This window comes from Schistocerca piceifrons, chromosome 4 (assembly GCF_021461385.2).
Source record: "Schistocerca piceifrons isolate TAMUIC-IGC-003096 chromosome 4, iqSchPice1.1, whole genome shotgun sequence".
In the NCBI taxonomy this organism is placed as follows: domain Eukaryota; kingdom Metazoa; phylum Arthropoda; class Insecta; order Orthoptera; family Acrididae; genus Schistocerca; species Schistocerca piceifrons.
In genome coordinates, this window is record NC_060141.1 from 760,456,845 (window position 1) to 760,528,933 (window position 72,089).

General features: G+C 42.2%; 1 long non-coding RNA gene across 1 annotated transcript; it reads left to right on the top strand.

The window, feature by feature from the left end:
- Positions 1–35,590: 35,590 nt before the first annotated feature.
- LOC124794618 lies at positions 35,591–54,883 on the top strand. Its single transcript, XR_007016587.1, has 3 exons — positions 35,591–35,648; positions 46,543–46,613; positions 54,639–54,883. It is a non-coding gene; the product is annotated as an uncharacterized LOC124794618 (long non-coding RNA).
- Positions 54,884–72,089: the final 17,206 nt, after the last annotated feature.

Here is a 72,089-nt window from a genome sequence, read left to right on the forward strand (position 1 = left end):
CGCGGACTGCCTATCCTTCTCAAGTGAAAGTTGTTTGGATCCATCAATCCGAACAAACATGTAACGCCACCTCTTCTTTTGACAATGATTTCATTATTGTCGTCGGTCTTCTGCGAGCTCTAGCGGTGCGCCGCTACTTTGCAGTGTCGTTATATCTGTGGTTTCTGCAACGACCAGTGGCTGCTTCGCTGCTACTTCATATGTTAATCTCCTTTTGGCTTCCAACGAACCGTGTATTTAGCACACTGTTACGACAAGCACTCATGGTATATAATACGCATATTTTTACATACAAGAACCTTGTTGACACTTCCTGACAGATTAAAACTGTGTGCCCGACCGAGACTCGAACTCGGGACCTTTGCCTTTCGCGGGCAAGTGCTCTACCAGCCTCTGAAAAGTTTGGAAGGTAGGAGACGAGATACTGGCAGAAGTAAAGCTGTGAAGACCGGGCGTGAGTCGTGCTTCGGTAGCTCAGATGGTAGAGCATTTGCCCGCGAAAGGCAAAGGTCCCGAGTTCGAGTCTCGGTCGGGCACACAGTTTTAATCTGCCAGGAAGTTTCATATCAGCGCACACTCCGCTGCAAAGTGAAAATCTCATTCTGGAAGAACCTTGTTTCTAGACCCATATGCACTCGGACGTCGAACAAGAGTAAAGGAGGACTTACACAGAGTCAATGACACAGTACACGTTGACGCATGTCGGTAAATAGCAGCCGATAACGAACAGACGATGTGGGAGGTGGATTAAAGCGCTGTGTCTGCTTGTGCAGCCACAAAACCTGTGACGGGCGTCCTCTTATTCACAACAGTCGCACACTGGGGATGTGACCAGACCAATAAGATGTAGATGCTTCCTGCAACAGTCTCTATCAAAGGCGGCTACTTTGGTAGTTTGTCTGCTATTCATTGCCTGATGTGCCACAGTGTTCTTTTACCCAACACATGGTAACTTCCTGATAGTTATGCTACTGGCCATTAAAGTTGCTACAGCACGAAGATGACGTGCTACAGACGCGATATTTAACCGACAGGAACAAGATGCTATGCTATGCAAATGATAGCTTTTCAGAGCATTCACACAAGGTTGGCGCCGGTGGCGACACCTCCAACGTGCTGACATGAGGAAAGTTTCCAACCGATTTCTCATACACAAACAGCAGTTGACCGGCGTTGCCTGGTGAAACGTTGTTGTGATGCCTCGTGTAAGGAGGAGAAATGCGTACCATCACGTTTCAGACTTTGATAAAGGTCGGATTGTAGCCTATCGCGATTGCGGTTTATCGTATCGCGATATTGCTGCTTGCGTTGGTCGAGATCCAATGACTGTTAGCAGAATATGGAATCGGAGGGTTCAGGAGGATAATACGGAACGCCGTGTTGGATCCCAACGGCTTCGTATCACTAGCAGTCGAGATGAGAGGCATCTTATCCGCATGGCTGTAACGGATCGTGCAGCCACGTCTCGATTCCTGAGTTAACAGATGAGGACGTTTTCAAGACAACAACCATCTGCACGAACAGTTCGACAACGTTTGCAGCAGTATGGACTATCAGCTCGGAGACCGTGGCTGCGGTTACCCTTGACGCTGCATCACAGACAGGAGCGCCTGCGATGGTGTACTCAACGACGAACCTGGGTGCACGAATGGCAAAATGTCATTTTTTCGGATGAATCCAGTTTCTGTTTACAGCATCATGATGGTCGCATCCGTGTTTGGAGACATCGCGGTGAACGCACATTGGAAGCGTGTATTCGTCAACGCCATACTGGCGTATCACCCGGCGTGATGGTATGGGGTGCCATTTGTTACACGTCTCAGTCACCTCTTGTTCGCATTGATGGCACTTTGAACAGTGGACGTTACATTTCAGATGTGTTACGACCCGTGGCTCTACCCTTCATTCGATCCCTGCGAAACCCTACATTTCAGTAGGATAATACAGGACCGCATGTTGCAGGTCCTGTACGGGTCTTTCTGGATACAGAAAATGTTCGACTTCTGCCCTGGCCAGCACATTCTCCAGATCTCTCACCAACTGAAAACGTCTCGTCAATGGTGGTCGAGCAACTGGCTCGTCACAATACGCCAGTCACTACTCTTGATGAACTATGGTACCATGTAGAAGCTGCATGGACAGCTGTACCTGTACACGCCATCCAAGCTCTGTTTGACTCAATGCCCAGGCGTATCTAGGCCGTTATTACGGCCAGAGGTACTGGGTACTGGGTACTGGGTGCTGATTTCTCAGGATCTATGCACCCAAATTGCGTGAAAAAGTAATCACATGTCAGTTCTAGTATAATATATTTGTCCAATGATTACGCGCTTATCACCTGCATTTCTTCTTGGTGTAGCAGTCATTATTGTAGCCTCCACTCCTACTGAATTTGTTTTATTGTCTCCGCTAGTAATTCCGAACATGCATGTCTCCAATGTTTCGTTAAGAAACACTCAGTTTTTTTAACGATTTTCGTAACCTAATTCAATGTCTAGTTGCAATAATTCGAGTCTGGTAATGACAAACGTTTGGTTTTGTGCACATCCGTCAACATTTTCGGTACCCAACGTGGGCACAATTTTCGGTAATTCAATTGCTCGGTCACAATGCCATAGAAAACACTACGAGAAACATTAGGAAAGTCATCCTGCAAGGATTCAAGGATTCAAAGATGTATCTACGGTTCTCGCTATTTCTTTGTTACCCCTTCAGACGTTACCTCCAATTTCCTTGAACAAATTCTTTCGTTTTATTTTATGTTACGACCATTAACACAACTAAACTACGAGGAGTGCTTTTTAAGGCCAGTAGTGTATTTGCGAATTGTAACATCAAATTCATTATGTCGTTTGCTACTGGTGACTGCATCTTTCGCTGTGCAGATGTCTTAATAGTCCCAGCAGTGATCTGGAAACAGAAAGATAATGGACTCAGAAACCAAATGCATGTAAATAAGAACCAGTTCAAAATTTTTCTGTACTGGCAAAGCTTGTATCGTGACACCTGACAAATGGGCTCTTGTTCATAACGCAGGGGAAGTTAAGATGATTTACGGTAATAAGAGATTTTTATACAATTCCTAAGAGCTCAGCGTACGTTTTTAATGTATTAGTATAAATCGGACACCTTTGTAGTACTATGAGGGTGGGTTGTTATGAATATGATGTCCTATGTTATACCTATGAGACTATCTTACGTGCCATCTTTGTTGTGTGACAGCATATAAGAAAAATCTGTGTGACAGAGAATGATTGTAATACGAGGAAAAAAAGTCAGTTTTAACTTTAAAATCACCAGCAACCATTTGATATCCACTGCTGCCTTAAGGTCCCCTCTAGACTTACGTTATACCCGTGTGTTGGCTAACAACATCCACTCATCTTCCACCGTCTTCAACAGAGTACTGTCTTGGTCCATCTGCTATTAGTTCATCTGGCTACGTTCCACTTCCATCACAGTCATTATTATATCCGCCACTCCTACTGAATTTGTTTTACTGGCTCCGTTATTAATTCCGAACATGCATGTCTCCAATGTTTCGTTAAGAAACACTCAGTTGTTTCAACGATTTTCGTAGCGTAATTCAATGTCTAGTTGCAATAATTCGAGTCTAGTAATGACAAACGTTGAAAGTAAACTCTCCTCTTTCTACATGTCGAAAGTTTTGTTCTGCAAACTCTGCTATGTCTACCAAAAGCATTCAAAGATATATCTACGGTTCTCGCTATTTCTTTGTTGCCCCTTCATACGTTACCTCCAGTTTCCTTGAACACATTTTTTCGTTTTGTTTTATGTTACGACCGTTAACATAACTAACCTACTAGACGTGTTTTTTAAGTAAGTACCGCTTTGAAATTTGAAAAAAAAGTGCTAAGATATCTCAATAATTTTAGTTTTACATGAAAGCGTGTACCTTAATCTACGCACTGACGCCATTACAGTCTTGATTGTTCCTTGTTTACGTTGTGTACTGAGTGTTTAAGATACCTCCGATAAGCGTGAGTACCGCCGACTGCGAAGTACGGGCTGTTATAAGATTTCTTAGTGCTAAAGGCCTAAAAGCGACCGATATTCAACGTGAGATCTGTGCCGTTTACGGCGAAAACATTATGAGTGTTTTAATTGTAAGAAAGTGGGTGAGAGCATTTAAAGATGGCCGCACAAATGTGCATGATGAACAACGGAGTGGGCGTCCTTCGATCGTTAATGAAAGTTTGGTGCAGGAAGTGAACAATAAGGTGAGAGAAAACAGACGCTTTACGGTTCCCTCCTTGCAGGATGACTTTCCTAATGTTTCTCGTAGTGTTTTGTATGGCATTGTGACCGAGCACTTGAATTACCGAAAATTGTGCGCACGTTGGGTGTCGAAAATGTTGACGGATGTGCACAAAACCAAACGTTTAGACAGTGCATTGACTTCCCTTGAGCGGTACCACAACGACGGTGATGATTTCTTAAGCCAAATTGTTACGGGCGATGAAACATGGGTGGCCTTCGTCACACCAGATTCGAAGGAACAGCCCATGGAAGTTGAGCAACGGCATCGTTTTTCTGCAAGACAATACCCGTCCGCATGTGGTGAATCAGACCAAAGATCTCATCACATCTTTTCGATGGGAAACTCTCTACAGCTCCGATCTTGTGCCCAGTGACTACCATCTGTGCCTGCGCTTGAAGAAACACCTGGGCGGTCAGCGTCTTCAAGACGATGACGAAGTCAAAACAGTGGTGATGCAGTGGTTAACAAGTCAGGCGGCAGACTTCTATGAGGAGGATATTCAAAAACTGTTACAACGTTGTGATAAGTGCCTCAATATTGACGGAAATCATGTAGAAAAGTAGATTAATGTAGGGGCTTTCATGCAAAAATAAAATTATTGAGATATCTTAGCACGTTTTTTTAAATTTCAGAACGGTACTTAATTAAAAAACACGCCTAGTATCTCGGAAGTGGCTATCTAAAAATTGCTCATTGTCTTCCTGAATTATTTCAGCAACAGGCTCTAATGAGCATTTATAATGAAGAAAATATTGTGTGTTAGAATGTAAAAAAATGTAGAAAAACAGTTTAAGCCGCAACTATTTTGTGCTTCACTGTGTTACATAGCGCATTTTGGTCTCCGTTGGCCAATGATAACACGTTATTTACTTTTCACACCATTTATCTTGCTGCGTAGTGAGATGATGGTATAGGTAAATTCATTTCTATTACGACAATATTTTCGTTGTATTAAACAGGAAAACACTTATTAATTTAGTGTAAAATTTTTAGCAGAACATTAGGAAGTTACAATGAAGTGATTACCCTTAGCTGCAAACAGGCCTTGATATAAGTCAACGGGGACAGTTGAAAATGTGTGTCCCGACCGGGACCTTAACCCGGGATCTCTTGCTTACATGGCAGACGCTCTATTCATCTTTTTTTTTTTTTTTTTTTTTTAAATCTCATATTGCTCTATACTGTTCGTTGACTTTGTTCATCGCAGACGTCCGATGACACTCGTTCAGATTGTTCATTGATCCGTTCACTCAGTTTTTTTTATTACTGAGGGTAGCTAAACCCTCTGACCGAACACGCTGAGCTACCGGGCCGGCTGTCTGAGCCACCGAGGACGCAGAGGACAGTGCGACTGCAGGGACTTATCTCTGGCACGCCTCCCATCAGACCCACATTCGCAACTTATTGTCCCGCACTACATTCATAATGCCCCTGCCCATTATACTCATTACTCGCGGCTTTTTTGTCGATTCCCGTAAGAGTTCGGGCACTGTTTGTGCATCTGATGGTCAAATGGCCGGTCGGCCTAACATGCCCGAAAGAACAGATACCATCTTCATATATATGAACATACGGAAGTGTTTTCCTATTTAATGTTATTATCATATCTTGCCAGTCAGCGATGTAAAATTCAGTTAACGCTAGAAGGTGGTCAGTCGATTTTTTGAAAATCTCATGTGAAAGAAAACAAAAGACTAGGAAACGAAAATGCGAAAGTGTAAATAACTAATCAATCAATCTGAAAGTCACGTTCATTGACGTTACTATCGCGCCCAGTTGTAAAAACTGCAATTCACAGTCGCACGATCACCTGTCACCTCGGCGAAGACGCACATATTTATCTATCCTTGAAAACAGTTTAAATGTAGTGAAACGTTCCTCGGAGTTTCCGAGGTGTTGGTGGATCGCTTTCATGGCCGTGCTCAGAACCAGCGTAGCATGGCAGACTCGCCGGGTAAGGCTACCATCGGGAATATGGAAGGTCCCAAGATCAGTGCATTTCGTAGCGGATTCGTTTCATAAGCGTGAAATTTTTTATCTGCAGTACCACCACTGGCCTTATTCTTGTTGTGTTTTACACAAATCTTTAAAATTTAGTCATCGTTAAACGGGCCTCTAGGGCTCTCGGTCGCTGAGGCCGTTGAGATGTTGTTTTTTATTCATTTGGTTAACGTGTTTTGCCTGCTATTGCACATTGCACACTAATTTTATTGCCATGTCTGTAAATTAACAGTTTCTGTATAGTTCATGAGTGTAGTTGCCGGGCATTGGCTGCCCACTTTTAAACGGCAAGTCCCTAGTATGGATTTTTATTTAATCTGACATTGGTTCAGCATTACGTTCCTGCTGTAGGTCGTGCATTCTTGTCTACCTTGGGGGCTTGAGAATCATTTTGAGGCATCTGTTGGGAAACACCTGTAGTCGTTTTTCATCAGATTGACATGTTGCACTCTATGCCACGCACCCGTTTACCATTGCACACAGAAACGTAGGTTTGTACAGTCAAAGTTTTATACTGTTGTCCATTAGGGTACTCGTTAATGTGGCGCACATATTGTGCATGAATCGAACTGATTTTTCCCTTTTATTCTGTATGTTGTTGTTGTTGTTGTTGTTGTCTTCAGTCCTGAGACTGGTTTGATGCAGCTCTCCATGCTACTCTATCCTGTGCAAGCTTCTTCATCTCCCAGTACGTACTGCAACCTACATCCTTCTGTATCTGTTTAGTGTATTCATCTCTTGGTCTCCCTCTACGATTTTTACCCTCCACGCTGCCCTCAAGTACTAAATTGGTGATCCCTTGATGCCTCAGAACGTGTCCTACCAACCGATCCCTTCTTCTAGTCAATCTGTGCCACAAACTCCTCTTCTCCCTAATTCTATTCAGTACCTCCTCATTAGTTATGTGATCTACCCATCTAATCTTCAGCATTCTTCTGTAGCACCACATTTCGAAAGCTTCTATTCTCTTCTTGTCCAAACTATTTATTGTCCATGTTTCACTTCCATACATGGCTACACTCCATACAAATACTTTCAGAAACGACTTCCTGACACTTAAATCTATACTCGATGTTAACAAATTTCTCTTCTTCAGAAAGGCTTTCCTTGCCAGTCTACATTTTATATCCTCTCTACTTCGACCATCAGTTTTTTGCTCCCCAAATAGCAAAACTCCTTTACTACTTTAAGTGTCTCATTTCCTAATCTAATTCCCTCAGCATCACCCGACATCTGTATATGATGTTTGAACATTAGTTTATGATCGGAAATAACCGCAAAATATCTCAATATTCAGTTCATATGATATCAGTGTTGTGAAATCTGAGTCTTTCTCCGAATGCGGGACGGTTCCTTGTATACATTATTGGTTTTTTTCTTGTCTGCATTGAGTGTGATCATATTTTCCTCTCGTCCAGCATCCTGTATCTATTATCTGACGTTGCAGTCTAGCTATGGTTTCATTAACACGTCTGCTACTTGTCAGTGTTACTGTATCACCTGCAGACTGTGCGAGCATTAGTTTTGGCAGAACCAGAATATCCTTTACATGTTGGTTGAAGAGTGTAGGTGACAAAACCTTGTGGTACGCCTTCCTGAAGGTATTTAATACTGGACAACTGACCATCAAGATTTACAAAAATCTTTCCTCTTGTAAGAACTTGTCTACGACTTTTAGGAGATAATATGAAATGACTCTGATGTGTAGCCTGTTCTGAATCGACGAAGACCATGTTATAAGCGAAGTACTCCATTATCCTTAGGACCTAAAGTTGTGCAGAGCATTTGGTTTGGGACGCTAACTGTTCATTCCGTGTCCTATTAAGGACTGCCACAGTCTCGTTAGTATAGCTCTTTCTAATAGTTCTGAAAGTGTTGGTATGATGCTGATTGGACGATAGTTATTAGTTTCTCTGACACCCTTATGTGGTTTGCCTGTCGGCACAATTCTACGAGATTTCTACTCTTTTTGGAAATAGCTTGATTGTAACCAGCTGTTCATAATTCAAGTGAGCAGTGCAATTGCCTTCCTAGGTAGTTGCTTAAGATTTTCATTTGTGGTGCCATCAGGGCCTGCGGCAGTGTTCGTACCAGGCTCCTGGTGATTCTTCTTATTTCGGACGGAGTCGATATCGAGGTTCTGTTTGTCTTGGGTTGCGTCGTATTTCTGACAAATTCTATTTATATCGGCTTATCTCAGTTCAAACGTGTGAAAATTTGTCGAATTTTGCTCTTCATACGCAGGTGCGAAAATATCCGCCTTGTGAAATGGATTATGTATAAGACCATTTGTATGTAGCTGAATGATATTGGTTCGGATCTCCCAAGTTCAAAAATGGTTCAAATGGCTCTGAGCACTATGGGACTTAACTTCTGAGGTCATCAGTCCCATAGAACTTAGAACTACTTAAAACTAACTAACCTAAGGACGTCACACACATCCATGCCCGAGGCAGGATTCGAACCTGCGGCCGAAGCGGTCAAGCGGTTCCAGACTGTAGTGCCTTGAACCGCTCGGCCACTCTCTCCCAGAGTTTCCTTTACCAATCAATGGCTCTTCTATGGAGGTAACGAGGCAGCCGGTTCATTTCTCGATGTTCGGCCGGGTTTCTTATTCCAGCTCTGTTCTTTAATGTTTTCAGGTCCCGGAGAAACGAAGAAAATTAATCGTTATATAGTTGTGTGATGTTGTAGTGACGGAAGATTGTTTGAGTGCTCTCTTGATTTTGCTGACTAGTGTTGCTGTAGCGCCTTATGTTAGTTCTATGGAAGATAAGTGGATTTTCGGCTGCTCGTATTTATTAAGGAATCTCGAAAACTTGTCCCGGTTTGTGGTAAATTAAACTGGGTTGAATTGGGGCTCAGTCGCATCCGTTACTTTTCCATTACACGGTAGTTATCGGATGATAAGATGTAAATTGTTTCTAGTTTGGGTCTATTCTCAAGTTTTCAACATTACGGTATCTGTCACATCTGATTGCTGATATGGGTTGTTTGGTGTATGTGTCGAGTGTTCCAGTCCGAGCATTTGGCTTGCATACGCTGTTAGAATTGAAACGAAGTGCTTTGAGTTTAAATCTCAGCCCGAGTATGTAACGTGTTTTTCTATAAAGTGAGTTACAATACAAACCAAATGTTGGGAAAACTAAATATTACGATTTAGAAGCAATTGGATTGGTTAATTAATCTGCGACCGTGAGTTTTAAGTATCTCAAGTGTGCCAATCTTGTTCGCACAGGCGAATAGGACTTCGTACGTAATATAGCAAGCAGACTCTGTGTAATTAATACAATTAGTAGTTATCTGAGTGATTCAGCCGTATAGGCACCTAAATAGAAGACGTCCAAACCGGCTAATTCTGATCATGAAACAAAACACTTCCAGAGGATGTGCTGCTATATATATATATATATATATATATATATATATATATATATATATATATATATATATATATATATATATATATCATTAGTGTCAAAAAAGAACCGAAAAGTACAGTGTAACATTAATGGTAATTTACTTACACGTTAATATGTGTCCTTACAGAGATACACTAGGAGCAGAACAGGTATGTAACAAAAGAAGAAAGAGATACAAAAGAAAAAACATCTGACAAACACATTAATGTTGCACAGTTTTCAACGCAGAATCATTAGGATTTCATGTTCATATATTACATGAGTCTCTAACTTGTCATAAAAGAAAAATGTGATACTCGAGAAAACCATTACAGCTTTCTATGTAGAATAATAGACATAAAATTATTGTCTCTCTTTATTGCCCCCTTGAAAGTGCCACGATAATGGTTACATACTTTCTTCATTAAAATCTTAATTTTTTACACGTAAAGTTCTGGAAAACCATATTACATTCCGGCTTAACTGATAATTGTTCCCAAATCACAGCGCAGCCTGCAGAATCTGAGAATCAAAACTGTGGCTGTTAAAAAAATATATATGGAATTAATGTCAAAAAACCAAATATTGGGAACAGGAAATATTACGATTTAGAAGCCTCTGGCTTGGTTAATTAATCTGCGACCGTGAGTTTTAAATATCTCACGCGCGCCGATCTTGTTCGCACAGGCGAATCGGACTTCGTACGTAATATAGCAAGCAGGCTCTGTATTCTTCCTACCTCACTGTATTCATACAAATGTTTAATTGTGACCTGAAACAAAATCTTTGACTGCTGTACCTATATACTTAGACAAAAATAAAGTTTTTACCACATTTAGCTTCCAATTTACACCAAAAGAATTTCAGTTTTCAAACCTAATTTCAGTCGCATAATTAACAACAGTCAAAGTTTTGTTTGCCTTTCAGTTGCTATGATCACTCATTACAAATAATTTCACCTTTATGGCAGTTTCTTTCCTTAACAGAGCTTTAGATAGCAATAAGTTCTCTCACTTACGTCAATTTTAATGGAAGTTTCAGCTGGAATGTATTGGCGACGAAGGCGATGCACACGACAGACATGTCACGCAGAATGGAGAGATGGTTGTATGTCGACCCAGGACACATATTCGGAAGCCAAGACCATCCAGTAAAGGTTGTCGAAATCAGTGGACAGGATGCCTCAAGGCCGTTTAGAACAGGGTTGCAGAGGATTAGGATGGTGTCCGCGTTTGACGCATTATATGAAAAGATACATAGACGTAAATTAGAACAGATACATACACGAGGTACATACGTGTGTAGAAAGCATAGTTCACTTTAAGACATAGTTAATTTGTTTTCTCCAATTGATACTGATCAACATCAATTTACATCGAAATTCATTTGTAATTCTCGTGAGTTTAGCGTGAGGCCGGAATATCCTTTCATTACTGTGACAGTCGTATCTCTAGCACCACCTATTTACAGAAAACCTGCAGACAGTTTTAAATCGTCTTTATTATTTAGTGAGCAGCTAGAGATAACTAGCCACAGGTACAGCATACAGTGTTATGTGTGTCACATTGTCAATTTTAAAACCCTTTTGTTTGTTCGTGGTACGTTAAGAATGCAGTGGTTTGCACCAGAACTCCAACAGCAGTTTAAACAACCGCACGGAGTGGCTTACAGGTTACGCCACACTGCCACACCTACCGATACGTGCATACTTCATGTTGCTCTTCTTAACATTTGGTGTTATCCACAGGAAGAAATGAAGACCTCATGATGACTTCAGTTACTGTCCATTCCTGTTATATTCCAGCCCTGATAAGAAACACGTACTTTCAATATGCAGAATAGCACATTAACAGCACCAGTACCAAAAGTTACTACTCTCAACTAAAGGAGACAGAAAAAATCCTCACCGTGAATTTTTCTGCGGCAAATCCATTTATTTGAGACCTATGCATGAAATTTGACTGGGTCTCTTATATGGTTATTTATTCATAGAAAGTAAATATAAAATATCGGTTAAAATATTTTAATTTGCAGTCACCTGCTGGTGATTCGAAACCACAACTCTTTTTCTTTTCTTTTTTACGGTAGCAAATGATAAATCAGTAATTCTTTGGATGTGATATTACCCACTTACTATCTACAAATATTTCCAGATAAGAAAAATCTAAATACCGTGTGCCTTTTTTATTTTGCACTTTTTCAAATTTTTAGATCTGTATAATCGAGAATTAGTTTATTGCAGAAGTTCCAAAAACTGCAGCTAGTACAACGTCTTTAGAACAACGGATTACTTGCTGGATCAGTTAGCCATTGGAAATATTGCTATATCAGATCATTATAGACATACAAATTTCCATAAACTTATTGTCATTTTAGATTCTTACTTCTTGCTTTGAGTTTCTTTCAGCTGAGTGGTGAACAGCTCCCTTTCAGGGATCACAGTGATTAAGGTCCTCTTCACATTTTGATAGGATTACTCCCTCTATCAAAATTTCTATATTGTGAATATTGATCTTTTATAGTAGCTCAAGGTAAACAATAAGATATAATGTTAATCGTTGCACGTTATTAATATTTCCATACCTTACATCACATTTCACAAGGCGGTCACCTACATGCTAAAAAGAAATCCCCAAATGATTTACCAGACGCTAGTTCATCAGTTAAATCAGTTCCACTTGACAAGCTTCATTACTGTTGTAATTATGGCATGAGAAGATTTCTTTCCCTTATATCATATAACAAGAATGCTTTCACATTAGGGCAATGAATGAGCAATACTTGAAGTTTTACCCTCAAGGCTTCAGGCCAAAGTACATATATTTCTTTCAGTATTCAGCGCAATTAAACTTTTACTTTCATGAGTGTCTGCTACAACGTCACTTATCTGTCCAGTTCTCTGAATATGCTAATATTTAATCTATAGTACACATGAACAAATTATCTACTTTTACATGAGACAATATTTGTGTCGTCTCTTACACATTTCACAATAAGTCTTATACATTTCTTTACTTATCCAGCATTTAACTTCTATAGCTGTTGGTATTCATCCTATCCTAGATTCCATTATGCCTACCAAATTGCATTTAATTACCTGTTAGAATTGTGCCAGTTTACTCCAATTCTCTTCAATAAACCTAAGCTAATACTGCAGTGTTCACAACACATTTCTTCACTCACCATAACAACCGTATTCCTTTCGTTGCATCAGCCTGCTTAGCTGAGTGGTAACTCGCTTCCCTGTCATGCAGCAGGCCTGGGTTCGATTCCCTGCCGATTTTCAGATTTTCTCCGCCCGTGGAGTGGGTGTTGTGTTGTTCCCACCATCATTGCTCATCACCGACAGGCAAGTCACTCAGTGTGGCGTCACCTGTAATAAGACATCCACTTCGGCGGCCGAACTTCCCCGGACGGGACCTCCAGGCCAACAATTCCACACACTCATTTCATTTCCTTTTTGCTATTGGTAGCCAGCAACAATTTACAAGTGTATCCTAATTACTTATTAATAATAATAACATTCACACAGGAAAACGGAACTGAAGCGTCTCAGATATAGAAATACGAGGTAATTTATTCCGCCAAAACAGGGTAATATCTGTTTGCTTGTACTTCTTTCTACTTCAGTTATTGTCTAAAAATAACCAGTGGTACCTGACTGGACAAGCAATAATTACGACATTAAGAATTATGGTTCCTTAGCCTTGGGTGAATCTTCCATCTTCATTAATTTCTTGTAGGCACTGGCGAAAGTATTTTTCAATGTCCTTGTAGGACTAGATAGATACACTAAAAGGTAATTTGCCTTCATGAGGTATACTTACTATTTGGAAGGGACATGTATACGTCAACTAAAAATTTCTTACTTTTCCTTTTAACAACAAAGCTTTATAATGGGTCTCGAGTAATACTTTTTCGCGAATACAGTAGTTTTGCATACTCCTTAATTTCCTATCACATTGTGCTCTCCTTAAATTTGCAATTTTTGTAATGGTGGATAATAAGTGATTCAGTTCCTCTTCCCAGGTGGTTTCCCGCGAGGCAAACGTAGGGTCCAATGTAGCCATTCGCTCCTTCCCTTTTCCTTATGTGTTACTTTAGCTGGGGTATGCGGTGTAGGACACAGGGGAAGATTTATTCCAAGGCTCTGTAACCGCCCTGTTAAATTGTTAAAAACTTAGCCGGTGTCGTAATTTTGAAATAGAGTTAGTATGAATGTTGCGTAATAAATATTTCGCGTGAGGCCCCGTTACGAGAGAGGAAAAGGTCAACTGTAGAAACTAAGCCACTGAATATTAAAAGTAACGTTATTAGGGAATACACCCGACTGACTACACAAAATAAGAGGGCACGTACATTCGCGAGTGAGTGGTTCAAAATAAGAATTAATACTGTAAGGGAAATGGATCGTTAGTATAGTTACGTCGGCACACACTCAGTTGTGTGCGAACATACGATCGGGATAGAGGCACGTACGTTCTAAGTACTATCATTCTCCGTGGCCTGGGTAAAAAGAATTGTGGTTAAAATGCATTTATTCATCTAAGAAAGAAAATAATCGGACTTCGTAATTAAATGAAAAGAAAGATTGCAGGTTCCGAATGTCGCGGCAAATATGACCTAAATACTGAAATCGACATTGGCGGCCATGAACACATTCACGTACCTCAATTGTTGAACAGCGCCGTCGCGAAGATCGTCGCCTCCATTCGAATTCTCCATTCGAAATTAAAATTATAATAATAATCTTTCAGAGTTACAGGAGTTGTGATCCATGGTATCGTAAATGAGAAAAATGAATTGTTCCAAAAGTTGCTTTCATTATTTAGCACAATTTCATTTGAAATTACAGAGCACTTCGTTTATACGTCTTATCATCAGGATATAAGAACAACGAAAGGTAACTGTTACTAAAAGTAACAAACGAAGAGCGTAATTCTTCTTTTGTCAGTCAGTGTTAAACACTTTTCAAATTAACCTATGGTACTAGAGTCAAATAATTATATATACATTTATCAATAAGAACAAATTATTAAGTTTGTTTAGAAACTCTCAAATGCATAACTATTCGTCGTGAACATGGTAGTGAGGTGGAATTATACCAAGTCTGTTGTTTAAGCATCAGATCGGTCAGTTTGATGGTGCAGGAGTGTGGCCACCCAAGAACAGCACTACAGCAATGGTGACACATGAAATAAACAAGATTGTGAACAGTTGGAAATTTGTGGTAAGTTCCTGTGGGAATCTAACTTAAACTAACTTACGCTGACGACAACAGACACATCCATGCCCGAGGGAGGACTCGACCCTCCGGCGGGAGGGGGGGCGGGGGGGGGGGGGGGAAAGCCGCGTGAACCGTGGCAAATCGCCTCACACCGTGCGGCTACCCCGCGCGGCTATTGTAAACAGTGCTTAGAACAATAAGAAAGAAAATTTTTCGTTATGTACAGTGTTAGTACTCAGAGCCGTACAAAAGAAACATAAACAAAACATTTGAGCTTTTCGTAATACATGTTCTACAGGGTGCAGTGAAAGATTTTTACTTTCACTTGAAATAAAAGTGGCATTTGCTTAAAGAATTTCTTATTTAGTATTTGTTTTTAAATTATATGCTGTCAGGATACAGATAAATCTTCCTGTAGCCACAATATGTTTAAACTCTTTGTGACTCTTTGTGCGTGTCACCTATGGACTTATCATTCTGCAGCATATGCTCGTCAGTTGTCTGCTGTGAATACAACACAATTTGGCATTCCAGCTACCTTGACGGTGAAGCGTTGGTATTGCATTGCAGAATCGGTTGCTCCCATATTGCAAGCTAGGTAGTTTTCATACCTCTTATTTGACAACATGTTGTTGGCGTTGCTGTTGTTCTGAACTTGAATACTTGACAATGGATTCCAGTCACTCAGTGTGCACTGTACTTCGCACGAATTAATCGACGTTCGTTCAAGTGATTGTGTAAAGGTGTTCACCTTTAACCATCCACATAGATTTGAACAGCACATCACACACAGTTCTCCCTGTAATACGCAGTGTTAGCGTTGGGGTGAGTACTAAGAAATGTTTCTCATTGTGCAGCACAGAGCTTGTACTTTGTATGTTTGTAGAGCAGTGTAGGCGTTGATTTTCAATGCTCAACACTGCTATGCAAAAGTAGTTGCAGTGTGCCGAATATTGAGTAAAAATGTCTTTAAGAATCACTTCATAAACTGTCTGTTCAGATTTTTTGCCATGAAACATTAAAAGTTGAGTGATTACTCCAACTAACTGTTGCAATGTCATTGAATTTATACGACGTAATATGAAACACTACAATACATAACAGATCACTTATAATAAAATGTATCCACCTCTGACTACAAAAAAATATAACTGCATTTTGGTTGCTCTTCTGCCTCGCTGACATTAATCCACATAGTTTGCACATGGTATGAATCACAAGTAAGTCTGTGATTTTCCTAACCATCAACGTGTCAAAATCCTTGCACAGAGCGAGTGGATTTTTTTTTAATTAGCGCCCAGTGACAAACGTTAGTGCACTAATAGCGTAGAAAAACGCAAGGAGGCAACATCAGAAAGTACTTACATAGACGCAGAGAAACAAAATAAGAGTTAAATCGTTGTGGACAAGTCAGTGGAATCTGTCACAGCACTAACGTATCGTGCCACAGGAAAAATCTGCGACATTTAAAACTGGAGCTTGTTCATATGCAGGGTGAACCACGTAAAACTTGCATCTGAAATATTGCGGAATGGAAAGTGCTATTGATGTATGGTTTTGACAGAATGGATTAGTAATCAGGGGCTCGTATTGCTAGTCAGTAAACAGAGTGTAATAATACTTATAAAGCGTATTTTTGTGCAAACATACACCTTTTAAGTGGAACAATGCCTACTGACATTGACAAACTAGAAGTAGGGTAAATTAGAATGTCAGCGGAGTGTGTTGCAGGATTCTTGTGCGAGTCGTTTACGAGATAGCGTGTTTTAAAAAGTTTACTCTCCGACACTTCTTCGTTTCATTCAGCACGCATAGTAGCTAGGTACGATGTTGTTACGTTTGCTTACAGTGTGCTTGTGTGTTTATCGAGTGCAATGCGGCTTGGTAGTGAGTTAGTGTATGACAGTCCAAGCAGTAGGTCGTGAATGGATGATGGGGCTTACCAATGCAGAAAAGCCGACATGCTCATGGTATGTGGAGAGTGTAGGAAGAATGCATTACGTTCTTATACATTCTATGTGGCAAGATATACCAATAGACATCAACCATCTCGGCAATAAGTGGTAGCGTAACACCTAGACACGGTAACAGAAAGAAACAAGTGACGACTGAATAGGGTGAGGTTAACGTTCTTGCTGCTGTTGCAGTTGATCCGCACGTTAGCTCCCGCGCAATCGCACGAGGAAGTGCCGTGAGTCAGGCAAGGATTCTATTTACTCGTATTCTGCATGGACACTGGTTCCATCCCTACCACATCCTCTCCATCAGGAGCCTCATGGAAACTATTATGAGAGTCTTGTTAACTTCTGTAGATGAGCATTAAGACAAGATCCTCCAGATGTATCATGTATCTTGTTTAATGATGAAGTCACATTTACCAATCATGACGAGGTAAACTGCCAAAACATGCACTACTGTTCTGTTGACAGTCCCCGTTGAAGTGTAAACATTTGGTGTGGGATAGTGAATGATCAGCTCATGGGCCCGTTTCTCATTTACGGAATACTGAACGCGCGTAAGTATCCCAGCCTCGTAACAGACCATCTTCCACGGATGCAGACTAGGAGGATGATTGCTATCCAGTCCATGCTGCACCAAGTGCTACAGCATGTCTCCACGAATTGTTTCCAGATCGTTAGACTTGTCGCAGACGACATGTACCTTGGCCGACCCATTCCCCGGATTTCAAGCCTGTAGACTTTTTTCTGTGGGAAAATCTGAAAGATGCTGTCTGCACGGACGTACTAACTACACCCGATGATATACAACGACGTATTACTGCAGCCTGCTCGGACATTTCCACTGAAATGCCAGCACGTGTGCAGCAGTCGTTCCATACCAGACTGGAAGCGTATATGGCCCCTGCCGGTGGTCACTTTGAACTCAACCTGTGACGGCAATTGTCTCCTTACTGGTCAGAATCCACATAACTAGTGTACGTACTTGTGTTGCTCTTTAGTGTGTGCGGACATTTCAAAATACGATATTTCGTAAATGACTGACACTACAATCATAGAATAGACGCCACCGACATTCTACTTCACCCTAATTTTAATTTGTTATTATCAATAGGCACTGTTCCATTTAAAAAAGTGTATGTTCGTGCATAAAATACATTTTTCAAATACTATTATAATCTGTTTATTGGTTAACAATACGAGATCCTGACTGCCAATCCATTCTGTGAAAACCGCACATCAATAGCACTTTCCATTTCTGTATTTGCACTGTAAGTTTTCAGTGATTCATCCTGTATACTTATTTTACAGAATTAACTAACCTGCCTGAATCAACATGAAACAGAGTTTCCAAAATATAGCTATGTGCATCAACTCACACTAACAGTGTTAGCAATGATATTAAATGCATACAGAATGCTTAACATTAATCTCAGCTGACTGTGACTGCGCTATTTTCCTACTATTCAGCATACACCGACAGAAAAAAGTCGCAGCTCCAAGAAGGAGTTGTGCGACATAAAAGGAAGTTGGTAAACGTGTTTCTACAGCTGAAATATGATTACAGAAATTTGACGCCAGACACACGAGAGTGGCGCTAGTAGTGCGACATGAGCATCCAAATGAACTTTGCTTTAAATACACGCTGTAACGGTCGTGTGCATTAGTTACGTTTGAGATTGGACGTGGTAAGCTCATGTTTGACAAGAATGCCTTTAAGGCGACCAAGACACCATTATCAACACCTCACTGAGTTTATACGTCATGTTGGAGGGCTACGAGAAACTGGATGTTCCTTCTGCGATACTGCAGAGAGATTTGCCAGGAATGTAGCCACTGTACCTAACTCCCGGCAGCGGTGGTCACGAGAATCTACAGTCGCAAGAAGACCGGGCTCTGGAAGGCCAGTTGGCACTTTTGAGAGGGAAGATCATCGTGTTCGGTGTATGGCTCTGGCGCACCGTACTGCATCTACAGCAGCAATCTGAGCAGCAGTTGGCACCACAGTGAGACAACGAAGTGTTACGAATCTATTATTTCAACGAGAGGTCAGAGCCAGACGCCCTGTAGCGTGCTGGCCCCAAACCACCACTATTTGCGACTTCAGTGGTGTCAACCAAGAGCTCACTGGAGGACAGGCTCGACGTCTGTAAGGCGTTTCTGCCTCGGTATCAGTGATGGCAGTGTGTTGGTTAGGAGGAGGCCGTTGAGGGCCTGCAACCTACCTGTTTGCGTGCAAAACACATGGACCTACATCTGGAGTTATGGTCTGATGTGCAATTTCGTGTGACAGCAGGGGCACTTCGTGGTTATCTCACGTACCCTGATAGCAAATCCGTAAGTCAGTCAGGTCATTCGACCCGTTGTGCTGCCTTTCACAGTCCCTGTATTGACTGACCAAATGCCACAGGCGTGAAATTCCAGCCCCAAAAAAAAATAATTATATATATATATATATATATATATATATATATATATATATATATATACTAGCGTTTAAAATTTAGAATGAAATATCGCTCGCTTACATTAACCGCTGATCTTGCAATGTTAATCACTTACATATGTTACCTAGACAAATCTATTGCCGAGATTTCATTTCTCCGCATTAATTATTTTGATGCTGCGATTTTTTCAGTCAGTCTAGAATATTTTGTACTAACACAAGTGAATCAAATATACAGGATGGTCCATTGATAGTAACCGCGCCAAATATCTCACGAAATAAGCATCAAACGAAAAAACTACAAAGAACGAAACTCGGCTAGCTTGAAGGGGGAAACCAGATGGCGCTATGGTTGGCCCGCTATATGGTGTAACCTCCCCGTGAAAATAATTAGAAAGTCAATGATTATGAAAATGAGCCAAGCGTAACCTCCTTGCAAAATTAAAGAATAAAAATTGCCCAAATGTAAACTCCCCACAAAATATCGTTAAGGGATGAAGATTGATCACCAACCCACAATAATATTAATTAAATAATGAACCATCAACTGAATGTAACATCTGAGCAGAAATAATTAAACCTGATAAATCTTATAAGGGCAGCAACGCTGATCTTTGGCCCTGTGAAATAATTAAACCTGATAAATTCTTACCTCAGTAAAACTGCGTCTATATCTGCTCTTATTTTACGGCACAGCTCCATGCAATGCTGGCCTACATTTAATTTTGATTCTTGGAGGGAATGGATAGGAAATATTCTTTACATTGAAATGAATCTTTTTCTTTAAAAAGTGGAAAAATTCTTTAAGTTGAAATGATTACTTTTCTTTAAAAGATTTACTTTATAAAAAAAATTATTATTGGGGCATTTCTTGAACAGATTAATTACAATTAACACACGTTATTAGCTGAGCGCAATGCTGCTTCATTACCTTCAATAATAATACACATCGTCCACCACAATCCTGACCAGATTCGGAATAACAGCATGGCGACGCCTGCTCACTACAACCGTCCACTCTTTACAACTACTGCCGACCGACAACTACTGCAGACAGAGTGCAACTCGCAACTGAACACTCGCGCGGTCAAGCGCAGACTAGCAACGATAAATATCTCTCTGGTCAGAGATTCTGTCATGCCTCGCCATCGCTGGTAATGAATTAATATGAAACGTACGCGTTTCAATGGCGTTACTATAGGTCAAACGGATATCAACTGCGTTTTTTTTAAATAGGAACCCCTCTTTTTATTACATGTCGTGTAGCACGTAAATAAATATGAATGTTTTAGTTGGACCACTTTTTTCGCTTTGTGATAGATGGCGCTGTATTAGTCACAAACGTATAAGTACGCGGTATCACGTAACATTCCGCCAGTGCGGACGGTATTTGCTTCGTGATACTTTACCCGTGTTAAAATGGATCGTTTACCAATTGCTGAAAAGGACGATATCGTGTTGATGTATGGCTATTGTGATCAAAATGGACAAAGCGCGTGTGCTATGTATGCTGCTCGGTATCCTAAACGACATCATCCAAGTGTCCGGACCGTTCGCCGGATAGTTACGTTATTTAAGGAAACAGGAAGTGTTCAGCCACATGTGAAACGTCAACCACGACCTGCAACAAATGATGATGCCCAAGTAGGTGTTTTAGCTGCTGTCGCGGCTAATCCACAGATCAGTAGCAGACAAATTGCGCGAGAATCGGGACTCTAAAAAACGTCGGTGTTGAGAATACTACATCAACATCGATTGCACCCGTACCATATTTCTATGCACCAGGAAATGCATGGCGACGACATTGAACGTCGTGTACAGTTCTGACACTGGGCACAAGAGAAATTATGGGACGATGACAGATTTTTTGCACGCGTTCTATTTAGCGACGAAGCGACATTCACCAACAGCGGTAACGTAAACTCATATAATATGCACTATTGGGCAACGGAAAATCCACGATGGCTGCGACAAGTGGAACATCAGCGACCTTGGCGGGTTAATATATGGTGCGGCATTATGGGAGGAAGTGTAATTGGCCCCCCTTTTATCCATGGCAATCTAATTGGTGCAGTGTATGCTGTTTTCCTGCGTAATGTTCTACCGATGTTACTACAAGATGTTTCACTGCATGACAGAATGACGATGTACTTCCAACATGATGGATGTCCGGCACATAGCTCGCGTGCGGTTGAAGCGGTATTGAATAGCATATTTCATGACAGGTGGGTTGGCCCGCACATTCGCCGGATCTGACGTCCCCGGATTTCTTTCTCTGGGCAAAGTTGAAGGATATTTGCTATCGTGATTCACCGACAACGCCTGACAACATGCTTCAGTCAGCAGCTCGTGGTCGTGCGGTAGCGTTCTCGCTTCCCGGGTTCCCGGGTTCGATTCCCGGTGGGGGCAGGGATTTTCTCTGCCTCGTGATGACTGGGTGTTGTGAGCTGTCCTTAGGTTAGTTAGGTTTAAGTAGTTCTAAGTTCTAGGGGACCGATGACCATAGATGTTAAGTCCCATAGCGCTTAGAGCCATTTGAACCATTTTTTGAACATGCTTCAGCGTATTGTCAATGCATGTGCGAACATTACGGAAGGCGAACTACTCGCTGTTGAGAGGAATTTCGTTACACGTATTGCCAAATGCATTGAGGTTGACAGACATCATTTTGAGGATGTATTGCATTAATGTGGTATTTACAGGTAATCACATTGTAACAGCATGCGTTCTCAGAAATGATAAGTTCACAAAGGTACATGTATCACATTGAAACAACCGAAATAAAATGTTCAAACGTACCTACGATCTGTATTTTAATTTAAAAAACCTACCTGTTACCAACTGTTCGTCTAAAATTGTGAGCCATATGTTTGTCACTATTACAGCGCCATCTATCACAAAGCGAAAGCGAAAAAAGTGGTCCAACTAAAACATTCATATTTCTTTACGTACTACACGAATATGTAATAAAAATGGGGGTTCCTGTTTTAAAAAAACGCAGTTGATATCCGTTTGACATATGGCAGCACCATCTAGCGGGCCAACCATGGCGCCATCTGGTTTCCCCCTTCAAGCTAGACATGTTTCGTTCTTTGTAGTTTTTTCGTTTGACGCTCATTTCGTGAGATATTTGGCCTGGTCACGATCAATGGACCACCCTGTATACACTCACCAAACACTATATACAAGATTCAGTTCTGTTAGCTATATACATTGCTGCATGGCACATACAGCTCCTCTGGAACATCTTAACGTCATGGTAGGCATATAGTTCCTTCTCTCTACATGGCTCAGGATGTACCAGCAAATAAGTGCCCAGTTTTGTTACTCTAGCCATCACATGAGTCCCAGAGTACAGTAATTACCACTTTTTGTTCCATTTTGTCAGCAGAGTTTCTTGAGATGACACCTTAAGAACTTTGCCACCTGCTTGATATGTACGCATCCATCCTCTCTCACTGTCGAAATACTGCTTACATACCCCAGCTTTGTCGTGTGCGCTCAACACCGAGGTTATCAGTACTAATACACATCCCAGCATTGTCAGTGAACATAATGACATTTGTAATTTTTTTCGTCTTACATAGGTTCATCACGTGGTAGTTTAGGAGTAGGTAAGTTCTACTCATTGTTCATCAGCTGATCAAGCATTAATAGCCTCAGAGCGCAGTTTGTGGACGAGTGAGGTACCTGTAAATGTAGAAAAATGTAAGTTAATGAGGATGAGTAGGAAAAACAAACCCATCATGTTCGGATTAATAGTGTCCTGCTTGACACAGACACAACGTTTAAATATCTGGGCGTCATGTTGCAAAGCGATGTGAAATGGAAAGAACGGGTAAGGATTATGGTCGACTTCGGTTTATTCTAGGAAAGTGTGGTTCATCTGTGAAGGAGACCACATGTAGGACACTACTGTGACCTATTCTTGAGTACTGCTAGAGTGTTTGAGATTCGTAGCGGGCCGAACTGAAGGAACACATCGAAACAATTCAGAGTCGAACTAACTTAACGGTAGGTTCGAACAACACGCAGGTGTTACGGAGATACTACGAGAACTGAAATGGGAATCCTGGAGGGAAGGCGATGTTCTTTTCGAGGAACACTGTTGAGAAAATTTAGAGAACCGGTATTTGAACCTGCTTACAGAACAATTCTGTTTCCTCCAACATGCACAGCGCGTAAGGACTACGAAGATAAGATACGAGGAACTAAGGCTTATACAGAGGCATGTAGACAGTCGTTTATCGTTCGCACTATTTGTGCGTGGAACAGGAGAGGAAACTATTATTAGCGGTAGGGGGTACCAGTGCCGTAAGGTGGATTGCACACTACCGATGCAGATGTATGTGTAGATTATTTACTACCTCTTGAAAGTTTCCCAGGTACTAGTAACAGTAGGTTCGACTGAACCGGTTAATTCTCTAAACACTTTCTCGTATTTTTTTCAGGATGGTGTTCAGAGATCAGGATCAGCCTATTGCCACTCTGCGATTTAAGTCCTTCCACTTGTTGCTGTTGAAGGTACTGTCATCATCTCGAAAAATTGCTTCGGGCTGCCTAAATCGAGGTACGTAGTCATATTATATTTTCCTGATGATTGTCTCTCTCTTGTTACGGTCAGTGTCACACATAATCGCACATACTTTGAAAAGTTATCATGCATCAGGAACACTCCTGTCCTACTCTTGGACAGTGGTCCACAGGTGTAGAGGGCCACTACCTGAAAATATATCAAGTGTAACTCACCCTTCCTACTAACGTTCTAAGGTTTCACCTTCTGACAACGCAGACAAGTTTTCAGTTGTTGTTGCAACATTTTCCGCAAGTTATTGAGATAGCAATATTTCCTAATTTTTTAGCACATTTAATCACTCCAAAATAATCCCATTTAGTGCGCCGAATGATTCTATCTTTTGTCTCTGCAGATGTACACATGCACCAGATATCAGATTGAGGATTTCTCCTGGAGAAGATGTGGCGCTTTGCTTGTGGTCTGAACGACTGTGTTTAGACAGGCTCACTGTAGGTTAATCACTTCTACCTTGTCAGATTTCATGTAACCAAAATGTGGGCCACACCAAAGCTGTGAAGTCTAACAGTGAAAGATTTCTGTTGAATGCATTATGGGAACAGCAGTGATCAATGTCTTATAAATATTTACTATTAAAAACAGTCTTGATCACGATTTATTTATCAAGGTGACCGGTTTCGACCACTATCTTCAGACCATTGAGTAGGAACTTCTTTCTGTTGGAGAATCACTACTCCAACAGAAAGAGGTTCCTACTCAATGGTCTGAAGATGACCACAGTAGTGGTCGAAACCGGTCACCTTGATAAATAAATCGTGATCAAGACTGTTTTTAATAGTAAAAAAAAAGATTTCTGTAATAAACCTGCTGATCCGTTGTGTCAGGAAGAGACTTGATCACAGAAAATAATTCATTCACTTGTTCTCTTGAAAATTTGCTGTTCCAATACCTACCAGTCAAGAATTATGTACATTGATCAAATTCTTGCCAAATTCTATCATCACAAACTGTGATCGTTACTTCAAGCTATTTTTATGACTGAAAAATTTATTCTTCTAGTTGCACCAACCCATGTTTGTATACGATTAACATATGAACTGCCCTTTAATCTTTCTCTAAAATATTTAATCTTTCTCTAAAAATAAATTAGCTTCTTTATTTCAAAAAAAATTAAACTTAAAATTAATTTTCAATACTATAGACTCTTATTGACTTATTGTACTTAATATGTTATTTATTATAATATACAGGGTGTTACAAAAAGGTACGGCCAAACTTTCAGGAAACATTCCTGACACACAAATAAAGAAAAGATGTTATGTGGACATGTGTCCGGAAACGCTTAATTTCCATGTTAGAGCTCATTTTAGTTTCGTCAGTACGTACTGTACTTCCTCGATTCACCGCCAGTTGGCCCAATTGAAGGAAGGTAATGTTGACTTCGGTGCTTGTATTGACTCATTGCTCTACAGTACTAGCATCAAGCACATCAGTACGTAGCATCAACAGGTTAGTGTTCATCACGAACGTGGTTTTGCAGTCAGTGCAATGTTTACAAATGCGGAGTTGGCAGATGCCCATTTGGTGTATGGATTAGCACAGAGCAATAGCCGTGGCGCGGTACGTTTGTATCGAGACAGATTTCCAGAACGAAGGTGTCCCGACAGGAAGACGTTCGAAGCAATTGATCGGCGTCTTAGGGAGCACGGAACATTCCAGCCTGTGACTCGCGACTGGGGAAGACCTAGAACGACGAGGATACCTGCAATGGACGAGGCAATTCTTCGTGCAGTTGACGTAAACCTAATGTCAGCGTCAGAGAAGTTGCTGCTGTACAAGGTAACGTTGACCACGTCACTGTATGGAGAGTGCTACGGGAGAACCAGTTGTTTCCGCACCATGTACAGCGTGTGCAGGCACTATCAGCAGCTGATTGGCGAATGTTTCATCCAACAATGTGTCAATACTCATTTCAGTGCAAATGTTCTCTTTACGGATGAGGCTTCATTCCAACGTGATGAAATTGTAAATTTTCGCAATCAACATGTGTGGGCTGACGAGAATCCGCACGCAATTGTGCAATCACGTCATCAACACAGATTTTCTGTGAACATTTGGGCAGTCATTGTTGGTGATGTCTTGATTGGGCTCCATGTTCTTCCACCTACGCTCAATAGAGTACGTTATCATGATTTCATACGGGGTACTCTACCTGTGCTGCTAGAACATGTGCCTTTACAAGTACGACACAACACGTGTTTCATGCACTTCAGTTGAAGTGTTCGTACGCTTCTCAACAACAGATTCGGTGACCGATGGATTGGTAGAGGCGGACCAATTCCATGGCCTCCACGGTCTCCTGGCCTCAACCCTCTTGACTTTCATTTATGGGGGAATTTGAAAGCTCTTGTCTACGCAACCCCGGTACCAAATGTAGAGACTCTTCGTGCTCGTATTGTGAACGGCTGTGATACAATACGCCATTCTCCAGGGCTGCATCAGCGCATCAGGGATTCCATGCGACGGAGGGTGGATGCATGTATCCTCGCTAACGGAGGACATTTTGAACATTTCCTGTAACAAAGTGTTTGAAGTCACGCTGGTACGTTCTGTTGCTGTGTGTTTCCATTCCATGATTAATGTGATTTGAAGAGAAGTAATAAAATGAGCTCTAACATGGAAAGTAAGCCTTTCCGGACACATGTCCACATAACATATTTTCTTTCTTTGTGTGTGAGGAATGTTTCCTGAAAGTTTGGCCGTACCTTTTTGTAACATCATATATATATATATATACTCCTGGAAATTGAAATAAGAACACCGCGAATTCATTGTCCCAGGAAGGGGAAACTTTATTGACACACTCCTGGGGTCAGATACATCACGTGATCACACTGACAGAACCACAGGCACATAGACACAGGCAACAGAGCATGCACAATGTCGGCACTAGTACAGTGTATATCCACCTTTCGCAGCAATGCAGGCTGCTATTCTCCCATGGAGACGATCGTAGAGATGCTGGATGTAGTCCTGTGGAACGGCTTGCCATGCCATTTCCACCTGGCGCCTCAGTTGGACCAGCGTTCGTGCTGGACGTGCAGACCGCGTGAGACGACGCTTCATCCAGTCCCAAACATGCTCAATGGGGGACAGATCCGGAGATCTTGCTGGCCAGGGTAGTTGACTTATACCTTCTAGAGCACGTTGGGTGGCACGGGATACATGCGGACGTGCATTGTCCTGTTGGAACAGCAAGTTCCCTTGCCGGTCTAGGAATGGTAGAACGATGGGTTCGATGACGGTTTGGATGTACCGTGCACTATTCAGTGTCCCCTCGACGATCACCAGTGGTGTACGGCCAGTGTAGGAGATCGCTCCCCACACCATGATGCCGGGTGTTGGCCCTGTGTGCCTCGGTCGTATGCAGTCCTGATTGTGGCGCTCACCTGCACGGCGCCAAACACGCATACGACCATCATTGGCACCAAGGCAGAAGCGACTCTCATCGCTGAAGACGACACGTCTCCATTCGTCCCTCCATTCACGCCTGTCGCGGCACCACTGGAGGCGGGCTGCACGATGTTGGGGCGTGAGTGGAAGACGGCCTAACGGTGTGCGGGACCGTAGCCCAGCTTCATGGAGACGGTTGCGAATGGTCCTCGCCGATACCCCAGGAGCAACAGTGTCCCTAATTTGCTGGGAAGTGGCGGTGCGGTCCCCTACGGCACTGCGTAGGATCCTACGGTCTTGGCGTGCATCCGTGCGTCGCTGCGGTCCGGTCCCAGGTCGACGGGCACGTGCACCTTCCCCCGACCACTGGCGACAACATCGATGTACTGTGGAGACCTCACGCCCCACGTGTTGAGCAATTCGGCGGTACGTCCACCCGGCCTCCCGCATGCCCACTATACGCCCTCGCTCAAAGTCCGTCAACTGCACATACGGTTCACGTCCACGCTGTCGCGGCATGCTACCAGTGTTAAAGACTGCGATGGAGCTCCGTATGCCACGGCAAACTGGCTGACACTGAAGGCGGCGGTGCACAAATGCTGCGCAGCTAGCGCCATTCGACGGCCAACACCGCGGTTCCTGGTGTGTCGTGCGTGTGATCATTGCTTGTACAGCCCTCTCGCAGTGTCCGGAGCAAGTATGGTGGGTCTGACACACCGGTGTCAATGTGTTCTTTTTTCCATTTCCAGGAGTGTATATATATACACAACAGTTGACTCTATATCATTACGATTTCATTACAGGTACGATTAGATTTTCTTTTTTTCTTTAAATTTCGGTATCAGAAACTGATGATCAATGAAAACCAGAGTTTCATGGCAGTCAACGGTAAGATCTTCTTGCTATCACTGGCCTTCGCGGCGAATGTAGCAGCGGATAGTATAGCACCTCTGGCCGCAGCAGCGAAGATTCTGCCGTCGGTGTATTGCATCGCCTTCGGTCTCCACAAAGAAAACAAACATTCGCTCAGTAAACACTTGCAATAGAATTAACACAGGGTGTTGCAGAACACATGGTCAGTATTCAGGGATACGACAGAATGATCATACGAAACAAAAATGTCAATTAAACATGGGCTCTGAAATGCACACCTTAAGAGCTACGAGCAATTCTTGAATTCGATACTGCGAAAGAGAAAAGGTCAGCAGAAAAATGAGTGCTTGGTAGTTACAATACATATTAGCATAAAATCTTTCCAGCGCCCACACTATAGCCAGGTTAGCCGACAGCGCTAATGCGCTGCTTGACACAGGTAGGCGGCTGGCCCCGGATCGTATCCGTCTGGCGGATAACGACAAGGACTGGTATGCTGGCCAGCCTGGAGGTGGTTTTTAGTGGGTTTTCCACATCCCACTAGGTGAATACCGGGCTTCAGTTACACGACTCGCAGACATCTGAAACACGGTCGCACTATTTCATGGTTTACACTAGACTCAGACAGCAAGGGTACACTGATTCCGTCCCGGGGGTGCAGAGTGGCGCCAGGAACGCCATCAGGGCACCCCTTCAATTAACAATGCCAAATCCGATAGTACCCATGACTACCCTGCGAAAACTGTGGGACAAAGGCGCAAGCAAAAGCAAAAAAAGCACTACAGCCAGAGTTTGTAGTACTGTAGTGAAATAGGATCTCCCACGACAGGTGAGAATCCTACATGCAAAACCAATGATACAGATTGTTGGCTTACAATCGGTAGAGCATATCTGAAATAGGCAGGCTCCTAGACCAATATTCGCTTCATTATTTGACAGGCAAAAATCCTGGCTCATGTTAGTATGATACAGTCGTAGCTCTGGAAAGCGCTTGTTTAATTTTTTCAAAGTCAGGCTGACATCTGCTTGACCAGTACTACTGTGCATGCTTCCTTAGCAATTGTCAAAGAGCTTCTCTATTTAGTAACTCGTTTCACATGAAACGATGACAGAATGATAATAATCTGAGGAACAACATTACTTGATTTCCAGATCAGGAAAGAAAAAAATTTCTCACAGCACTTTACTGTGTGGTGTCAGGTTGCGTGATTCTCCGGCCTGTAGAATATGTTAGCGTGACGCTCTAAGATCAATACATGAGAGGTATTTCACTCGATAAAAACCCTAAATATTCTGCTCTAGCTTTTCTAGCCTAGTTCTGAGCTGAAGCAGTATACTCCAGTGCAGCATTTGTCGAATTTATTTTGCGACTGCCGGCCGCTTGGCCCAGGCAACACTAGGAAGCATGACAAAAGGTTTCATGAAGACTTTCTTTTATTTCAAAAAATATTTGCTATCTCAACTGAAAAATCGCTCTACATTTTAGAATTCGCGACTGAAAATTGATCTAGTGCCTTAGCTGATTCTTCCTGCATACGAGAAATTTCGTACTACGCTTGAGAAATTTCGGTAGCTTTCGTCAATAATTCAGTTTTTGACGATTGTTGTACTTTCGTCAGTAATTAGTTTTCTGTCTGTTCCTGTCTAGTTAGCACCGTTTGCATTGCTAATGTTAAGGCTTGTAATTTCTTTAACATTTCATTGACCTGTCAGAGTTCACTGCTGGGGTTTCCTCACTTGATTCAGTTTTGACTGGATGTTAAATTTAACTCACAACCCACAAATGACTAAGCAACAACTAATATCCATCTCTAAGAAAGCGATAAATTCAAAATTGAAGCACCCATTGCACCAACGGCATATAATGGCTGCTAGTTGGCACCAACACAATCTCGGAGCATTCTGGCTCGAAAGCCTCGTGCACAAATTACCGCCATTGTGCTCTAAACGGAAATGACTTCATCACAGGAGGTAGAATTAGTAAATTTGTAAATTTTGAAATGAAGAGCTACTCTGCGCAAAGATCTAGCTGTTAATAAAATGAAAACTTCTGACTTTTTTTACTCCAATGATGGAAGAAGTCTTCGCCGTCTGTACAGTCTCGGAATGTAGCGATCTTTCTTTCTGCTTGGTATATTTCGTCCCGACATACGTGTTCACACGCCTGTGTGGCGTCCGCTGATCAAACTTATTTAATTGTTAACTACTATATTAATATACTGTAATTATTAATTACTATATTTTCATAGTGAAAGAGGTTCAGGCTCATTCAGAATAGTAATTAAAATTTTAATCATATATAGTCTCTCAGTCAGTTCATTTATGTACATCCATGTTTTTTTTCTTCTTTAATCTCAGTTAACAATACCGTGTGTTTGAGTAGTCTCTCTTTTATGCTTGAACAAAAGTTGTAGCCTGCGACTCAATATGTTTTCATGGGTTTGAGCTGTCGCTGTTACGCAGCACGGCTCACCACAATAGGTAAAACACTGAAGAGCCAAAGAAGCTGGTACACCTGCCTAATATTGCGTAGGACCCCCCGAGTACGCAAAAGTGGCGCAACACGACGTGGCATGGACTCGACTAAAGTCTGAAGTAGTGTTGGAGGGAACTGACACCATGAGTCCTACAGAGCTGTCCATAAATCCGTAAGAGTACGAGGGGTGGGGATCTCTTCTGAACAGCACGTTGCAAGGCGTCCCAAATATGCTCATTAATGTTCATATCTGCGGACTTTGGGTGCCAGCGGAAGTATTTAAACTCAGAATCTGGAGCCACTCTGTAGCAATTCCGTATGTGTGGGGTGTCACATTGTCTTGCTGCATTTGTCCAAGTTCCTCGGAATGCAAAATGGACTTGAATGAATGCAAGATGTAGGTGATCAGATTGGATGCTTACGTACATGTCACCTGTCAGAGCCGTTTCTAGACATATCAGGGATCCCATATGACTCCAGCTGCACGTTGCCCACGCCATTACAGAGCCTCCGCCAGCTTGAACAGACCCCTGCTGACACGCATGGTCCATGGATTATGCGATTCTTCATACCCGTACGCTTCCATCCGCTCGATGCAATTTGAAACGAGACTCGTCCGCGAGGCAAATGTTTCCAGTCATCAACAGTCCAATGTCGCTGTTGACGGGCCCAGGCGAGAAGTAAACCTTTGTGTCGTGCAGTCATCAAGGGTACACCAGTGGGCCTTCGGCTCCGAAAGCCCATATCGATGATGTTACTTTGAGTGGTTCGCACGCTGACACTTGTTGATGGCCCAGCAATGAAATCTGCAGCAATCTGCGGGAAGATTGCACTTCTTTCTCCTTGAACGATTCTCTTCAGTGTTCGTTTGTCTCGTTCTTGCAGTATCTTTTTCCGGCCGCAGCGACGTTGGAGATTTGATGTTTTACCGAATTCCTGATATTCACGGTACACTTTTGAAATGGTCGTACGGGAAAATCTCAACTTCGTCGCTACGTCGGAGGTGCTGTGTCCCATCGCTCACGCACCGACTATAACACCACATTCAAACTCATTTAACCTGCCATTGCAGTAGCAGTAACCGATCTAACAACTGCGCCAGACACTTGTTGTCTTCTATAGACGTTGGCGACCGCAACACCGAATTCGACCTGTTTACATGTCTCTGTATTTGAATACGCATGCCTATACCAGTTGTTCTCGCGCTTCAGTGTATTTCTTACCACAGAAATCAGGTTCACCATCGACAATGATATGTTCATGGGATACAAGCTACCGATAGTGAGCGCAGCTTGAGCTTTAACGTTAGTAGATTCCTAATTAACGGTGTTTCACGGTATTCATCAGTTTCTCGCTTGAGCTCGTTATGTACAGATGTATTTAACGTGTGTAAAGAATGATACGTTCATGGGATACGAGCTACCCATAGTCAACACAGCTTGAGGTTTTACATTAGTTGACTCCAAATGAACAATGTTTCATAGTATTATAGTACAGCAATTTCTCTCCAGAGACCGCCAATCGACCGTGTTGATTATATACGGATGTTGCCGTACACGTACCCAACGTTTGTAATGAATTCAGATCAGCCACGCTCGCATCCTGCTCCTTCGAATGCAAAATTCCTGCAGAGTCGATACAGATCACTCCTCTCTCGGATAACGAAGTTAACAAAAGATGAACGAAATTAACTATGTGACGTTCTTAGCTTTGGCAGTTACTGAGCTGCAAAGATCACTCACTTAATGGAAAAGTATTAACGTACTAGAAAAATCGTGTTGTGGGGTCACGGGGATGTAGTACTATGAAATAATGTTGGACAGGAAGGTTTGGTTGTGTCTATATTGTGCACTGTTGTCCAAAGTGTTTGCGATAGTAATAGAATGAACACTTACTATCAGAGCATTATAGACACCGAAGTGAGGTAACTGGATTTAAATACCATAGTGAGTACAGGCATACGTTACGACATTCAAACTAATTAAATTTTTTAAAACAGTCGAATGAATGCCGTAGTAAGAGGTAGTTTAAATACTGGTCCGGATTTATGACCGCTTTACTCCCAGCGCTTTTCTAAGCAGTCCGAATAGATGAAAGTCACCGGGGGCGAGATCTGGTGAGGTGTTCAAGATAATCAAATTTCATACGCAGTATTGTCACAATTGTTGAATGGTGAGTTTGGGGTCGAAAACTGTCGTCGGGAGTTCTCAGTATTTACTCCTCATTGCAGGGTATAGAACACTTCATAGGAGATGTGTCATGTCCATCTTCTTTCCATGTAGTGTTCCAAAATTGGTCCTTTTGCACCTCAAGAGAGATTGAGGATGAGTTTTACTGCCGGTGACTGAGAGTGGAAATTTTATTTTGGTGAGGAACTGTTCCTCGATCTTTTCGTTTCACTTTCGTGACAGCTAACCAAGTTTGCATCTCCTGTAAGAGTCGTATACAAATATCAATTACATTCACCTTGGGAACGACACAAAAGTTCCTTACGGATATAGATTCGACGATCACCCAGTTGACCAGTCAACTGCTGTGGCACTCATCTTGCGGACACTTCATTAATTCGCAGCACATCGTTGACAATACTGAGTGCTGAACCAACACGAATATCTAAAACAGTGGCTATTCAGTTTACAGTAACATTCCTGTTTTCCCTCACAAGTTCTTCAACTGCGATAATGTTTTCGTCCGTCACGACGCGATGTGCCTGGGCCGAGCGCTGAGAGTCTCCCACAGGTGCTATTAGATGTTTTCAAAATTACTGCAGCACTTGTACAGGGTACCAGGAACTATATGAAAAAGAAAAAATAACGTGAATTAGTGAAAAACTACGGCGTGCACACAATTTATTCAACATATAAACGTATCTACAGACATTCGGATTTAGGTTATGACACGTTCGATATGCCTGCCATCATTAGCGATGATGTGACGCAACTAATAGTAAAATTCTGCATGACCCGCTGAAGCGTCGGAACATCGATGCTGTCGATGACCTCCTGGGCGGCTGTTTTAAGCTCAGCAATGGTTTTGAGGTTATTGCTGTATACCTTGTCTTTAATATATAGTCAGACAAAGAGGAGTTGCATGTGTTTAGATCCCGAGAATATGGCGGTCAATCGAGGCCCATACCAGAGGCCCAGAGCCAGAATCCGGTCCCGAAAGTGCTCCTCAGGGACATGAAAACTCTGCTGCTTCGATGGGGTCGAGTTCCGTCTTGCATGAACCACATCTTGTGGAAATCAGGGTCACTTTGGATAATGAGGATGGAATCATCTTCCAAAAACTTCACCAACCATTCGGTAGTCACTGTGCCATCAGTTAATATCGCACCCATTATGCCGTGACTCGACATTGCACACCACACAGGCACCTGTCGAAGGAGAACAGACTTCCAGATCGCGAAATGCGGATTCTCAGTCCCTCAAAAGCGCCAATTTTTGTTATTGACGAACCCATCCAAATGAAAATGGACTTCATCGCGACACCAAACCATATTCACATCAAAATCCTGTTCGTCAGTTCTGTGGACAGTAAAGTTGGGCCCGCATCTCGTGGTCGTGCGGTAGCGTTCTCGCTTCCCACGCCCAGGTTCCCGGGTTCGATTCCCGGCGGGGTCAGGGATTTTCTCTGCCTCGTGATGGCTGGGTGTTGTGTGCTGTCCTTAGGTTAGTTAGGTTTAAGTAGTTCTAAGTTCTAGGGGACTGATGACCATAGATGTTAAGTCCCATAGTGCTCAGAGCCAGCCAGTAAAGTTGGCGAAACACAACCGCCGTTCCAAGGCCCTGGGGCTTGATGGCTGACGGGTTTGAATTTTGTGTGAGAAAAGATGCAGGTCTTCAACAACAATTTGTCGCAGTGTCTCCTGGTTGATTCCCACCTGTTGTGCAGCTCGTCTGATCGATTTCCTGTGGCTGGTTTGAAACACAGCGCGTGTCTTCTCGACGTTTTCAGGCGTTCTCTCCATTTTTGGACGACCGACATTGGCAACACTGCCATAAATAATACTACCCGTTCTCTCGAACTTGCGAATCAAATCCTTGATTGTTAGCACACTTTGACCGGTGGTCTTGAGCTTGAAATGGGTCGCAAACTTCCTTTGAGCCGCTGTTGGGCTATTATTACTCGCATAGTAGGCCTTCACATACGCTATACGCTCAGGCACGCTGTGTCGTGACATTTTCACGTGCACAAGGCCGACATCAACAGTACGCGTGCGCATGCGCATACTAATTCCCATCATGACTCGCGGCCAACCGTGCAGTTTGAACGTCCTGACGCAAACCGTTCAGAAGTTATAAAGATTTTATTTGATATAATTCAATAACTGTCACCCATTATACTGGCTGAAGGAACACACACAAAGCACCGTATAATGCTTTCATCCACAGATTTAACGTCTTAACTATTCAGAAAACGCTCAAAAATAGCTGCTCCAGAGGGGTGCAAGTCGACGTGGGGCGGCCATATTACCACTGACACAAATTCCATGTCCTCGACGCAACAACAGGCTGCCAACTGTTGGTCATTTGTCGAAATAGTGGCAGGTGCTGCGAACTACCAAATCGATGGTATAACTTTCACCAATTTGACGGCATTGTTAAGGTTTTCATTTGAATCACCGTTGCAGAAGGTACTAGGTGTGTGGTGCTTGATACATCAAATCGATTAGCAGCATCCGCGCTCCTTATCTTCCGCGGGTTTAGGCTTTCGAGGAGACTCGGACCGTGGAATACAAAACCTAAGTGGCTAGCACAGCTTTCTCTATATGCATAAAGAAACTGGCAGCCCATGAGTCAGGAGAATGCATCAGTCACGCTGCCCAACTGCCGAGACGGTTATAATAGAAAGCCTAGGAGAGAGAGAGAGAGAGGAGAAGAGATGGCGGAAGAAAGGCGGAAACGCGTCGGGAGGTGCTATAAAAGCGGCGCCCGTTCTTCAGGGCGTTTCGTTTCGTAACAGCACCGTCTCCAGCAATGCAGATCACCGCCCTGGTAAGAGACGTCACCATCTATTTCCACCGTTGCCACTGCAGGTGTCAGTTGTTTACCAACTATCACACGTCTCAGACGAAGAAGAGTGTCTCATAACATCGGTGTTCCGTATATGCTGCTAACAAGAGACAGACTTGCATACGTTTAACAAACTATGTGCCGAGCACATTGCGGGATTCCTGAATGTACAACCAACGAGATAGACACTCATGTTGTTTGAAAGTCAGTGCTGAAACACTGCAGCAGATAAGTTTTTTCATGTATAGGACGCTGCGTTTCGAGAATTGAGTCCCATTAACAAGTGCAAATATTTACATTAGTATGTTATGTTTGCGTGTGTTGTTCAGATTCTCTTGTACTGCAGTTGTATTTTTTGTGTTTCTACTGCAATCAGAAAATGAAAAAACATAAATTTTGTGTTTTTCCAACGTGTTGATGTTAGAAACTAGTATTTCTTGTCTGTCTACCAATAATTTGTCTGTCTACCAATAATTTGTACATAAATCCACACACACGCAAACCATCACTCACGTGGTTTATTTCTGTGAAATCAAATTATGTTACAAATGTATTACGACATTTTGGGTCCCTAAAGAGTTAAATTACAGTCAAAGTTATGCCATGTCTGTTAAATTACATTATTTAGAATAATTTGCAAATTATGACTTCTGTCCTAACACTACTATTTAAATTATCGATTATGATTTATATTCTATTATATAATATTTTTTGCACATATTGAGTGCAATGTAGGAAGGATTGAATATATTTTTGGATTTTCTGTAGTTGTTACATGCAGTAGAGATATTTGAAGAAATTAATTGATTCACCATCTGAATTATGAGTGAGAATTTTTTCTCCTTGCATTTTGATGAGTACAAAGATAAGCAGCTCTACAATTAGTCCATTGTATGTGCTACTAACAAATCATGGAGTATCTTAAAATATCTTCTTCGAATGCTTTTTTTTACTCGTATCTGGGTTGCTATGGCTGATTTAGCGAATTGGTTGTGTTTCCAACAGCTGATCTGTTCGATGTATGTAGTATGAAAGTTCCTGCCAGACTGCCCTATGTAACAGGTTAGCACGTTTTGCATGTGATTTTGTGTATTCCTGAGTCTTATTGTTTAAGATGTGAACTAATTTCTGTTGTAGTTTGTTGTTTGTGGGGAAAGCTAATTTCCGTTTTTGTGATCTAAGTAGGTTTGCTTTTTGGGGGGGAGTGGGGGAAGGGCAAATATTACTTACAGAAGGTATTCTGGTAACCAGTTCAATTGTATCCGTATATGTAGTTTCTTCCATAGAGCCAGTCATTTCATTTTCTTTCTGCATTTTGTCTATCATTGAGTAATTGCGCTGGGGAAATCATTGGGCATTACAGTTTGCTTAAAGGTGGCCAACTGGTTATCGCTGTTTTCTTTGTTCAAGGGAACTTTGTTTGTTTTGACTACTATCGTTTCTTTTGAAAACTTTTTGGGTGTATCTGCGTGACGTGATGTGGCAGGGACTGTGGTGCTGAAAGATATTTTTTTCCTTTATATCTTGACATTGAGCCAATTGTGATTTTTCCTTGCACAAATTCAGGAAATTAAACCTACTAATTATCTGGTATACAGCTCTGGAATTTATTTTCTTGTTTACGTTACTGAACAAGTTAATGATGTTACTGGTGTTACTGGTGTCACCTTCGACTAAAATTAACGTGTCGTCTATCTGTCTTTTGTAGTACACTAGTTTTTGATTAGAGTTCCTGGTTGCTGACTATTTTCTGTTGTAGCTGATTAATGACAATGTCTGCAATTGTGCCAGATATGGATGAGGCCACGGCTAGCCCATCTCGTTTTTGATCAGTGTTACCATTGAATGTAAAATAATTGTTGTTTAGTATTTAGAAATGTATCGTGCTATAGATGAAAAAACTTAAATATTGCAGCGTTTTGTTATTTACATCATGACACTCTCGTTTTATAGATTCTTTGAATGACCCTAATCTTACAGCACCCATGAACTCATTAAATACCATCTCCTTCACTTTCTTAACTGAAATTTATACTTTTTGTTCTTATACTAGGTGTATTTCGATCTTGGTGTTGTGTCCGCTACTGTGGGATTCAGCACCGACAGAGAAACGGAAGAAGTTACGATGGCCGGTGGCAGGAATACAAAATGAACTCTACAAAACACTTTCAAACTAAAAGAACTCTTCATTTCTAAAAATGAAAGAAAAGTAATCTTGTCATTATGAAGCGGCTTCCTGAGCTTCCTGTGTCTGCTAAATGCAATTACTTTATTCAGTACTACTACTTGTAGAACGCAGGCTAAGTATCATCTTCCTTTTTGTCAGTACTGATGCTCTCGAAGTCTGCGGCCGAACTGGGCCGCCACCAGCGATAGGCGACTGTTATAAGTCAGCGTTGACAGGGATCGCTGAACTGTGTCTTCCTGGAGGTGTCACGCTGCACCTTCGGCCGTAGATACTAGTGGACTGGCCTTGCTGTGCAGCAGCTATAGGGCTGGTGTGGCTCCAACATAAACCACGTGACTGTTGGCAAAACGTGGCGGGATTTCAAATCAGCGGTCTGCCATCTTATGTTTGTATCATATTTTACCCATATTTCCCATATACTGCCAAACGCCTCCAACCAAAATTTCTTTTTTATTCTCAAAAAATTATGTCAGAACTACATTTCACCTGGATTTGTTCACAGTACCATTTATAAAAGTCCGCAGCTCGTGGTCGCGCGGTAGCGTTCTCGCTTCCCACGCCCGGGTTCCCGGGTTCGATTCCCGGCGGGGTCAGGGATTTTCTCTGCCTCGTGATGACTGGGCGTTGTGTGCTGTCCTTAGGTTAGTTAGGTTTAAGTAGTTCTAAGTTCTAGGGGACTGATGACCATAGCTGTTAAGTCCCATAGTGCTCAGAGCCATTTATAAAATCTAACAAATACATCGAACGCCCCTCTGGTGGGCAGCGGGACGAAATTAACATAAACTATCAATTAAAGTAAAATGTCGTTAAAATTCTTTTAAACAGTAAGAGTGGGCTCATGTCAAAACTTTAAACATTGGATTCGCCACGTTTTGAGCTCTAGTCACTTATAAAAGAAAATGGGATGTGGGAATTATGTCAACTATAGGTGCCAAAATTGTCGACTTTAGGAGCAGGTCGATTTTAGAGTAGCAATATTAGGTGCACTTCAAAGGTTCAGTTCCTACTATTTTTACAAAAGTTTAAACTATCAGTTTAAAAAAATGATATTTTAAGTGAAAGGTGAGACTTTGAAGTTTTAGATAATAATTTTGGAGCCTACATTTATTTAATAGTATTAGAAGGTAGAAAAAAATTCTCTTCACGTGCCGACTATAGGTGCTCTTACCTTATTATTATAATCTCACTTGTATATACAAAAAGGCGCGTATGTGCAGATGGCTTAAGGTTTTTCCGTTTCAGGGCCTGTATCCAAAGCTGCCTTCGGTTTTCAGCCTTAGGGAACCTATGTGTAGGAACGAGAAACAGTTATACTTACTTCTGGAACCGAATTATCACAGATACTTTCCAAAATGTAATATGAGTCTGACTTTACAGGCATCACTTTCAACACTTTAATTTACGTGGTACTCTATTTCAAGTGTAAAAACATATAAAAGTCACTTCAGCAGATTTCAATAAACGCATCTGCACTATCATAGAAACACTTACACGTGAAATGTAATGCCATTTCCCCCGACAAAACGCTGAGTACAGCCATAAGCGCAACACGAAACAACCATGTTTTGCTAACATTCACGTGACTTTAGCCCAGAGATGTTGGACCCACGAAAATGACGTCAGGGCCAGTCTGTTATATTTATGGTCGAAGCGCGGCACACTCTCTCCATCAGTGTGCGGGTCAGCGCCTTCTTGATGTCGTTTCGTGGCGCATCGCTTGTCAGCGTGCACTCGACGCTTTAGCACTGCACACTTTGAGTTCATTATCAGCAGCTTCAGAGGCAGATTCACGCATTTATTTCAATCTCCCGGATTTGATAATGAACAAATATTAGAAACATGTCCACTAGATACAAGCAATTAGCACAAGGAATTCAGCTTTGTCAGTCTTGCAACGCCTTCAAACATTTTGCTTCCTCCATCTCTCCTTCAGCCAACCGATCTTTCTCCTTGTTTTGACTTATAATTCAGCAGTGGCTTCAGTCTTCTTGTTTGTTGATTACTTGTTACAAATTCTTTTCAGTTGTTCCCGAGTTTCACTATTTCTTCATTCAAGTTAAATATGTTTAATTCTTTCTGATATCTTCAGTTCTTTTCTTGTTAAGTAATGTCTAGTCAGCTGCTGCTCTCATAAATCTCATCACTGTACATTGTATCATTTGATTTGTTATTTAGTAAATGTGTTACACTAACGTCCACAAAAGAACGTTACTATCGCCATTGCTTTACAAACTTGAAGCAATGTATCTTTTCTCCTATCTAGATAACACCGTTTGTGTCACACAGATATTCCTGTGCTTCTCGGCTCACATCATCATTTGATAAACGACTACTGTTACACCCAAGATACAAGAGCTTGCTAATGTATTTTGCTACTCTGTCCTTAATGACTATTTTGGCCCTAACTCGTCCATAACCTCTAAACGATCTGATGTTTCTGACCTGAATATATTAGAGTGTATAGGAAGAAGTGTCGTACTTGGGGGACAGTGTTCTTATGAATACATGATGCTTCCTGATAAGTGTTTCAAGCTAATGATGGACTTTAGAATCACATGAAGGATTATGCACTGGAAAACGCCGTAAACAGTTTCCCACATTTCACACTCATCCCCCTCCCCTCTTTTTTTTTTTTTTTTTTTTTTTTTTTTAGGAGAGAGAGATATGAGGTTGTGGCTTGTGCCGCATCTGTAAACATCTCGAGGAGCTCTACACATTTAAGTGCTGCGCAATACAACACGTTAAAGCTGTTTAGAAGATAATTTTCAAGTAACAGAATTTTATGGCAAGTAAAATTCTACAAATTTTATTACCAGTTATATAACGTTTGGACAGCTGAGTCATACTTCGTCGGCCGTGTACCGTCTTGAACCTTGAGATGGAAGGAAGCCTTTATCAAGCAACTTGTGATATTTGCAAATAAACTAAGTTTCCTTAACATCTTAAGAATTTTATCTGTATTGAAAATTAGAATTTCTATTGTTTTCCAATGGATTCTGTTACAGTGTGTATTTCACTTGTAGCTCGTTTCTGATAATACTTCTGTTTGATTTGATCTCATTTACTGACTGTTGATTTGTGGTAAAGTAATCATGTAACAGGTAGCCCATTAAATACAATACTGACAATGTTTTCTCGACAGCAACATCTTTCAATTTCAATGGAATATTTGTTTCTTCGTACATGACCACGCTGCACCTTGGATTTTTTTTTTTTTTGGAAAAGCCTTACTTTCCTGGAGTAATTTTATAATTTTAGAAGAACAGTGCAGCACAAAAAATTGAATACCATCATTAAACGTGGAATAAGAAAATACATTTTAAATTTTTATTACTGGCACGGCTAGAGGCATAAGCCTGAAAATAAATCTGAATGTGTTGGAAGGGAGAACACTCTCCCCCACTCATTTGCTAGTTTCATGAGCAGGTGCACGCAGATCTCCTCCGGTTACAGATAAAATCACTCGGTCGCCGGCAGAGAGCATTGTGTCTTGTGTGGTGTTATTATTTTCAACAACATATAAATTTAACTGAGGAGATGATAGAGGACACCCTTATCTAAGTTCTTGGGCTATTTCAGGTTGCGTCGTATATATTATGTCACACAAACTTTGTATTCATCTTACTTACTGCTGACAAAAACATTTGAACAGTAAGACTTGAAATAATTTGATTCTGCTTAACTTCTGAATTGTTTTATTGTAACCAGTGAGTAAGTATACCCAGTGCTCGATGTTTTTCAATCAAACTGTGTTATGGTGGAGACGCACTCTGTTCTCGATGTGCCTTTCCGGAACAGTACGTGAAATAGACGCCGAAGCTCGTGCTGTTAAAAGAAATTGCGTCGATTCATTTTACCCCTGTTACCAAAGCCATGAAATGACACACTGTGGCACAACCTTCCCTTTCATACTGTAAGGTGTGTGACTTATTTCAAGGCGCATAATGACGATTCTACCCGGCAAAACAGTGTCCAAATGTCATCTTAATGGTATTTCATTGGAATCATCACTGAGATACTAGGATGCGTATTCGAAAAGTCATAAAAGTAATGTTTTTTAGGGAAAGAATTTAATGGAGATTTCAGTGTCTACAAACCTACTTTACTTTTGCACATAATCGCCGTTCATTGTAAAAATTTCTGTAGCGTTGCACTGGTTTCTTCAGCCGTTTGCATGGAAGTTATCCTCCTGGAAATTGAACCAGCTGATGGAGGCAGTCTTGAGTTACTCGTCCTCTTCTAAGTGTCGTCCGTCAAGCTACTGTCTCAGCTGCAAGAAGAACCTTATGCTTGTTCGGGCAGCGGAGGGTCGATACGTGTTGTTGTGGAGGGAGACTGTTTTGGTTGACACTTTCCCGATTTTGGTGGCACGCCTCAGTCTGCTGAGTTCATTCATGTAGGTCTGGTTCAATTTTAGATAAATAACAGCAACTGTAGATTCTTATGCACACAGAAATCGATTAATAGCGTGAACTTCGCAACTGACGAGAGCAACGATTTTCGATGTCATTTTTCAATGCTTTCACCCACAGTCAAGCGACTAACCAATCAAAACTATGATTTCTATGGCTTTATAAAAACTTAGTCGATGATCTTGCATTTGTACAATTTCGTTTTTGGGTGCTAATCGGTGTGTTCCGAAACGCCACATGTAAAAATGGAATTATGCAGGGTTCGTACCTCTGTTTCTATTATCGACAGAAAGGTAGGGTCAAGTGCTTTGGACAACCCTTGGGCTAGGAACCATTTGTATAGTCATCAGAAGGATCACCTTGCTGTAACTATCCTATAGTAGGCTTACAGTCTAAGCTGGAATATTACTTCCTCCAGCTTAGGCAAATGAAACAAATCGGTTAGTTGTTTTTGGATTAGACGCCTCCTACAGTGCGCCTTAATGCGCTGATGTAGACACTTTTTGGTTCATGGGAGGTTCCTGAGAAAACTCGACAAATGTGTTTCCCCCTTTTTTCGGTGTCAGCATAGGATATCTAAACAACTAACAGCAGATAATTGGTCGGATTTTAAAGGTACATTCTCTAGACGTTTAAACAGAACTCTGATCTTCCGGTTACCAAAAATCTTTATCCATTATCGAAAGACACCATAACAAAATTGGTTTTTGGATACCAAAACCGATCCGCCGATTCCAAGATGGCTACGCAGAGAAAATGGCAATAATTTTTGCTAAATATTCCTAAGATTCTGATCTGGAACAGCCTTCAAACTTGTCATCTTTAATCGTTCCGAGATAGAGAGGTTCAAAGTTATCCTACTTGTACGCGTAAAATGCGGTGTGAGGCGAAAACGTAGTTTACAAAGTGACGTAGCAGGGAGAAATACGCTGTAAAGAGTCTCCGTTATCATCAGAAAGGTTCTGGAAATTCTACGCTGTAGTAGTAAAGTACATGCTGTAAGCGTCTACGGATTGCACGCAGCCGTACGGTACGGACACGCGCTCGCCAGCTGGCCTATCTGGAATGCTGACAATTTGCTTGGTCAGCAGATGCGCACCTGGCCACACTGCGATGCAGAGCGAGTACGCGACTGGGTGCTGTCCGCAGTGCGCCGTATTAACTAATGCGGCCTCGGGCGCGAATATGACTCTTTTCTTAGCTCACCTTGGAGCCTTTCGACACGACCGTAATTAGCCGGTGTTAGAATGTCACACACAGTGATGATGGGCGCACGTAGCGTGCCTGTTTTACAATCCTCCTTTGTTAATAAAAATATTTAAACTTACTTCTTGGTATTCGCATAGTGCCGTACCTCAAGGACCCACCGCTTACAAATCCTGACAAAAAATTTTTGTCTGCGTAAAATCCAGTCTGAGGTGAAAACAAGTTTTGCATTTTTTAAATTCCACTAAGTAAACTATCACAATTTTGCTGTCCCATGAATATGTTTTCGTGTGAGTGACGTGCCCTTTTGTAGCAGGGAAGAAAAAGAAACCAGCATAAAAATGAGAAAAGTGCTCCTATCAATGCATAAAAAAGATGAATAAGCTCCCGTTTAATAGCTCTGACTGAAAAGTGCGGTACCAGTTGCCTCATTCTGCCTTCCTCACCAATCTTAAAACTTTTCGCGTCTTGACGTGCGAACATATTCGCACTTTTTTACGCTGTGACAGACACAGTGGCAGTGGGAAACAGAAGGAAAAGTAACAAATACTGGAAGACAGTAGCCATTGGTTGTGGTATAGAAAGAGAGCAGAAGACAATGGAGGTGTGAGGTGTGAGAGAAAAAATTACATCTACATCTACATCCATACTCCGCAAGCCACCTGACGGTGTGTGGCGGAGGGTACGTTGAGTACCTCTATCAGTTCTCCCTTCTATTGCATTCTCGTACTGTTTGTGGAAACAAAGATTGTCGGTATGCCTATGTGTGGGCTCTAATATCTCTGATTTTATCCTCATGGTCTCTTCGCAGATGATGGAGCAATATACTGCTTGACTCATCAGTGAAGGTATATTCTCGAAACTTCAACAAAAGCCGGTACCGAGCTACTGAGCGACTCTCATGCAGTCTTCCACTGGAGTTTATCTTTCATCTCTGTAACGCTTTCGCGATTACTAAATCATTCTATAACGATGCGTGCTGCTCTCCTTTGGATCTTCTCTATCTCTTCTATCAACCCCGTCTGGTATGGATCCCACACCAGTGAGCGGTATTCAAGCAGTGGGCGAACAAGTGTACTGTTACCTACTTCATTTGTTTTCGGACTGCATTTCCTTAGTATTCTTCCAATGAATATCAGTCTGGCGTCTGCTTTATCGACGATTAATTTCATATGGTCGTGCCATTTTAAATCACTCCTAATGGCTACTCCCAGATAATTTATGGAATTAACTGCTTCCAGTTGCTGACCTGCTATTTTGTAGCTAAATGATAAAGGATCTTTCTTTCTATGTATTCGCAGCACATTACACTTGTCCACATTGAGATTCAATGGCCATTCCCTGCACCATGCGTCAATTCGTTGCAGATGCTCCTGCATTTCAGTACAATTTTCCATTGTCTTAACCTCTCGGTATACTACAGCATCATCCGCAAAAAGCCTCAGTGAACTTCCGATGTTATCCACAAGGTCATTTATGTACATTGTGAATAGCAACGGTCCTACGACAGCCCCCCTGCGGCACACCTGAAATCACTCTTACTTAGGAAGACTTCTCTCCATTGAGAATGACATGCTGCGTTCTGTTATCTAGGAACTCTTCAATCCAATCACAAAATTGGTCTGATAATCCATATGCTTTGTTCATTAAACTACTGTGGGGGAACTGTATCAAACGCCTTGCGGAAGTCAAGAAACACGGCATCTACCTAGGAACCCGTGACTATGGCCCTCTGAGTCTCGTGGACGAATAGCGCGAGCTGGGTTTCACACGATCGTCTTTTTCGAAACCCATGCTGATTCCTACAGAGTAGGTACCAGTAGGTAATGGAACATACTTGACAGTGATAAAACATTGCTAGGAAAAGAGTGAATGAGTGAGTGGCAGTGGGAGAGAACGAAAGAGAAGGAGAAAGTGAAACTGAGTGAGAGCCAGTGATAGTGAGAGACAGAGTCTTTGACACTGACAAGGAGCAAGAGAGGGTGACGGAGAGAAGAATCAGCACTAGTGGAAAGAAATGAATTGTATAGGAGCAGTAAGAGAGAGCAAGAGGGAGACAGTGACAGCGAGAGGAGACAACAGTAGTAGGACCGAACGAAGGAGAACGTGGCTGTGAGGCAGGAGACAGTGGCAGTTAGAGAGACACAGAGAGATAATGACAATGAGTTGGCCTGAATGAGTGAGTGAGAATGGGCAAGCGGGAGTGGATAGGTATGAACGAGTTACAGCGATGAACTTGTGGGTGTGAGCGAATTATAGTCGCAGAGGAGCTTGTGGGAGCGAGAGATGAGTTGCATGTTAAAATGAGCGTTAGCATGGTTCAAATGGCTCTGAGCACTATGGAACTTAACTTCTGAGGTCATGAGTCCCCTAGAACTTGAACTACTTAAACCTAACTAACCTAAGGACATCACACACACCCATGCCTGAGGCAGGATTCGAACCTGCGACCGTAGTGGTCGCGCGGTTCCAGACTGTAGCGCCTAGAACCGCTCGGCCACCCCGGCCGGCGAGCGTTAGCATGTTCGCATGCCAAAATTTTGCTTATTCGCCTTTTTTTATCCTCAGATAGGAGCACTCCCCCCTAACATTAAATATAAGCAAACAGCCCTTACGTTGCATATGAGACTTTTAGCGCTTGGTCCCAACGAAAATATAACGCTACAAGGGCACTGTATGTCTAAAGCAATGCTTTTCGTTCTCTTTAAGCAAACGTCTGTTGGAAATCGAGTAGTCTTTTTCTGTACTTAAATCTCACTTCAGTTTGTGACGAAATCGTTACGATTATTTACAATTAGTGATTAGTTTTCGCTCTCAGTTTCCCTCCTTTCGTGATTAACCTTATCCTTTTGGTTCCAATGCAGCTTTAGTTATTACAAAGCGATTCATCATTTATGCTGTGATTTGCGTTCCCTGGAAACAAAAATACGTGACTCATACAGTGAAGAACTCTCTCATATCTTTAATGTGTTTCTATCAATTCTTGAGCCATGCCAAAAGTTGTAAAAATAAGGAAAATAAAGATATATTAGGATGGCGTTTCGAACTTGATGCTTGCCTCTGTCTTCAGGTGCGCGTGTTGGCGCTGCTGTTGGCTGGTGCCATGGTCTGTCTTTGCGGCGGTTACGGTGGTGGCAAAAAGTAAGTACCTCGACAAATGTAGCATAAACAACACAAAGGACATTTTATATTCATCCACAGTACCATCTTCGTACAATTTTCATGTTTACGCTACGGCCAGTTACGGAAAACATATCAATCGATCACCTCCCATTCCGTTCTCCTTTCAGCTCTTTCTCCCAGTATTCTCGCCTTCTCCTTCGGTGTGCCTTCTTGTATTCCATGGTTCACGTCTCACTGCTCTTTTTCTTACCTTTTGGGTGGAAATTCTTTTCTTTAGAGAGCAATGCTTCAAGATACTATGTTCTAGTTCTTCTATTTCTCCGAAAGAGTATTTTCCGGTTTTGTGATTCAAAAGTTAGACAACGAGTCGATAGGAACGATTTCGTTTATGACCATAGAAGAAACTCTTCCTCCGAATTATGCTTGTTTCTTTATTCACATGTATCTTCTGCCACATGAATCTCTTTTTCGACTAGATTCAGTATCTCACTCAGACTCATCATTACTGTAATGCATAGTATGAGCTTGACGCTGATGGACACTGATTATTTGTTATAAACATCTTTTGTGTGGTGGTACTGATATGTCCAACGAAGACGGCGCCGGAAAAACACCCAGGTATAAAGTGAGCATTAAATTTATGGTAACACACGTAAACAATCTTCTCCGATAGGAGCTAGTCTGAAACGTAATAACTGAAGACAATTCACTTCTTGAATTTTAAAGAACAATAATAATGTCAGAAGGCTGAGGGCCTAAGAAGTCACAGTAAATTGAAAGTCCAGAAATCCAATATCCATGCAATAAGCAAGGGCACAGTCAAAGTCCGGAAGGGACGTCCGGAAGTTGAAGTCCTGAAGGGACATGCACGAGAAAGCCCCACAGTGACACACGAAACTTTATATCCGGTGTATTGCTGATGAAAAACAAAGACAAATGTTATGACGTCCAATTGCTGCTCACAGCGTCGGCGGCCACGTTTCTTAAGTGTAGAGGCCACAGATGGTGGAGATCCATAGCTGGCAGCTCCTGGAGCCAAAGGTTGACATGGACAGCAGTGGCGTCGTAGCAATGGCTCCAGAGTGAGATCTTGATTGTGCGAACGCTTTTGAAATCGGTGCCTGTCCCAGGAAACACTCATCGGAGCGAACTGGTAGCCCTGTCACCAGATACTGTAGATACTACTTTTGATCACATAACCAGTGGAGGAGAAAATGTCTGTGGGGCCAGTGACCTCGAGCGGCACTTAGGTTGCTGCCTGGTGCTGACACGGAAGGCCAGCAAAAAATGGTTCAAATGGCTCTAAGCGCTATGGGACTTACCATCTGAGGTCATCAGTCCCCTAGACTTAGAACAATTTAAACCTAATTAACCTAAGGACAACACAAACATCCATGTTCGAGGCAGGATTCGAACCTGCGACCGTAGCAGCAGCGCTTTTCCAGACTGAAGCGCCTAGAACCGCTCGGCCACAACGGCCGGTACGGAAGGCTAGCCATCTCTTCTCAGATATCTTAAGAAATGTCCCCTGTGAAGTCCACGCTCACATAACCTGTCTGTGTTGTTGGTTGCTCGCTGAGTGGGTGCAAGGTCTCAACACAGCACATACTTCATTTCCACCTTGTTGACAGTTGCCTTAAGAGCCTCTTTCTTAGTGTTTTTGGGCTCCATCTGACTTCTTACACACTTGGACTTTTCTACCGGTTCCATTACTCACTACTTTACCGTTAGGCCCCTGGATATTGACTTACTGAACTTTCCAGACTGTTTTCTAAACTGATATTCGGGGTCTAAACATGTAGTTTTTTCTGTAGTAAACTATTTAGCAGCTGTGTCAAGATAACCTGAAAAATTCACAACATCATTTGTCCAAGGTAAATAATGTATTATCAGATTACTGTTATTATAATGTAATCTGTACACATACTCAATACATTCTCTACTCCATCTTTTGCAACACTACATAAATAACACTCTCTAGAACAAAACTAAAGATGAGAGTTAACATCCTCGCAACACTTCTGTCTTGAGTTCAAAGCTATCCACAATCTGTTCCCCATAATTTATTTTACAGGTTGTTTTCAATGGGTTTTTTGAACGATTGCTCATGCATCAGTGTACAGATCTAATTCTTTCAGAAAGCGGGTTAACATCAGTCACACTGCGAATCTTTTTTAAGTCTATGAGTAACGTCACGCAATCCTTACTTTACGAATTCTGTGATAGAGGGCAGGGAAGTGACGGTCCTGTAGTGGGCTGCAGCACCTATTGCGGGATGTCGAATATTTTCGTCAAAAAGAAAAGACTTTCTTAGATTTGTTATCGCGTTAATAAACTATATTGTTAATCCATAAACTATGTTTGTTTGACCCAAATACTATTTTACTATGTTACAGACTCTTTTAAGTTCCCTGATGTCACAACTTTTCAAGGAACCTATTAAGACGTTCAGTCTAGAGCGTTACAGGTGCAATCACATGGCAGCAGTACTAGTATCAGTAGTGCAGAAATTGTGACTAGTGATTATTGTCTCGCATTTCAAAGTAAGACATTATTTGACACTTATAAGGGCACAAAAAGTGCGACAACCAATAAAATACTGTCTTTACCAAGCTTGAGGCAGTCATATTGCGTAGCCGTTGCGTTGACATCAGCAGTGCTTCATCTAAAACCTCGTACTTGATTGCCCATATATTACCAAGTAGGTTCCTCACTACATTACGAAAAAGTTCACCAAGCATCTTTCTGCAAGGTTACTTTTCTTCAGGCAGGTAGGCCTACCACAATCTCACAAAATTTCTGAAACGCCAATATTTTCCACCTTACACTGTGAAAATGATGGCGTGGTATTATTGGCCGGAATACACGCCCGGCGTCGTTCGGCGGCCTGCTGCAAGTCTTTCTGTTTGACACCACTTCGTCGACTTGCATGTAGGTGAAGATGAGAGGAAGTGATGATAAGAACACAATTACCCAGTCCCAGAGCGAAGGAACTCTCCCGGCCGGGAATCGAACCCAGGAACCCGTAATCTAGAGGCAGTAACTAGTGTTCATTTTACACTATTGGCCTTTTTTTGGCTAGTATGCTTTAAGAGACTTCTAAAATCGTTCGGGAAAATGGCAGCCAACGGCTATTCATCTCTGCTTGCAAAATGTATGAATATGGAGACATACCATCAGACTTTCAGTAAGATATCATGCGCACAATCCCGCAGCTACTATGGGCAGACATGATGCGAGAACTACGGTATATTCAGCTAACAGCTTATGCTTCCAAGCTGTAGATAATAATACTGTAGGTCATTTTCGCAGTGAGAGGAAAATCTATTCCTAAACTCAATAATACACAGAATAATAGATAAGAGAAGTAAGAGCACTATCAGTTTTGCTGTAGTGAAGGTAAAGACATCAGAGAGCAAGCTCTTACACTGAGAGACATAAGAAAAACCAAGACACTTTAACTGGATTTGTCGAACTGGAGAAAAACAGTTGGACAATGAAAAATGAAAAGTGAAAATCTACATCTACATATATACTTCGCTAGCCACCAAGTGGTTTGTGGCGGAGGGTACAATTCGCGCCAAAGTCATACTTCCCCCATCTATTCCACTCACGGATCGCGCGAGGGAAAAACGACTGAACGCCTCAGTACGAGCTATAACTTCCCTTATCTTTGAATGGCGATCATTGCGCGATTTGAAAGTTGGTGGTGATAATATATGCTCTACATCTTCGGTGAAGATTGGATTTCGGAATTTAGTGAGCCCTGGGGCACACCTGAAGTTACGCTGGTTTCTGTTGAAGTCACCCCATTCAGGACACAAAAATAGGTAGAAATAGGTAGAACCCCTAATGGAAGACGTATTGTACAATGTACGTACAAGAACAACAATTTGTACGTCTTTAAACAACAGTCAGATGTACTTGAACGTACAAAGCAGCTAACATAGTAGTGATCTGATTAAAAAGATTTTAAGGTATGACGTAGCTTATCTGCCCTACAGTTCAACTAGAACGTCGGAGAGGCGATGATGGAAATAAAAAATAAGTTCCAGAAATGTGATTAATTTTCAGGGTCAAAGGGTATCATTGATAATATTCGGTGATGACATACTGAATCTGAGGCATATTGGATGGCCTGTTGAATGGAACGAACAAACTAGTGACTACACTCCGCGGATTGAGAGTAAACCGAAAAGAGGTGAAAGTATGAGGAGTATCAGAAATGAGATTAGCGACCAACCTATCAAAATTTGGACCACGAGTTACACGGAGTGAAGGACTTTTACTACCTTTGGAGTAAATCACACACAACGGACAAAACAAGAAATACATAAAAAGCAGAGTGACAGAGGCAAAACTTCATTCCCGACCAAAAGAAGTCCGCTAGTATCGAACAACGGCTTTAATTTAAGGAAGAAATTTCTGAGAATGTACATTTGGAGCACAGCATTGTATGCAAGCAAATCGCGAAATGAGGGAAATTCGGAAAAGAAGAGAATCGAAGCGTTCCAAATTTGGTACTACAGAAGGAGGTTGAAAACAGGTGGACTGAGAAGAAAAGAAATGAGTTGTGTTCTGCGCAGAATCGCCGAGGAGAGCAACATGCGAAACATGTTGACCAGAAGAAGGGACAGGATGGTAGCACATGTGTTAAGATATCAAGGATTTAATTTCCACGGCACTTGAAGGAGCTGTAGAGTGTGGAAAATGTGGGGAAAGGCAAATATTGGAATACATCCAACAAATAATTGAGCACGTAGGCTGCAAGTGCTACTCTAAGATGAAAGGATTGGCATCACACCAGTCAGGAAGCTGCTGAAATAACAGCCATTATACTTACAAGTAGTCATGTGTACTATTGGTGCAAAATTAATTTCAAAGTAATAGCTGAGACGAAAATACTCCCAAGCGCCAGTTGATTCCTATGTTAGTTCATTTCATGGTTCAAATGGCTCTGAGCACTATGGGACTTAACTTATGAAGTCATCAGTCCCCAAGAACTTGGAACTACTTAAACCTAACTAACCTAAGGACATCACACACACCCATGCCCGAGGCAGGATTCGAACTTGCGACCGTAGCGGTCGCGCGGTTCCCGACTGTAGCGCCTAGAACCGCTCGGCCACCCCTGCAGGCCAGTTCACTTTATCACAACTGACTAACGCTGGGTAGTGTTCTCGTTTCAGCTATTGTGTTTATAACAGTTGTACATATGGTTACTTGCCCTAAGTTCTATATTTGTCTCCCATATGCTCATGTCTGGACAGCCTCGTAGCACGTGCTCAAGTACATCAACTACCGCTTGATACGGCGTAATAGTCGAAACTGGTCAATAGTGTGGAAAATACTAATTACAAAGAAATGTGAAAAATGTTGTCATTTCAGAAATATTTCTAAGTTATTCATGTTTTCCAAAAACTATTGTTTTTCATCAAAGGCTTAATTGAGGGCCATCAAAAATGCCGGATTTTAAATTTTCGTGCGTCACTGTAGGAAATATCGAGCGGCCATGGTCGCAGCAAGCACCATCTTTTCCCAGAGCTTACACGAACTGATTCACAGGCCTGGCTTGATATGGTTGATATGCCGGACGAAGGGGGAAGGATAGTATTTTATTGCAGTCAAAATGAGACTCGTCCGTAATATTCTTGTCGCCAACATGTCATGTAGACCCTCGCAGGCCATTTTCTTCTTCTGTAGTCTTCTTCCGTTCCACAGATGTTCCATAGCTATGTATAACAAGAATACTTTGTGTACTCTCTCTATTTACCCAATGGCATCCATTTTACCTTCGCGTCACCACGAACATTCCGCCTCTGACTAGATTACTTTATGTTATGCGGAATTACTAGGACGTGCTTAAAAGTAATGTCTATGAATTTTTCACGTGAAAACTCTTAAAGCTTATTAAATAAAATAAACGTTGTTAACGTCCTGCATATTTTTTCTTCCTGTATGCATATTTGTAGCCCTCTACCAGTAGAGGCCACAAAATTGTAGCTTGTAATATGGCGGTGAGTAACGTATTGTGCGAGAGAACCAGCTTGCTGTAATCGACTTTTTAACTGCAGAAAGAGGCCTTTCTTCAGCAAGACACTGCCAGACCACACACAAGCGTTGCGACATCGGCAACAATCCGACGCCTTGGGTTCCCTGACTTCGATCGTCTTCCCCATTGTATTTCCAAAACATAAGAACGCTTTCGATGCCTTAACTTTGATAGCGATGGAGCGGTGCAAAGAGAAGTGAATTTGTGGCTGTGTCAAGAAAGTCAAACGTTCTACAGTCACGGTATGAACAAACTGGTCTCTCATTGGGAGGAATATACTCGTCTCCAGGATGATTGAGAAATAAATATGGAGACATGAAGAATAAAGTTGTAGAATATTAATAACATTTGTTTTACTTAAAAAGCTTCAAGAGTTCTCACATTAAAAATTCGCAGCGTTGCTTTTTATTGTTACGTCGGTTTCATTCATTTTCACTGGGTGACCAGCAGGACGGTTCTAGGCGCTGCAGTCCGGAACCGCGGGACTGCTACGGTCGCAGGTTCGAATCCTGCCTCGGGCATGGATGTGTGTGATGTCCTTAGGTTAGTTAGGTTTAAGTAGTTCTAAGTTTTAGGGGACTGATGACCTTAGAATTTAAGTCCCATAGTGCTCAGAGCCATTTGACCCGTTGCTCTACCCTTCATTCGATCCCTGCGAAACCCTACATTTCAGCAGGATATATGCACGACCGCATGTTGCAGGTCCTGTACGGGCCTTTCTGGATACAGAAAATGTTCGACTGCTGCCCTGACCAGCACATTCTCCAGATCTCTCACCAATTGAAAACGTCTGGTCAATGGTGGCCGAGGAACTGGCTTGTCACAATACGCCAGTCACTACTCTCGATGCACTGTGGTATCGTGTAGAAGCTGCATGGGCAGCTGTACCTGTACACGCCATCCAAGCTCTGTTTGACGCAATGCCCAGGCTTATCAAGGCCGTTATTACGGCCAGAGGTGGTTGTTCTAGGTACTGATTTCTCAGGATCTATGCATCCAAACTGCGTGAAAATGTAATCACATGTCAGTTCTAGTATAACATATTTGTCCAATGAATACCCGTTTATCAGCTGCATTTCTTCTTGATGTAGCAATTTTAATGGCCAGTAGTGTATATCTCGTGAATGTCACATTCTTATAGAGTGTAAGTACTGCGAACTATCGCACCAGAACACAACGAATACCTTTGCCATTCAGATCACTTCTGCTATCAATTTTTTAGTAAAAATAATCCTCATTATGTTAAAGACATTAACACAGTGTGCGATTGAAGATATTTTCCACTTAATTTGAAAACATAATCGCCTGTGATGACAGTTAACTGCTCCTGACTTTATTATACCATGTCCGATTTCGAGGCTTCTAGCCTCCTCATCAGATACACTAGAAGACCCTAAATCGCTCATGTCACAATGAAACGAAGAACAATTTCTTTTGTTAATTAATTCATACAGTTGCGTTTTTCACAGCCTCATCACTACCATCTGTTGTGATGCAACAAAGCGTCAAGAGCTGACTAGATCAGGAAGAGTTATTTCATATGTGTCTGAAAGCGGCTACTGACCCGAAAACCTCCATCAAAATCTTACTAATCCTGAAGAATTATACATGTTGCAAACCTTTATTGCGGGTTCCTGACACAAAAGAAAAGCAAGAAATAATAGCCCTAAAAACATTTCCAGCGCTGTTCGTGCTGAAACAATCCGAGTGAAACAAAATCCCACGGAGTAACCGAACATCCTGAGAATCACTATGTTAGTTAACTTAGTGGGTCCCAGAGTGTAATTCTGCCCGGTAGAAACAGCTCGTCTATGGTACGTCTCGCATAGAATGTTCATGTTATCTGTAGCAAATATCTTGCTTTTCTTTATTTTAATAGCATCTGAGAAGCATTCATGGTCAAATAACATCTGCACATGGAACCTTAATGGAAGCTTCGCTACCTCGTTCTGCTCTCCAGTAGCCGTTCACCATGGGCGCTCTTGTTGCAGGCACCACCACATCATCATCCAAGTGCCGTACCACGTGAAGAAGATCCACCACACGCACACTGTTTACAAGATCATCGACCACGGAGGGCACGGCAACCACCACCACGTGTTCCACTGAGTTAAGCGACCACCACCATAATCGCTGCTGCTACTGAACCCAGATAGTGGTAGCTGTCTGTAAAAATATCTTCTAATAGTAGTATATGGCGGCCTCCTCCTTCGACTGCAATCGGCTGTGCTCATTGTGTTGGAAGACCTAATCAAAAATTGTTGACCATAAATAAAAAAAATATTTTTAGTTTACAAGGACTCTGTGCAGATCTCGTGCGCAACATATCCTAAACTTTAAGACAATCTCACTGGTCTTATAGCTACATTTGTTGATAATACACAATACACAAACACGCATTTTACTATAAGAAAATAGTTCGAGCACTACGCAACAACACTTCAACACATAAATTTCTGTATTGGATAATCTGAGAGTTTTGATACGAAAACAGGAGTCTACAAAGGGGAATAAATACTTCCCGTTATTCGTTCTTGAACAGAAAAAGATAATCGATTGGAAGCAATTTACAGATATGGGGGAAACCTGGGCAGTCAAGCGACGATATAAAGGAAGAAGAAGGAGTACCCACTGAAAGATAATGTGATTTACAATTTTGTTTATACATGGGTCCACAGCTATGATATATTTTTAAACGTAAACAATGTCCGTTATGGGCTGCAAAATTTTCAAATTTATTTGCTACTGGACAATTCCAACTTCCAAGACATTATGAAACAACTTCTAAATATACCAAATCAGAAACAGAATAAAACATGTAACGCATGTTAAACTTACATATAACAAAGAACCAAATGGTAGCGTCGTCAGCTCATCATAAATTTCAGCCTAATACTTACATTCACATAACCTGTACGTGACAGAATGCAACGTGTCTAGCACGCAAATTCGCCCACTAGCCCACCTGTGGAACCACTTATCTACGAATCTATATTACTGAACGCCTAAGTGGGGCACAAACCCATATGCAAATTGCTTATCTATTGGCTTAAAGGGCCAACAAAAATTTGATTTTGAATATTTCATCTAAGTATCGACTGAATTTAAAAATTTAAAATTCGTCATAATCTACTCATAAAGAGATTTAATTCTATGTTAAAGATCTAACATAATCAGTCTATTAAAGTTACCATCTGTGTATATGTCTCGATGCAATGTAACTAACAGTGTGCAAATTGTTGAGACTATATTCATCCAGTATTGGAGAATGATACCACTTAACGACTTCCACCAAGCTTCACATACAACTGCAAACTTTTTCGAAACATTTTTCAGTGGTACCTCTCACAAAATAAGGAAAGGAAAACGCTTTATCCCTTACTATATTTTCTCTATTCGTGCATTAAAACTTCAGTATCAGGCATGATGATATAATTTATCACTTCGTTACTACTACTTCTATTTGCAACACTTTTTGCAGACAGTATCCGCATATACCATTAAATGTATCTGCAAAATTGTATCATTGTACTACGCATAGTTAAGGAGATAAGCTGTCATAAATATTGAGATGCTTGTAAAACTAGCCAGGGTTCGATTCCTTAATGAATCAGGGTGGGAAGTGGAAGGTGTTACTAGGAAACACTTACACGATATATATTACATAAGGACAGATTGTTTATAATGCAAGTGACAGAACCATGCACAAGATAACTTAAGTACATATTGAAGAACAATTCACTATGCACCCCATCATTTCATGCACCAGTGTCAATCTTATTCTTGTTGTATGTCCATTTGCAGACAGACATAAAACAGCTGACCTAAGGCATACCCAAATGTTTTATTAAGCTACAGGTCTGTATGGATAAAGGATGTCTCATCGGTGGCACGCATCAAACGTAGGTAAGGACAGCGACAACGAAATGCTCCCTTTGCAAAATAAGGTAAAACTCCTCAACCTAATAACAGAGATGTTAACTACTTTGTATTAAGTACAATAAGGACATGTGATACACATATAAAACGTCATTTGTATCGTCTGTCCTGTGCACTTACAGAAATTGCATGCATCTAAAAAACACTAAACGCACATCCATGTTACAAAATATGAAAGTGCACCAAATCCGGTTAAGGAGGGGAAAGTAAAGAAATAAGAAAGGAGTGATCTCTGTCACAGTTAAAATTGAAGACTTCTGTGGCTTTGCCCCAGTCCATAGAAGCAATTTGGCTGAAATATAAAATTATAACCACTAACCGCGTCTTCGTTGAAAAAAAAAAAAAAAAAAAAAAAAACAACTGGGAAGTTATAGGGAATGGTACGATAAACATGGGGAGGGGAATGGAAACATATACAGGATGTAACAGGTGTAAGTGCAGATCTTTCTATTGGTGGCCGAGGACGGTAGGACGGTGTACTGAAGAACATTACATCAGTATTTACGTCATATGCAGAGTAATAATTATAGCTATTACAAGTCATATGTTTTTAGGCTGGGTAATACCTCCAAGAACGTGTCCAAAGCAAGCCATTAATGCCGACTTTCCTCTGGAGGGCAGATAAGGTGCTGGAGTGCGGACACATGGACGCTAATGGTTAATGTGTATTGACAGGCATGGTCCACTTAGTGGTGCAATTAAGATCACGCAGAAAAATCGGGTAGTAAATTATATGATGTGTTTGAGGGAATACTGTTCAATGTAGACAAAAACAACCAACACACTGACGTGTGTACCTACTAAGGTAATACACACAAAAATATCTTTACCTAAACCCGATACACCCTGTATGATATTTAGTCACAGATGTAATATAATAAGAATAAGGCCATGGACCTAAATTCCTTGCATAAAATATCAAGGAAACCATTCATATTCGTAGCTTAAGATAGGGTATAAAATCACCAAACATTTATGAACGTCATTCACATTCATATCGTAAGTATTGCTTAAAGTCATCAGGGTGATGTAGGGGAGAGGTGGGGGAAGGGACACAGTAATATATTTAGACAGGACGTAGACGACCTACTGAGGTAAATGTTTGTTACAGTAAAACAGAATTAAGCGGTGCTGCCAATGTGGCATCCACCATCAATCCAACAGAAGCCTGAAGTTCCCCAGGAATCCTATACTTTTTAAGTCGCTTTCTTCATTTGCAACACTTTCAGGGTGTTTATTTAAGGCTGTATACATTTCAATTTCCTCAAAACTAGTGATTAATTTGCCATTATTAAGTCTACAGAGAACCTCCAGTGCGCCATTATTATTGGAGATATACTCACTATTATGCAGATGTACTCTATATGACGATTTAATACCTTCATTGGCGTTTCGGTGGTCTCTTAATTGCCATTGCGTCACCAACATAAAGACGCCCATTTGGTGTTATCAGTATGAAATACGAAGCACCAATGTATCCTTACCTGTGTAGGTCACAGATTAGATAATCGAAACAAAATACAGATTCGAATTAAATCAGCAACATAAGATGTGTATCAGAAACATAAGAGAAGTGAGCTGGTCGGATTGTGGATCGTGCTACAACGGACATCAAACACATCTCCTCGAGATCAACAAAGTGTGCCAAACAGCCCCAGACGTCTGGCAACTCCCATCCGTCTGGCGCTCCGCCCTCAACTCCCTCCTGACTCCTTGGTCGTTCTTCTCTGAATACATCAGTAAATGTTCCTTTCTCCTGCCCAGCCTCCAAACATTCAAAAAGTTAATGTGGGGGGGGGGGGGGGGCAATTTCGAGCTGTTTGTCGTATATAGTAAAATATTCAGTTCTAAGAATGGTAAAATGGATAAGTGGGAAGTATTCAGATTTTGTCAGAAAGTTTAGAAACCGCTGCTGAGCGAGAGGCTTGTGAAATATCTCACTGACTCGCCGGAAGCCACTATGCGAACCTTGTACAGCTAACAAGGAGCGAACCCTGGAGCATCGCTAGGTTACTAGCAAGCACAGTCGCCTGACCCTTGGACGGCACAAGCACCAGCACAAGGGGGACATTTGCAGAAGACGTCGAGCAAAATCACGTGCTAGCAGCGAGAAGAGACGTTTTAGCCTCATGACGGTCACGAAAGAAACAGCCTTCATGGAACGTTCCAGAAGGGTGGTGTCGAATGCAACCCCCCTTATAAATAGGCGACCCGCCGACTGGAGAGGGAGGGCAGATGGGTAGACGTCAGGGACGCTACCTTTACATTTACATCTACATCTGCATCTACAGGGGTACTCTGCAAATCACATTTAAGTGCCTGGCAGAGGGTTCATCGAACCATCTTCACAATTCTCTGTTATTCCAATCTCGTATAGCGCGCGGTAAGAACGAACACCTATATTTTTCCGTACAAGCTCTGACTTCTCTTATTTTATGGTGGTGATCGTCTCTCTCTATGTAGGTCGGTGTCAGCAAAATATTTTCGCATTTGGAGGAGAAAGTTGGAGATCGGAATTTCGTGAGACGATTCCGTCGCAACGAAAAAGGCCTCTGTCTTAATGATGTCCAGCCCAAATCCTGTATCATATCGCGATAATACAAAACGTGCTGCCCTTCTTTGAGCATTTTCGATGTATTCCGTTGGTCCTGTCTGGTAAGGATCCCACACCGCGCAGCAGTATTCTAAAAGAGGACAGACAAGCGTAATGTAGGCAGTCTCTTTAGTAGATCTGTTACATTTTCTAATTGTCCTGCCAATAAAACGCACTCTTTGGTTAGCCTTCCCCACAACTTTTTTATGTGTTCCTTCCAATTTAAGTTGTTCGTAATTGTAATTCCTAGGTATTTAGTTGAATTTACGGTCTTTACATTTTACTGATTTATCGTGTAACCGAAGCCTAACGGATTCCTTTTACCACTCATGTGGATCACCTCACACTTCTCGTTATTTAGGGTCAACTGTCAATTTTCGCATCATTCAGATATCTTTTCTAAATCGTTTTGCAATTTGTTTTGATCTTCTGATGACTTCGTTAGTCATCTGCAGACAACCTGAGACGGCTGCTCAGATTGTCTCCCAAATCGTTTATACAGATAAGGAAGAGCAACACTACATTTGGAAACGCCAGAAATGACTTCTGTTTTACTCGATGACTTTCTGTCAATCACCACGAACTGTGCCCCCTCTGACAGGAAATCACAGGTCCAGTCACATAACTGAGACAATAAGCACGCAATTTTACTACATGCCGCTTGTGTGGTACAGTGTCAAAAGCCTTCCGGAAGTCCAGAAATATGGAATTAGTCCTTAGTCCCCTGTCAATAGCACTCAACACTTCATGTGAATAAAGAGCTAGTTGTGTTTCACAGGAACGATGCTCTCTAAACCCATGCTGACTGTGTGTCAATAGACCGTTTTCTTCGAGGTAATTCATAACGGTCGAACACAATATCTGTTCCAAAATCCTGCTGCATATCGACGTTAATGATATGGGCCTGTAATTTAGTGGATTACTTCTACTACCTTTCTTGAATATTGGTGTGACCTGTGCAACTTTCCAGTCTTTGGGTACCGATCTTTCGTCAAGCGAACGGTTGTGTATGATTGTTAAGTATGGAGCTAATGCATCGACATTCTCTGAAAGGAACCTAACTGGTATACAGTATGGACCAGAAGACTTGCTTTTATTAAGTGATTTAAGTTGCTTCACTACTTCGAGGATATTTACTTCTACTTTACTCATGTTGGCAGCTGTTCTTGATTCGAATTCTGGAATATTTACTTCATCATCTTTTGTGAAGGCGTTTCGGAAGGCTGTGTTTAGTAACTCTGCTTTGGCAGCACGGCCACCGATATTATCTCCACTGCTGTCGCGCAGAGAAGGCATTGGTGGTTTCTTGCCGCTAACATATTCACATACGATCAGAATCTCTTTGGATTTTCGCCCAGGTTTCAAGACAAAGTTTAGTTGTGGAAACTATTATAAGCATCTCGCATTGAAGTCCGCGCTAAATTTCGAGCTTCTGTAAAAGATCGCCAATCTCTTGGATTTTGCATCTGTTTAAATTTGGCATGTTTGTTTCGTTGTTTCTGCAATAGTGTTGTGACACGTTTTGTGTAGTTACCAAGGAGCAATCAGCTCCATCGTTTGTTAATTTATTTGGTATAAATCTCTCAATTGCTGCCGATTCTATTTCTTTGAATTCATGCCACATCTGGTCTACACTTATTAATTCGGAAGGAGTGGATATTGCCTCTCAGGAAGGCGTCAAGTGAATTTTTATCTGCTTTTTTTAACAGGTATCTTTTTCGTTTATTTTTGGAGGATTTATGAGTTACTATATTCAGTTTAGCTCCGACAACCCTATATTCAGTATTCCTTGTATCCGTTTTGATGCTCGTTATTAACTAAGGATTATTTGTTGCCAAGAGGTCAAGTGTATTTTCACAACCGGGTACGTGTTTGAAATCAAAGTCAAGTCTTTTTTAACCTTTCAGCAACTGTATCATCTGAATTGGGAGGTCGGTAAAATTATTCAATTATTATTTTATTCCGGTCTTCTTCAATTTCACTATAATATAAACTACTACCATCAGCAACAAACATGCCACCGCCAATCGTGTTTAGCCTATCCTTTCGGAACGCCGTTGGGTTCTTCGCAAAAATTTCGGATGAGCTTATCTCCGGCTTTAGCCAGGGCATATAACGATTTGAGCATCAGTGCTTTCTATTAGCGCTTGTAGCTCTGGTACTTTCGGAACACAGCTACGGTAATTTGTAGCTGTTATACCGATGGTTCCCGTATGTACGTTCCTCCTGTGTTCAGCCTGCACCCTTTATGACTGAAGCCCTTCTTGTGTTTTCCCGAGACCGTCTTAACTAAAAAAACCGCCTAGTCCACGCCACACAGTTCCTGCTACCCGTGTAGCCGCCTCCTGCGTATAGTGGGCACCTGACCTATTCAGCAGAACCCGAAACCCAACCACCCGTTGGCACAAGTCCAGGAATCTGCAACCTACACAGTCGCAGAACCGTCTGAGCCTCTGATTCAGACCCTCCACTCGGCTCTGTACCAGAGGTCCGCAATCGGTCCTGTCAGTTACGCTGCAAATGGTCAGCTCTGCTTTCATCTAGCAAGCAAGATTGGCAGCCTTTACCAGTTCTGTTAGCCGCTTGAAACCAGAAAGAATCTCCTCTCATCCAAAGTGACACAAATCATTGGTACCTACCTGCAGTTCGCTGTACCCTGTGCTCTTCATGGAATCTGGAAGGACCCGTTCCAATTCTGGAATGACTCCTCCCGGTATGTATACGGAGTGCACATTGGTTTTCTTTCCCTTCTTGGCAGCCATGTCCCTAAAGGGACCTAACGTTGGAGCTCCCAACTACCAATAATCCCACCCTCCGTGATCGTCCGGATCTTACAGACTGAGAGGTTTCCTCTGAAAGAGGACAGGTGACGGTATCTGGCTCAGCGACAGTGTCAGCCACAGACAGCACCTGAAACCTGTGAGAAACAGGAGAGGCCTTACTTACGGCCGCCTGGGAAGTCTTTCGCCGCCTGCTACGCCCTGGAGCGACCTTCCACTCGACGGTAGGTGAAGGGTCAACTTCAGTGCGAGCAGTAACTGGGCTGGCCACCGGTGAGGACCGATCGGAGGACTTGGATGTGCTGGACGTCCGTTGGACCCCATGGCCGGCCCACAACAGTGGTGTCCATCCACTGCAGCCTCAAACTGTGTAATCGAACCCGTCACAGCCTGAAGCTGAGAGGGAAGTGGCACCAACTCGGCTCGCATCTGCACACAACAATCACAGTCCCTGTACATACTAAAGACCGTGGGAAACTAAACTATGCCGATATACGGACTATCGACACGTGCTTCGCATCTCTACTGTAGACACTGAGGAAAACGCAGGTGCTGTGTCTAATAAAATACATTAGAGATTCAAAAACCTAACTACTGAAGCACTCAGGTGTAACTAAATAATTCGGCTCTGGTTAGTAACTTGTAATCTGTCACAAAATCGGTTTACTTTCCGATGCAAACGAAAACGCGAGAACTGTGACTATTAGATATTAACATTGAAGTGTTGGCAGAAGAGCCAACACTGTGTTGCTAGAGGAGGCCGAAATGCACGCTTATAAGCTCACGCAGACTGGCGTGAGGTCTGGAACATTACAAGGAAATGAGAACTTAGAAAAAAGGACGCAGTTGCTGTAATACTTAACTTTAATCCATAATTGTAGAACATCTCTCTTGACGGTACATGTTATAACCACAATATAAAATAATATCAAATGCTATGGCGCCTTGCAAGGTCGTAGCAAATGACGTAGCTGAAGGCTATGCTAACTATCGTCTCGGCAAATGAGAGCGTAGTTGTCAGTGATCCATCTCTGGCAAAGTCGGCTGTACAACTGGGGCGAGTGCTAGTAAGTCTCTCTAGACCTGCCGTGTGGTGGCGCTCGGTCTGCAATCACTGACAGTGGCGACAGGCGGGTCCGACGTATACTAACGGACCGCGGCCGGTTTAAAGGCTACCACCTAGCAAGTGTGGTGTCTGGCGGTGACACCACAAACATGCGGAAACAAGAAACTAAACTATTAAAGTGCACCTCTATGTCGGTCGGGATCAGGACCCGGACTTGTCACAATCCATGGCAGAAAGTATTTAGTAAAACTCCACTCGCCTCCGTGTAGCAGTCAGGATGTTAAAGTTTCATACTTATGATACTTGTACATAGTAACGTGTATATAGTTAGGGAATGTGCCAGGTGGTACTTCCTGGAAAAGTAACTACTTGTCCACGATCACATGACTTTCATCCTCCAACCGACCGGATTCCTACCGAAAAAATGGTTCAAATGGCTCTGAGCACTATGGGACTTAACATCTGTGGTCATCAGTCCCCTAGAACTTAGAACTACTTAAATCTAACTAACCTAAGGACATCACACACATCCATGCCCGAGGCACGATTCGAACCTGCGACCGTAGCGGTCAAGCGGTTCCAGACTGAAGCGCCTAGAACCGCACGGCCACACCGGCCGGCAGATTCCTACCGAGTTCCACACTCTACACTAGACAATAGTCTACTTTTCAGCAGAGGTCGGGGCTACCTACGAGCAGTGCCTCATCGGAATCGTCGACTGAGGTGAGTTCCCCTGTCTCGCGCAGCGACTGTCGGTCTCACGCCCTCTCAGGACACGACATGTTGCCAGTGTGACGGATGAGAATTGTAGCAAACTTAACGAAAATTCGGGAAAAGGAAAACAAATCACCCACTTTTTGAGTTCAAGATCCACATTTTAGTATCACGAGGTTGTCATTTCGCTGAAACTGTGTTACTTTGGTTGGTCGGCCAATGAACGCCATGCAGTAGGTGGGGCGACACTGTCTCATTGGGTAAACCAAATTTTTGGAGCAAACCCCAACTGATAGCCTCACGCTAGCCGAACTGCATAGCCATGTGTGACCCTTTGAAGTAGTGCAGAAAAGCAAATATGTCATGCTCATTATCTCCAGGCGATAGGAAAATGGGTGCGGCGTTCACTGTCCAGCACAAAGAACTGGCGCCAGCTGTGTTCACACAGTGGCAGCAGAGTGTGCCACAGCCTGGCTTCCGTGCAAGTGGTTCAACACCCCGGGGGAATAAACCTGACATAATGACATTCACACACATCCTTCTGCTGACATAGGACACCAGAGAACGCACCAGGACCCACCTACACCACTAGGTGGGTACGAAGTTTCATCTACGAGTACACATTTCCAGTATCAATAAATATGACTGCAAGGAGAAAAATTAATTGTTATTGCATAGTGTCACCCTTTTTTCCCCGCTCAAAAATGAAAAAGGTGCTCCCAAATAACAATACCCATTTCTGACGTCTTTGGCATCCCAGAAGTTAGTCAAACTCACCCAAAGACCCAACCCATGAAGCGACTCCTGACGGTCTTCCACCAAGATAAGAGGCATAAACTGAACTTCTTCTTCTGTAGTGGTCAATCCAAGAATTGGTTTGCAACAGTTACAATGGCAGCTTGTCTCCATTCTGTGCGTCTGTCAGCTTTTCTCTTCATTTCTTTATAGGTGTTACATCCCACATCTTTCACGATTTGATCCATGTACCTCAGCCGTGGCCTTCCTCTTGGTCTTTTTCCCTCGACCTATCCCTCTATGATTGTGTTCAGGAGTCCTTTATGTCTTAATAGACGGCCTGTAAATTGCACTCTTCTTTTAACAATGAAACTCCAGAAGTTTCTCTTCTCACCTGCTCTTTCCAGAACCACTTCGTTTGTGACCTTGTCGATACATTTTATTTTGAGCATGCTCTATAGCACCACATTTCAGAAGAATTTAGCTTCTGGTCTTCCTCTGTCCTGAGAGTCCATGTTTCACACCCATAGCATGCCACACTTCACACATATGATTTCAAAAATCTTTTCCTGATTTCAAGGCTGATGCTCTTAGATATTAAGACGTTTTTCTTATTGTTAAAAGCAGATTTTGCTTGAGCAATTCTATTTCTCATTTCTGCCTTGCTCCTTCCATCCCTGGTAATACTACTATCCAGATAAGTAAATTTACCAACTAACTCTGTACAAATAGGTCACTGAAGGGACAGCTATACCGACCGACTGCAGTGTCATCCTCAGCCAATAGGCATCACTTGATGCGGACATCGAAGGGCATGTGGTGAGCACACCGCTCTCTTTGCCGCTGTTAGTTTTCGTGACCGTGACTACTCAGTCAAGCAGCTCCTCAGTTGGGCTCATGAGATCTGAGTTTACCCTGCATGCCAAGAGTGCTTGGCAGGACGGCCACCCAGCCAAGTGCTAGCCAAGCCCGACAACACTTAACTGCGTTCATCTGGTGGGAACCGGACGCTAAGAAGCATGGAAAAGGATAACATTGCCTCAGTGATTCCTAATTAATAACCCGGCCGAAGCGGCCGTGCGGTTCTAGGCGCTGCAGTCTGGAACCGCTAGACCGCTACGGTCGCAGGTTCGAATCCTGCCTCGGGCATGGATGTGTGTGATGTCCTTACATTAGTTAGGTTTAACTGATTATAAGTTCTAGGGGAGTAATGACCTCAGAAGTTGAGTGCCATAGGGCTCAGAGCCATTTGAACCATTTTTGAACCTAATTAATAAAAATGACGTATCAACATGGCACCTTAAGATTGTACATGCAGTTTTTGAAAAAAGTCGCTTGCTTTAATCACAAATATGTCTCTGAGTGAAGCTAAATGTTATTACCTTTACATGAAGGAAAATATTACATTGGCAATAACCTTCACAACGTGTGCTGCACCCTTAATTTTTATTTATGAATTAGTGAATTTACTCATGGCACTTTCGTTGCCCCATGTTTGTAGTCACTTTCAGAACTCAAATTAATGATCAAATTAATTAATTTAATAAGATTGAACCTTAAATTGCTGGTGTACCCATTTACCACCACAATAAAGTAAATACAGTGAATACCTGAAGGAGTATGAATGAGAACAGTGACCCATTTAAGTTTACAAAGTAATGATGAGTATTGTTAAACCTTTAGTAACTACCACTTTCTGGAGAACCAGCTGATTAATCTTTTGCAAAAATGACAAACAGAAATCGGTTAAGGAACGTGTTTGATAGGCAAAGCATACATTGGGATAGAAATTATACTAATTCTCCACTGAATTAATCCCTTTTACATCGGAATCTGACATAATTTACATGAATCGAATGTGATGCCCAACTCTTTTCAAATGGAATCAACTACGATCAAGTATACCACAAACCATGGTTCACCTGAGAACAAGGAGCTGTGAATATAATTTAACAACCCTACGCCGATGCAGCAGTACTTTACCCTTCCATTTTCATTCAGGCGGCAGCAGACAACGGCGTGCTGTGGGCGAGGAGCGGCCCGCTGCAGCAGCTGTAATGTTCTGACGCGTCCACGAAAATATGCAAACTACGCGGCCTGGCGTTCTGATTACCAGAACGCGGGAAACTTCACTATCAGAGCCCCGAAATCCCCGCAGATTTCAGTGTGAGGTGCACCCGTTCCCTGGTCTGCTCACACCAATTTGACTCACAGGCACGACACAGCGTGCTAGAATTGTCAGACGTTGGATGGCCGACTCAGGAAGCATAAGTTCACCCTTTTGACACACGATATGCCTGAGATGATTTGCAGTTCCACTGTCGGTACAATTGAAAACTGCCACTGTCCCTTAGTCCATTACAAGATACAGACCACAAATCTACCCTCTAGGGCCGGCCGGAGTGGCCGTGCGATTCTAGGCGCTACAGTCTGGAGCCGAGCGACCGCTATGGTCGCAGGTTCGAATCCTGCTTCGGGCATGGATGTGTGTGATGTTCTTAGGTTAGTTAGGTTTAATTAGTTCTAAGTTCTAGGCGACTGATGACCTCCGAAGTTAAGTCGCATAGTGCTCAGAGCCATTTGAACCATCTACCCTCTAGGGAAAGACCTGAAGTTCTCCACCACTGGAAGACCAGGAGATGAAGAAGCCAAAGATTCACAAACAGTTTCCACCAAGCCGTGGTACAGAAGCCGAATTAGCAGACAAGAAACCTCCCCCACACTGCACAATCCAATGTACCGGGTGATCGAAACGTCAGTATAAATTTGAAAACTGAAAAAATCACGGAATAGCGTAGATAGAGAGGTACAAATTGAAACACATGGTTGGAATGACATGGGTTATTATTAGAACTAAAAAATACAAAAGTTCAAAAAATTTCCGACAGATAACGCTTCATCTGATCAGAATAGCAATAATTAGCATAACAAAGTAAGACAAAGCAAAGACGATGTTCTTTACAGGAAATGCTCAATATGTCCACCATGATTCCTCAACAATAGCTGTAGTCGAGGAATAATGTTGTGAACAGCACAGCATGTCGGAGTTATGGTGAGGCATTGGCGTCGGATGTTGTCTTTCAGCGTCCCTAGAGATGTCGGTCGATCACGATACGCTTGCGACTTCAGGTAACCCCAAAGAAGCACACGATCACCACCAAACGACGCGCGCAAGAGATCTTTCACGCGTCTAGCAATATGGGGTGGAGCGCCATCCTGCATAAACATCGTACGCTCCAGCATGGCTGGGGATGATGCGATTCTGTAACATATCGGCGCTTCTCTCGCCAGTCACGGTAGCAGTCACTGACGTTTTGCTGTCCAGCGCCATCTGTCGGACATTTTGTGAACTTTGTTTTTTTTTTGTTCTAATAAAACCCCATGTCATTCCAAGCATGTGTGTCAATTTTTACCTCTCTACCTATATTATTCCGTGGTTTATTAAGTTTTCAAATTTATACTGACTTTTTGATCACCTGGTAAGTAGCCTCTACTTGTTGAATCTCCCCTCTTAACTGTTCTACTGGCCTGGTAGCCAATCCAGAAACAGCACCGGGGTTCCCACACTTGGGGAACAAGTCTCTACTTTGCACATCCTGAAATGAGCCAATTAGCGACTCTCGTGTCTGAAAAAAGAAGACTGTAGACTAGGGAGGGATCTTTCTCAAAGTATGGGTATGTTTCGGCAAAAAACATCTACCTAGATGGGACCACAGTACCTCATTTACGGAGTGATCTATTCATTCTGGTCGACGATTCCAATTTATGAAACAAGCTTTCCAGACAGTCGTGCAAATGAAACGTATGTTTTTGCTACTCACTAAAAGAACCTGACGACTTCCTAGCGTCACGGAGGTTACAGTTCTACCTCCACTAGACAGGAACACCATCTGTTCTGTCCGTATACTCCCAGCTTCTAACATGACAATGCACGGAGTTTTATAATCATCCCACCGTTTGCACAAAAGCTCGGCTTACGGCGGTCTTCCTTAAATGGCTTCCTCATCCACTTTGAGCCACCTGTTGGCCTTCACGACAGACTGCCATCTGTCCCAGGTAAAAATTTTGCGAACCAGCGCCCTTCTGTGCGACCCCAAGTGGAAGGAGGACAGGGCTTTGGACAGAAGTCCCTCTGCAGATGTGATCCACTGACCTCTGCTTCCCACGATCACTCACACAGCTTGGTCGCTGCACTTGGCATTTATGGCCTCCAATTCATCTCTCTCCCTGTTCTCCGTTGCCTCCACTATAGCCCCTTGGGTACATGTTCCTTACAGATTACACATGAAGTTATAAGAACTTTCTGCCCACAGTTTCACCATGTAAAAAAGTCATAAACCATACATAGCAAATTTAATACTGGGGAACACCGAGATCATGAGAAAGTAAATATGCCATATTTTTTGTGGTACGTTCCTAGGGAACCAAACTGCTGAGGTTATCGGACTCTAGGTTGACACACTACTGAATCTAACTTAAGCTAACTTACACCCATACGTAATGGAGGACTCGAACCTGTGACGGTGGGAACCGCGCGGACCGCTACTACACCGCACGGCAATACGTCGTATTACTTGACACATTTTTTTATTATTTCAACTTTTATAGTTGTCTTTTAATTAACACAGTGAAATCAGAGATCTGCAACTGTAAACGATGGGGTGTTCTTGCGATTGTTGACTGTGTCGTATGCTGTGGTAGTGGCCTCCCCACCGTATATGGCTGCTGTAGGCCAGTTTCAGCCATCGAAATAATGCGTCACTCGTTCGGTCGACATGTAACAAAAATAGACATCTATTAAGTATGTTTTAAATAATACTTTAACAAACAAATAAAAGAATCTGAATTCACACAAAATTGATTTAACGTGTTTTACATTACTAGTAACTCGTTCCACCAATTATGGCTTAGGCGGGAAGAACAGCAGTGCCGCAGTCCCAATATCTTGTCACACTGCACTGTGCATCGTCTCAAGTCTTAGCAGTTCCTTCACAAGATTCTCTCTTATCCCGTATAACATCTTGTATACCATATAACTGAAACCAACAATTTAGAGTGAAGTTTTATTTTCAATAAATTTTTAGATCTTCTTCCATGAGACCTGTCAGAGGGTGTCTCCATACTCATTCTGTACGTAATTTACTAACAGCTATTTGATGTTACTGAATTAGTTCTTAGGAATTTATTGGTTATCTCAAAATCAAAAAGATTTCATGGCTCTAACTGTTCGCAAAGAACTTAACTTGGTCCCCCACAACGAATAATTAATGTTCTGGACGTATCAGAAAGGCTCATTTAAGACAAAAACGTTGATATTGTCTACGCTCCATTTTGAATGATTTCTGAAACAATGCGTGCAAGCATACGCTAAAATAACATCATTGTGAAAAGCAAATAAACATTTTTCCAGATATGACTGTGCTTTGCCAAAAAACAATTTCAGATTCACTAGAAGTTACGTAATTAAATGAAACCAGCCTTGTACTTCCGATTTTGTGTATTTTGACCCTTCCTCAGGACTTATTGTTCTCGTTCATGATTCAATAAAAATACATAAATTAGTAGTAGCAGTATAGGTAGCAGTTGCTTTATTCGTTCGCGGCTCACTTTCACAAGGACATTGAACTTGTCACGGTATTACAACAATTTAAGAATTAGTCTAGATGACTAGGATGGAACAGGTAGTCAGCCATAGCCTTCCAGTAGGAACCATTCCGGCATTTCACTAAAACATTTTTGATAATTCAGAGAAAAACGAAACTAAGATGGCCATATATGGCCGTATGGAAATTGAGGCCTTCATTCTACTGAATACCACTTCAGCCCATTTAAGATATGAAACTTCATTCTGTTTCTCCCTAGTGTTCAAGACTATTTTGCAACGAAGTTATTTAGCAATGTAAGCTTGCTGGCGTAAGCTGTCCCCAGCACACCGGTCGGAAAAGATGAAGCGTGAAGATCGATTAGTAGATGGCGGATCAAGCGCGCCTATCACGACAGAAGCCAGACACACCCACAAGCAACACGCTGCCAACGCCCTCTCGACGGTATCTACTTAGGCCGCCGCCGTGAATCAGAGGGACACACTCAGTCATCCAGTTTGGCATCTGACAGTTCACTCGCAGAGCAGGTTTAGTTCATCACAGGCTATGACAGCACTTAGCAGCAGAGGCGCTAGTTTACCTCAACCAGAATTGTACTTTCCTAGCAGTGTGAAACTGAAGTTTGTAATAGCAAGATTACCGATATTGACACTACATCAGCCTGCAAGAGGACTATTACTGATGAACCTGTACCAAAAAACATGCACTCCATTCAAGATAAGTGAAGAACTGTATTAATCAACGTGTGAATCTGTGATGTACAAAGAGGATACTGGCCACCCATAACAACATCCTCTCCCTTGCTTCCTTGTGGTACAAGACTTTACAGTGAGAATCTTATGTCATGCTATGTTATACTGTGTACTTGTTCATGCATTCAAAAAAACATGATGTTGCACCAGATCACGATAGATGTGGTTATCGACGCTGATGTGGATGTAGATGTATAAAGTATGCCCAATAGAAAAGGAGAAATTCGCTGTAGCGACATTGTATGTAATTCCAGTGAGTGAATGTGTTACCGAAAGACGGCGTGGTGATATTCACATCTGTATAAGCGTATTTAGCTATTGAAAAATTTATACGACGTAGTTGCTTTGGGCGTTGAAAAAGTTCAACAGCTGGATTTGAAAATCTATAGCTGGACTGGAACTTGAACATACACTACTGGCCATTAAAACTGCTACACCACGAAGATGACGTACTACAGACGCAAACATTAACCGACAGGAAGAAGATGCTGTGATGTGCAGATGATTAGTTTTTCAGAGCATTCACAAAAGGTTGGTGACGGTGGCGACACCTACAACGTGCTGACATGAGGGAAGTTTCCAACCGATTTCTCATACACAAACAGCATTTGACCAGCATTGCCTGGTGAAACGTTGTTGTGATGCCTCGTGTAAGGAGGAGAAATGCCTACCATCATGTTTCCGACTTTGATAAAGGTCGGATTGTAGCTAATCGTATCGCGACATTTCTGCTAGCGTTGGTCGAGATCCAACGACTGTTAGCAGAATATGGAATCGGTGGGTTCAGGAGGGTAATACGGAACGCTGTGCTGGATCCAAACGGCCTCGTATCACTAGCAGTCGAGATGGCATGGCTGTAACGGTTCGTGCAGCCACGTCTCGATCCCTGAGTCAACAGATGGGGACGTTTGCAAGACAACAACCATCTCCACGAACAGTTCGACGACGTTTGCACTAGCATGGACTATCAGCTCGGAGACCATGGCTGCGGTTACCCTTGACGCTGCATCACAGACAGGAGCCCCTGCAATGGCGTACTCAACGACGAACCTAGGTGCACGAATGGCAAAATGTCATTTTTTCGGATGAATCTACGTTCTGTTTACAGCATCATGACGGTCGCATCCATGTTTGGCGACATCGCGGTGAACGCACATTGGAAGCGTGTATTCGTCATCTCCATACTGGCGTATCACCCGGCGTGATGGTATGGGGTGCCATTGGTTACACGTCTCGGTCACCTCTTGTTCCCATTGACGG